General features: G+C 46.1%; 2 protein-coding genes and 1 pseudogene across 3 annotated transcripts in view; all 3 read left to right on the top strand.

Annotated features, from left to right (window-relative positions):
* Positions 1-1,514: 1,514 nt before the first annotated feature.
* LOC146357070 (alpha-1-antiproteinase 2-like) lies at positions 1,515-17,440 on the top strand (annotated as a pseudogene).
* Positions 5,965-42,063, top strand: LOC146357071 (alpha-1-antiproteinase-like). Of its 2 annotated transcripts, XM_084839908.1 has the most exons (5): positions 5,965-6,032; positions 33,544-34,164; positions 37,117-37,387; positions 37,963-38,110; positions 41,605-42,063. In XM_084839908.1, exons 2-5 carry the CDS (start codon positions 33,564-33,566, stop codon positions 41,794-41,796), a joined length of 1,212 nt encoding a protein of 403 aa, XP_084696034.1. In that variant the 5' UTR covers positions 5,965-6,032; positions 33,544-33,563; the 3' UTR covers positions 41,797-42,063. The 2 variants fall into 2 exon arrangements, with proteins under 2 accessions (XP_084696034.1, XP_084696043.1); XM_084839917.1 differs by lacking the exon at positions 5,965-6,032 and having other exon boundaries at positions 26,161-34,164.
* Positions 42,064-60,167: 18,104 nt separating this feature from the next.
* LOC146357072 (kallistatin-like) overlaps positions 60,168-71,918 on the top strand; it is a 16,397-nt gene continuing 4,646 nt past the window's right edge. Inside the window, exons 1-3 of the mRNA XM_084839930.1 lie at positions 60,168-60,815; positions 64,287-64,557; positions 65,910-66,057. Coding sequence (XP_084696056.1) covers positions 60,182-60,815; positions 64,287-64,557; positions 65,910-66,057 — 1,053 coding nt within the window. The 5' untranslated portion in view covers positions 60,168-60,181. The remainder of the gene's footprint in view (positions 60,816-64,286; positions 64,558-65,909; positions 66,058-71,918) is intronic.

Genomic DNA, 71,918 nt, shown 5'->3' on the forward strand with positions numbered 1-71,918 from the left:
TGTCACAGAGAGGAAGGCTGGAATCTTGTCAGGAGCACCCTAGCTGCCTTCTGAAATCCTCAAGTAGCCAGAATCAACATGCACACAAAAGGGCTCTTTCCAAGGCTTTATTTCCTTTCAACCTAATGACTGTTACAGATGCTAACTGCCTGCGACTAAGTGGAAAACTCAAAGGAGCAGCCTACCAGGGATTCTAAGCATTAGGAAGTCAGTTGGTCCCCGTTTGGAGAAAAGCGCGGCAACTCTTTGAACCTAAGGAGTAGGAGGGGAGAGTCCCCCCCTTTCCCATGGGTCATCAGGGCGCAGCTGTTGTCATTGCACCAAGCAGGCGGAGTGCCTCCTCTTGGTGCCTGCAACCTCTTGCTTATCTCTGCGCCTGCGCCTCACGTCTAGAAGCTCAAGCTGTCCCCCACTGTCCATGCCAGGGTCACTATCGCTCCCAGGAATGTGAGCAGGTGGGGGCTCTCCTTCCAGCTGCGGGTCTGAAAAATGAGGGGGTTCCTCTCCCATGGATTGTATCTCTTCCTCAGAATCAGAGCTGCTTTGGGACTCTATGGGCTCAGATCTAACCCTGACAGATCTCTTCTCGATCATCCCAGAATGCAGGACATGGAATAATGAGCTCAAGTTACAGGAATCCAGATTCCAGCTGAACATCAGGAGAAACTTCCTGACTGTTAGAGCAATACGACAATGGAACCAATGACTTCGGGAGGTGGTGGGCTCTCCCACACTGGGGGCATTCAAGACGAGGCTGGACAGTCACCTGTCAGGGATGCTTTGGCTTGGATTCCTGCATGGAGCAGGGGGTTGGACTCAATGGCCTTATAGGCCCTTCCCAACCCTACTATTCTATGATTCTATGATCCTAAACAAGAGCACCCCACAATGCGACATTTTATTCCTTGTATACTATATTGTTATTATGGACTGGATGTTGGGCAGGCCTGGCCCAAGGCATCTTGCTGCCTCAAGGAAGCTGCCGTTGCTGCCCCACTTCTTTTTTTTCTGGCGGTGGTGGTTGAGCTGCCACTGCTGCCCACCCTCCCACCTGACCTGCTTGGGCAGCCAGCAGGCTGGCAGCCAACCCAGCTGCCGTGCCTGCCTATCCACCTGCATGTTGGCTCTCTCTGGCCCTCCTGAGAATCACTGCCACCCAGGAGCAGCTTCCACCTTGTGCCACAGCTGCAAGCTGCCTGGGAGAGTAGTTCAGCCGTACTACGTAGTCAGCTGAACTACGGCGAGAGGGCCGGGACCTCTCGCGATAGTTCCGGACCCCTCTTGATAATTCGGCCATCATCTCCCAGAAGCCCAGGGCTGTGGCACAAGGGGGGAGCGGTGGCTGTCCAGGTGCCCGCTGAAGCGGTGCCCCCACTCGCACCCCCCCAGACCTGCACTCAGGCTGCCCACGAGCTTGGCGAGTTGCCCGGGCTCATTGCAATCCCATCCGGTGAGCACCCACCATTTTCCCACCTTTGTTGTGCGCACAAAAGGGAAGTTAAAAAAAAGCGCACATTTAAATATGTGCAGTTTGGGGCCAGGATTTTACCCCTAATATTGCACATATTAAGTTTTCCTGGCCCCAAACTGCACATATTTAAATATGCACATTTTCTTAACTTCCTTTTTTTATGTAGAAATCAAAGGCAGAAAAATGGCGGGTGCTCACCAGACAGGATCGGAGTGAGCCCGGGAGGGGGCATGAACAAGGGCAAGTGGGGGGTGAGCAAGGGCAGCATCTCAGCAGGCACAGTCCGGGGGCTGCAGGTGGAGAGGGTCTGACAGATTCCTGGACCCAGTCGGGCACCTGCAATATCCTTATTAGCCAGCCAGGAGGTGGGCGTAAGTGAGCGAGGCAGTGGCCGCTTCTTGGTCCTGCCAGCTGCCTGCATGGCCGGCTGGCCAGCTGGCCAGGTGCAAGCAGCGGGAGAGATCAAGCAGGTGGGGGCAAACAAGCAGGTGGGTGTGAGCATATGAGTGGCTGTTTCTTGGTCCTGCCCACATGGCTGGCTGGGCAGGTGGGTGGGTGCAAGCAGCCAGCTGGCCAGCCCGCCAGCCATGCGGGTGGTGGCAGGATCAAAAAGCGGCAGGCCCTTTGGAGGGGGAGAGCAGTGCAATTCTCCACCCTTCCCATTCCACCGCATAATGCTCCTGCATCAGGCTGGCACAGATATTGGGGTTTAGAGGCTAAAATCATCAAAGCCACAGGGATCCAGTTTCCTCACCCCAGGAGATGCCTTCCAATATATCACTGTGAGGACCATCCACTTCTACCTTGTATGGTCCCATTTTTAGGCCCTTTCACCACCTGCGTTCTGCCATTTCTTAATGCCTGACACACTGGCAGACAGCATGAGCACAGTCTGTGTCATCAGATGCAATCTGGCTGGGTTTCTTCAAATGGCTAAATCTGGTGCCTTCATTGTAACAGTTTTGAGAGGAATAGCCATGTCAGTCATTTGCAGCAAAAAGAACAAACAGCCTTGTGGCAACCAGGTTGTGGCGAGAGCCACTGGTGAGAGCCAGTGTGGTGTAGTGGTGAGAGTGTTGGACTGGGAGTCAGGAGATCCAGGGTCTAGTCTCCACTCAGCCATGAAGCTCACTGGGTGACTTTGGGCCAGTCACAGACTCTCAGCCCAACCTACCTCACAGGGTCATTGTTGTGAGGCTAAAATGGAGAGGAAGAGGATTATGTATGCTGCCTTGGGTTCCTTAGGGAGGAAAAATGAATATAAATGTAGTAAATAAATAAATAAACTTCAAATCTAACATCTTTATTAGGATGATATAAGCTTTCATGGACTAGGGTCCACTTGAAGGAGGAGGCCCCACACAGAGCATCATTTGTTGCCCAGAATCATGGGGCTTGTGGTCCTATGAACTATGGCAGAGGAAAGGCCCCTTGGACATCTCCTGTGTTCCCTGGAGCTTTCTATCACCTGCTATCCTCTCTCCAAGGTGAGGATTTTCTGTTTTTTCTTAGCAGATGGGGAGGGGAGACCTCATCAGATCCATTGCCTTTGCCTCATTCAGAGTGCGTGCCAGTAAAGGGGGGCAGGTTTCTTTTTTCTTTACTCTTTTCCCTTTACCTGGTGCCAGTGGCAGTTTTCCACACATGGTGCTCTCCAGTGAGTAACATAAAGGGGATTACAATTGTTTTTCTAACATCTTGGAAGGGGTGTAGCTGAGTGTTAGAGCTCAGGCTTTGTGTCATCTCTCCAAGGTGAGGATTTCTCTTTTTAAATTAAGGAATGGGGAGAAGAGGCTGGCAGGGAGGGAAGAGGGGAGTATGAGCCCTAATTTGAAGCAGGCTTCCTCAAGGTGTTCTGTGATCACCTCCCATCACAGCCTTTGTGATCTCACCACCCCTGCTCTGAATCATTGCTTCACCCCTAGGTGTAACTGTTTAGCGACTATATGAAGCACCTTCAGGAAAACTGGTTCCAATCCATTCCTTACATTTGCCTGGATTAAAATCAATCCACCCAGCAACCTTCTCTTGGTTTGCCATTCCAAACCTCTTGCTTATCCAAAGAAATATCCCTCTTCCTTTCTGTGAAATGATGATCCTTGTCTTTTGCTCAAGACACAAAACTTCTTTAGAGTGAGGTCAAGCAGCTGCTTTCTTTAATTTTAGAGGTGGAGATTTTGAATTGTACCAATAGAAGTAAGGAGATTGGTGTACCGAGTACTCAAACCACGGAAGCACTCAAACGTGCACACTCAAGCAGCCTTCCTGTGTTAAAAATTGCTATTGTGTGAAAAGGAACATAGTGTTCACATACAGTAGCTCCCAAATGCAGCTTAGGGCCTCCATGGAACAGACCCCCAGAAATCAACCCTCATAATCAAGTCTGCCAAGAGAAATGCCACAAGAAATCTCGAAGAAGAAATAATATTTAAAATATATTTATTTATTTCATTTCTATGCCACCCAACAGCTGAAGCTCTCCCATGTTGTTATGAGATTTATTTCAATCATTTTCCATTATGTCACTGTAACAAGAAATTGAGAACAGGATTTTTCTTTAACAGATTACTCCCAGAGGAACACAATGTTTAATTTCTGCCTATGTTTGCTTCTTGTTGGCTTCTGTGATTTGGCCACCGCCAGCATGTCTCTCCCCACCATGTGAGTTGCGGCTACCACCCTCCCGATTACATTATATGAAGATTGCCCCAGCCAATGCTGACTTTGCCTTTAGATTGTACCATGAGGTTGCTTCAGAGGCTGTTAAGAAGAATGTTTTTTTTCCTCTCCTCTGAGCATTTCCGCTGCCTTTGCCATGCTGTCACTGGGGGCTGAATCTACCACGCTGACTCAGCTTTTGTCAGGGCCTTGGCTTGATAGAGATCAGTGAGCAGGAAATACATGAAAGTTTTCATGATTTCCCCCACAAGCTCAACAGCAATGAGACTGAAATGGAGCTGAGCGCTGGGGATGCCCTTTTCATAGATCAGAAATTTAACCCACGACCAAAATTTGTGGTTGATGCCAAACATTTTTATCAGGGTGATATTCTTCGTACTGACTTCAGGCATCTTGAAGAAGCTGAAGATAAGATCAATAGGGCCCCATCTACACCAGGTTTTTACTCTGGGGTAGGTGCGAGTCGAGGTCCCTTGTGATAGATGACACAGTCGTGACTTCGCAGCCATCTGTGGTTTTCAGCCAGAAAATGCAGAGTTCCAAGGAGTCGTTTTGCTGCAATATTTTTGTTTGCTACGGGTTTCCTCACGCTTGTGAGCCGTCTGTCCCTTCCCCATACTGACTTCGCATTTTGCAGTGGGCATGTTGTAGGTGTGCGTAGTGCCTGCGTCACTCTGTGATGCCCCTTTACTCCCCCCATCCCTTCACAGCTGCGCAGTTACAGAGGCACAGAGGGTTGTTTTCATCTATTTAATCACACTTTTGCTCATTTTTGCAGCTTCGTATCCTCGCAATGATTGCTTTTGTACTCAGTACCCAAGGGCTTGGGAAGGGGGGAGGACCAACATCACTCTGGCCATCATTTTGGAGTGATGGCTAGGTACATAGCGCTCACACTTGTGAGTGTGAACCATCGCGAGAGTCTCAGGCTGGGGAACTGACAAACTGATGGTGTGGAAATGAAGGAGCACAAAATACCCAATTTTTCCCTATAACAGGGACAGAAAGACAGAGCAGAGCCCCTCAAATACAAAACAGCCACCAACGTGTCACACCCCCACACTCATGGGACTGCACAACTGCACATTTCAGTGTAATAGCAAAAAAAAAATGGGCACAGCGAGTCTGTTAGAGAAGCACGTAGTACATCGTGAGTGTATTGCAGGTCTTGCTGATTCGAAGCTGCATTGCTGCACAGCTGTGATGGCGGCGGCAGGGGAGGTCAAAGCAGTGCCATATACTGTAGATGGGGCCCTGGTATTTTCCCTCACCAGTGACATTGGATGCAATGGGAGGGAAATTTGAAAAATCCAAGGTCTGCTGGGTCTGTAACACATGCACACGCCACACACCTGCACCACCTGCCCTGGGTGGAGTGAGCTGGCCAGCTCTCCATTAGGACTCCTCTGTCAGCTGTTATCTGCTGCATAGATAATCGCACTTCACCATGGAACTGGAAAACAATACAGAGTCAACATCCTGAATGAAATAGATCACATCACACGATACTGACCAGGGCTTCCTGCTGCCTTCATTACTGAGTGTTTGGTACATCCCCTTCAATTGCCCACAATTCACAATATTTCCTTTACAATAGCAAATGGAAAGCTGCTACATGCAAGGTTTGGTCTCAACTCTTTTTGATCTAGTGACAGTGTAAATCTCCATACAGTATGTCGTATATGTATTTTCTCACAATGATAGCTCACCAGCCTCTGGTTCTTCTTTTAACAGTTATATGAATCTCCACTTCCCAAAGTTTTCATTCTCTAGTACCTATGTCCTCAAAGGAATATTAAGAAGACTGGGTATTACGGAGATATTCTCAGAGCATGCAGATCTATCTGGAATTAGTAGGGAGCTTCACCTGAAGGTTTCCAAGGTACGTTTCTCAAAATGCATTGTGATACAAAAACTGAATCAAAGAGACCACAACGTATTCCATGTGAATATTTAGGCCACATGTGCATTACTGTCTCCTGGTACAAATAACTTTAATGTGGAAATGACAGTACTTGCATCTGTCTCTGAATACTACTTCATACATCAAGTTTTCTCCATGTAAGAAAAAGCCATGGGCACAGTACCTTCCAAATGGACATCAATTACAGCATAATGCACACTTGTGTGATTTTTCACACATCTCAGGATGCACACTTTTCCTTCTTTTCAGAAATTATCTGAATGTATGAATAATGGTATGTGTAAAGCAGCCACAATAAGGGAAGATCCCTACTGAAGATCTTCTGTGGTCCAGACGTCTTCCTCCTAATCCTGTCCAGAAATGTCAAAGAAATGCCTTCTTGTTCCAGGTTCCTCAAACAGAGATAGGGATATGACACCCATGGCTATGCTTACTGGCCTGGATTGAGTCTGTGGTGGAAAAGACTTAGGGCACAATCTTACGGGCAGTGCCCTGGGTACTCCTAAGCCCCTGAATTTGGAGGCTTACGCATATCCTATGCAGAGTGGGAGGCACCTTGTGCTTCCTGCACTGCATTTAAGCTAGATGGGCAATTTCACCCATCTAGCAAAGGCTTCAGGGAGGGGGAGGGAAGGAGGCTGGGGCAGCGATAGGGCAAATGGAAGCCTGCCACCCTGGTCTCCTCCCATCCCCATCCCCAGGAACGCCTCCTTTTCCGCATCTCTGCACTCTGTGAACATGGAGAGGGAACTGGTGCAGTTCTCTCTGTGCAAGCTACAAGGGGGAGGGGGAGGAGAGGGGGAACGTGGTTTCCTGGCTACAGTGTCAGAGCCTTGTCTTTGACCTTGTATCCAGGAAAGCAAGCAATTCTATGTCCTCCAGATACTGTCTAGAGGACATAGGATTGCTCCCTTAATGCTTCGTTGGTGTTAAGGGACTTGAATGATTTTCAAGCCATGTTTGGGAGGGGTAACACTTCATTAAGGATCAGTTAGGAACAGTTAGTGAGGAAGCTTAGCAGTTATAGAATAAGGGGAGACATCATCTTATGGTCATAACTGGTTAAAGAACAGAAAGAAGAATGTAAGAAGAAACGGACACTTTTTACACTGGAGTAGGGATGGGGGAGAATTTCTCCCCGAAACTTCGGGGGGCCGAGTGCCAACGTATTCGGCCCCCCAAAGTAGTTTCGGGGAGAAATTCTCCGCCCCCGCCCCCCTCGGGATGGGACTTACCTTTCCTGAATGTCCCTCCTGGCGGCGGGTCCCGGCGGCGGTTCAGCAGGTCTTCGTCAGGGGCGGGGGCGGCAGCTGGTCTTTCGACCGGCTGACGCCGCCGTCAGTCCAAGAAAAGTAAAAAAAAAACACACGCCCCCGTGATAGGCTACGTGACGATTAACGTAGCCTATCACGGCTAGATTTGCAAAGTCAGCCGTGATTAGGGGTGGACGAAAGTCACTTACCTGTCCTTGAAGGACGTTCGCGGTGGGGGGGAGGCGCTTCGCTGGTCCCCCTGTGAAGTTCAGGCCGGGGGGGGAGGCTTCCCGCCTCGCCCCGGCCGAAATTCAGGCCGGGGAGGAGGCTTCCCGCCTCGCCCGGCCGCGAACGCGGAAGTTTTTTTTTTAAAAAAAAACGCCCCCTGATAGGCTACGTGACGATTCACATAGCCTATCACGGCTAGATCTGCAAAGTCAGCCATGATAGGCTACGTGAATCGCCTATCACGGGTGACTTTAAAAAAAAAAAAAGCGCGTACGCTAATGGCGGCCCCCATAGGGAGCCGCCATTCGCGTTCCTTATTTAGTTGCTGTAGTCTATGTAAATGTTTACGTAGACTACGGCGAACATAAGGGCAACGCAAATAGCATTGCCCTTATTTTCGCCGTAGTCTACGTAAACGTTTACGTAGACTACAGCGACCAAATAAGGAACGGGAATGGCAGCTCCCTATGGGGGCCGCCATTATCCGTACACACTTTTTTTTTTTTTAAAGTCACCCGTGACGATTCACGTAGCCTATCACAGCTGACTTTGCAAATCTAGCCGTGATAGGCTACATTAATCATCACGTAGCCTATCAGGGGGCGTTTTTTTTTTCTTTCATTGCAATGGCGGCGGCGGCAGCCCCCCGAAGTTGGTGCTCGGCCCCCCAAAGTTTCGGGGAGAAATTCTCCGCCAACCCTAGCCGTGATAGGCTACGTAAATCGTCATGTAGCCTATAACGGGGGTGTTTTTTAAAAACTTTTTATTTCGCGGCCGGGCGAGGCGAGGCGCCTCCTCCCCGTCCTCAATTTCGGCCGGGCGAGGCGGGAAGCCTCCCCCCCCGGCCTGAACTTCGGGGGGAGCAGCGAAGCGCCTCCCCCCCACCGCCAAGCAAGCTGCGAGACCAGGTAAGTGACTTTCGTGCACCCCTACACTGGAGACAAGTAAACAGTGGTTTCCACCAAGGATCTGATTTGGACTAGTGCTTGTTAATTTGTTCAGAAATGATCTGGAGTTAAGGGTGAGCAGTGACGTGGACAAGTTTGCAGATGACTGGATGATGATGATGATGATTTAGGGTGGTTAGAACAAAAAGAGACAGCAAAGAGCTGCAAAAGGATCTCTCCAAACTGGGTGAATGGGCATCAAAATAGCAAATGCAGTTCTTTTTAAGCAAGTGTAAAGTGATACATATTAGGTGGAACCTCCCCCCCCCCAACTTCACATATATGCTGATGGGATCTCAGCTGGCAGTTTAGGCAGGGGGGAATTGCCAGTATCATAGCGCTCTTAATCAAATCTATGATGCATTCACACTTGGAATATTGTGCATAGCTCTGGTCAACGCACCTCAAAAAGAGTAGTGTAGAGGTGTCCCAGTTCTTAAATCCAGGAGAGGCCATGTAAGCCTTAATACCCACCCACCCCCCGTGCTAAATCCTGTGGACAGAGAAACATAACACACTGAATGGTGGAAGAAATGGAAGAATATGAGGTCTGAATATGTTCTTTCTCAATTTGCTAGATACAAAAGTGATCAGCCCATGTTGAGTCCTCCCCTTTTTTTGTAGCCTTGAGGGTGACACTAATATAGGCCTTGCAGCAAGGCAATTCAAAATAATCTGCATCAGTTGTTCATGTGTCTTGCAGAAACAGAGTATGATGCAGAGTTAAGAAACCCTGCCACTTTATTCTGTCATCCAACTATATTCCAAGATAGTTGTAGACCTTTTCTCTGTCGAAACATGCATAGGATTGTACCCTAAGTGGCACTTCAAGACCAATCAGCTCTACAATGATAGGATGCATTTCTTCAAGAGATCTTGTGTTTCCTAACCATTATAACATTATAGGAAAACAAAAAAAATCATCTTCAGATATGTGTCTTTGCCCTTGAGGGCACAATCCTACGCATAGCTGCCTGGGGAATGCTGGGAGTTGTGGGACTTCTCTCTAAACCTGCATAGGATTGCACCTTAGCTTTTGTTAGGATTGGAGGGAGTGTAGAGGATAATCTTCTACCTTGGAATGAGTAGGAGATACCACATTACCGTGTGTCATTTGCAAAGACTTCTGTATCCATTGAGTCATTTTCAAAGGCTTCCTGAATTCTGTATTTGGTTCTTCATTCTCCGGTTTTACCATAGCCAAATCTTTCTGTCAGAATACTACCTTACTACACTAGCTAAGGATGGTATCATTTTTCAAACCGCTGTCCAATTTGTGTGATTTCCATGAACAATTCCATAAATGTATAGCAATAGATGGAGACTCCAGTTCTGCATGGTTTGATTTCAGTAATATTTGCGGCCTCTGTGTATAAACCATTGTTTAAATAGAACACTAAAAAGTTAAAATTAACACAATACACCCTTCAAACTTAAAAAAAGAAGAACATACCCACATCTATAGTAAACACACACAAATTTCTTCCATTTTCCAATTTAGATCCTCAAGACACCTGCACACACTTCTGTGGATGCAGAGGCATGCTCCAGAACAGGCGCGGAAAACCTGGTGACCTCGAAATGTTTTGGGCCACAACTGCCTTAATCCCTAACTATTGCCTGTGCTCCCTTGGGCTTGTGGGAGTTGTAGTTCAACAGATCTGGAGGGCTCCAGGTTGCCTATCCCTGCTACAGAGGCACAACTGCGTGCTGCTGTTGCTGAAGATATAGGCAGGCGGCAGAAAGCATGACAGTGGAAGAGTCAGAGAGTGCAGGCATTATGCCAAGATAGTCTCTCCTGAAGGCCTCGCCTCTGCCAGGTAAAGATTAGCTCCTTGGGAGTGGAGAGAGAGCCTGCTTGGGAGGAGGGCTTGCTGAGGAAAAGACAAAAAAAAAACACTGCCCCACCTGGAGGATAAAACTATCAATGGGTACTAGTCATGATGTCTATATATAAGAACATAAGAACATAAGAGCCATGTTAGATCAGACCAAGGGTTCATCTACTTCAGCTTCTCCACTGGGGAATCCACCCTTGGGGGGAGGTGATCTGTCCCTCCCCCCAGAATCCTCGCCGGCTGGCTGTGCTCTGCAGCAATTCCGCAGAGCCGCTGGCCAGCTCCAGAGTGCCAGCGATACGGCTACCATTGGCATGCCGTATAGCTGGCTGAGAGTGACTCTGGATGCAAATGGCATCCAGTACACCATTTGCAGCCGTAAAGCTCTTAGATTAAGCTAAATGCAGCCCTAAATGGCTGCATTTTGCTTAAATTAAGGGCTTTATGGCCGCAAATGGCATCTGCTACACCATTTGCGTCTGTGGTAGGGTTGTACGAAAGTGACTTACTTTTCGCGGATTATGTTGATGGTGGTGGGGGAGGCGTTCCGACCCTCCCCCCGGAATCCTCGACGGGGGGGAGGCTATCTGTTCCTCCCCCCCCGGAATCCTCGATGGCTGGCTGTGCTCCGCGGCAGCTCCGCGGAGCAGCCAGCCAGGCCCAGCCCAGCCCAGAGCCATCCGAAGCTGGATTTCCGGCCGCGGAGGGCTCTGGGGGCGAAAAAAAAAACCACGTTCGCAAATGGCGGCAGCTACGGCCACTGCCATTTGCATTCCTTATTTTTGGCCATCTGAATCTACATAAATATTTACGTAGACTATGATGGCGAAAATAAAGGGGAATGCAAATAGCGTAGCGGGCGCTATTTGCGTCCCTTTTTGATTCACCATTTTAGCCTATGTAAATCTTTACGTAGGCTAAAACGGCGAATCAAAAAGGGATGCAAATAGCGCCCGCTACACTATTTGCATTCCCCTTTATTTTTGCCATCATACTCTACGTAAATATTTACGTAGACTAAGACAGCCAAAAATAAGGAACGCAAATGGCGGTGGCCGTAGCCACCACCATTTGCATACGCGTTTTTTTTTTTAAACCCACACAGCCATGATAGGCTACGTAAAGATTTACATAGCCTATCACGTTATGTTTTTTTAAAAAAAACCCAGCCATGATAGACTATGTAAATCTTTACGTAGCTTATCACGTCTTTTTTTTTTTTTTAATAAGACTGGAAATGGCGGCAGTGGCAGCCGGTCGGAAGACCAGCCACCGCCACTGCCGAAGCTGCTGCCGGAGCCGCCACCACCTGGAAGATCTGTCCCAGGTAAGTCTTGTCCCGGGGGGGATCTGCAGGGGGGAGGGGGGGCAGGCCATTCCGCCATAGAGTTCGGGGGGCCGAATGCACTGGCATTCGGCCTTACCGAGATCCGTGGTGGAATTCTCTGCCATCCCTATTCTGTGGATTTTCATGCGATAGGCTAGCTTATCAATTCCTGTACTGTATATGGTTTTGCATTATATATTGCATTTTATTCTTATAAATATTTGTATTGTGTTTTATATTTTAAACTGTGCTTTAAAATGTAGGGATGTCAGAGAATTCCACCATGGACTCCAGTTCTAAAGAATCCATCCCCCCGGAATCCATGGCGGAACAGCCTCCCCCCCCCCCGCAGAATCCCCCCGGGACAGACCTACCTGGTGGTGGATGCGGTGGCAGCTCCAGCCGCTGCCAGGCTGCTGCGGCCGCAAATGGCGGCCATCATAGTGGCCGCCATTTGCGTCCCTACACTTGCCTGTGATAGGCTATGTAAATATTTACGTAGCCTATCACGGGCTAGAGTAGGGACACAAATGGCATCCCCTAAGCAGGATGCGATTTGCGTCTGCAGCAGCCCGGCAGTGGGTGGAGGCCCTGCTGCGGATTGGCCAGGCTGGCAGCTCTGCGGACTGGCCACGGAGCAGAGCCAGCCAGGCAGGATTCCGGGGGGAGGAACGGATCGCCTCCCCCCACCTGTGGAACCCGGCAGAGCCAGGTAAGCGGGGTTTTGTACACCCCTATTAAAATGGCATTTTAGTTTTTTAACAGGTCTTAATCTGCCCAGAGAACATTAGTTATTGCGCAGATTAGAAATGTACTAAATAAAATAAATAAATATTCTGGATGGAGAGATTAGATAAAAATGGATGCAGGGGAAAGCAACTTTGACAGTTTTGTCCATCTCACAAACAGTCAGGGGGCCCATCTACAAGGGGCATTCGCTCCGGTTCTACTCCACCCCCAAATTGATCGTGTCAGATGACGCACGCCTCTCCCTGTAGCTAGTTCGGTATTTCTTGCCCTAAACCTGGGTGTGTGTGTGTTTTCAAACTCATTTGGGGTCAGATTTTCCTGTCATAGCAGCTTCAGTGCAGTGTGGGAGTCTGTTTGACCTCAGCTGGCTTCGGCGTGGGCTGGAGGAAGCGGCACTGATTGGTGGAAGGGAGAGTTGCATGGGGCATGGGGAGAGCAGAGGGGTAAACATGTCTACCCAGGAGTAACTCATTGCCTGCAATTCCACTTTGCTGAGTAGAAGCAGCCCTGCTGCTTGGAAACTGTGCTGTTGCGAACATGCCTCTCACTTCAAATATTAATTGAGCATGGGAGTGGGGAGGGGAGCCAGCCTTGCTGTTTTGCAACTGCGCAGCTACAAAGGAGTAGGGGTGGACGAAAGTCACTTACCTGTCCTCGAAGATTTCCCGCGGTGGGGGGGAGGTGCTTCGTTGCTCCCCCCGCGAAGTTCAGGCCGGGGGGGGAGGCTTCCCACCTTGCCCGGCCGAAATTCAGGCCGGGGGGGAGGCTTCCCGCCTCGCCCGGCCGAAATTCAGGCCGGGGAGAAGGCGCCTCGCCTTGCCCGGCCGCGAACTGAACAGTTAAAAAAAAAACAACGCCCCCGTGATAGGCTACGTGACGATTAACGTAGCCTATCATGGCTAGATCTGCAAAGTCAGCCGTGATAGGCTACGTAAATCGCCACGTAGCCTATCACGGGTGACTTAAAAAAAAAAAAAAAGTGCATATGCAAATGGCGGCCCCCATAGGGAGCCGCCATTCGCGTTCCTTATTTGGTCGCTGTAGTCTACGTAAATCTTTACGTAGACTACAGCGAAAATAAGGGCAACGCAAATAGCGTTGCCCTTATTTTCGCTGTAGTCTACGTAAACATTTACGTAGACTACAGCGACCAAATAAGGAACGCGAATGGCGGCTCCCTATGGGGGCTGCCATTATCCGTACATGCTTTTTTTTTTAAAGTCACCCGTGATAGGCTACGTGACGATTTACATAGCCTATCACGGCTGACTTTGTAAATCTAGCCGTGATAGGCTACGTTAATCGTCACATAGCCTATCACGGGGGCGTTTTTGTTTTTTTTTCTTTTATTGCAATGGCGGCAGCGGCAGCTGGTCGAAAGATCGGCTGCCGCCCCCGCCCCTGACGAAGACCCGACGAACCGCCGGCCGGACCCGCCGCCAGGAGGGACATTTGGCAAAGGTAGGTCCCGACCCAGGGGGGGTGCGGAGAATTTCTCCCCGAAACTTATTTGGGGGGCCGAACACGTTGGCGCTCGGCCCCCCGAAGTTTCGGGGAGAAATTCTCCGCCATCCCTACAAAGGAGCACAGCTAAGAAAGGGTGGATGCCAGATTCGAAGCTGCATAGCTAAGGAAGGGTGGATGCCAGGGCAGATGATTTTCATGAACATGTATTCAGAAGCACTTCATTGAGCTCATGGCGGGGGGGGGAGCCTGTTGACTGGGTAGTTAATACACATCAAAGACAATGTGATAGTTTCTCTCCCTCCTCACTGGCTCTGCACTCTCTGCTCTCAGCTAGGGATGTACGGACTGTGTAAAATCTGCTCCGTCTGTGTTTCGCAGATTGTCAGGCGCCTTTCATTCCCTCATCCTCCCACAGATGGATGCAATTTTTTTTTTCATCTTGCAGAAAAATATGGAAATAATTCTGTAAATAATTACATAAGTATTTATATAATTATTTACATAATTTACCTCAGTATGTAACATTTGGTGTATTGTCCCCCATTCCATTCAACGTTTCCTCAGCAGAAACCTACGTATTTTTCTACGGATGTATATGCGTTAATTTCAGGAAAGTAAAACACTCATCCAAAAGTCCACGGATGCCGCACAGTCTGAGGGGGTTGTTCCGCAGTAGATTCTGCAAGTTGGATTCTTAGAAATCCGAGCTCATTTTAATCTGTCTCGAATTCCCTACTCTCAGCACCTCTTGCACTCCCGCTCATTCTGCTCAGCCTGCGGTTGGCGGGGGGCAGCTGCCTGCCTGCCCTCCTCCTAAATGTGTGCATATGTGGGATTTGTCATGACTGTGTATTCATAAGCAAGTCCTCCATTGAACTTGGTTGATGAGAGGGAGGAAGGGACGGGGAGCAAACCTGCACTCATTGGTTGCCCCATACCTATGCAATTGATGATGATCTTTTCTACTTGCCCACCCCACCCCAACTACTGTGGCATTATTTCCCATTTGCTCCGCAAAAGTGGAGGAATACAGTACTGAGTGTGCCACAGAGAGAGTTAACTCGTTTCTGTGAAAATGCGGATTTTTCCCAAATCAGTTCACAAAGCATTTCTGTGTAGATTGGCCCAGGGTTGATTGGAAGTGTAATAACAATAGGTCATGGGAATAAGAAATGATAACAACGTAGGGATGTCAGAGAATTCCACGATGGATCTCGGTGAGGCCAAATGCCAGTGCATTCAGCCCCCTGAAATCCATCGCAGAACAAAGCCCCTGCCCCCCAACCCACGAAAGGCACACGGGACAAAGTCCCCTCTGCCCCCACCCCACGAAAGGCATGCTAAACAGAGCACTTACCTGCTCCCGTCCGCGCTGCTTTGCGAATGGTGGCCGTCCTGCGGCTGCCATTCGCTTCCTCCTCTTCATAGCCATGATAGGCTTCATAGCCATTTGCGTCACTGTGGAGGCTGTGCTAGGCTATTTAAGTATTTACATAGCCTATCATGGCAGGGGGAAAAAAACCCAGCATACGCAAATGGCGGCAGCTACCACCATTTTGCGTACGCTGGGGTTTTTCCCCTTGCCGTGATAGGCTATGTAAATATTTACATAGCCTATCATGGCTCAATACAGGGACGCAAATGGCGGCGCCTACGACAGCTGCCATTTGCATCCCTGCAGGGCTGCCCAGTGGCTGGATGTCCGGCTGTGGGCGGCCAGAGCTGGCTGGTGGCTCAGTGGCTTGGCCACGGAGTGGAGCCGACCAGGCAGAATTCCGGGGGGGAGGACCGGATCGCCTCCCCCCCCATCGAGGATTCCGGGGGGAGGGACGGAGCACCTCCCTCCCACCGCGGATTGCCCGACACGGAGCCAGGTAGGTGTTTCGTACATCCTTATAACAACGTCTCCCAAGATATTAATTGGATTCTTCTGCTTTGAATGACCAGAACTAGACATTATAATACAATATGATCACTATTCTGTACTAATACTTGCTTATTTTCTTTGCCGGCTATTCACAAAGCTTATTTGAATGTTTATGAGAATGGCACTGAAGCTGCAGCTGCTATTACTGCCATTGACATTACTACCCTTTCCACTTCCATTTCTGTTCCAGAAGTTGTTTTTAACAGGCCCTTCCTTATATTCATTTTGGAAGAGTCTATTAAACCTATCCTTATTCATGGGGAAAGTTAGAAATCCTAAAGAGTAGTAATTGCACACTTCGTGTCCTTTCTGTAGTACTTCATGTATCACTGCCTAAAATAAACAGCAGGTTTGGAAATATTCTTAGGTGTCAGTTACTTTACTATGACAGTCACTGTCACACATTGCCAAATAAATGAAATACTGATGTGAAAACAGCTTCGTGTTTCTTTCTCCAGCACAAAATTTCTAATCCAAAGAATGCATCATTGTCAACACCAAAATATGATCTGGTTCCAATCACTACACAAGTTATCTTTTAATATCCTATCTCCAACTATGATTTTGTGTTGAGACATTTCCAGTTGATGGACGATGTAAAACCATAAAACCTGCAGCGTACCGTACATTCTTGTTGTGATTCAAATGAGGTTTGCCAACACTGGAGTTGACGTGGCAAAAAAGTAGATGACATTTCACGCACGTAGATTCCATATCTTGCCAGCACTTTGAACGCTTAAATCAAATACCATTTGACCCACTCATCTGAAAATCATGGAGGAATATGGGTGGTGTACATGCATGCATCTGTGAAGTATTCCTAAGACCACAATACTCCAAAATAAATATGTCATTAATGGCATGAGTCCAGCATGGTTTGTAGAGCAGCCCTTCCACCTTCACTAAATGAAAAGTGGCTTTTGAGACTTTGGTTGTTGAAGATGCTGTTTGAAACATCAAGTCAAAAAATTTATTGAAAGATGTAAAATGAGAGGTGTGCACTGACGGCAAGATTTGACTCAGACCCAGATCTGGCACTTCAGAAAATTCCCTCCTTCGGCTCAGACCAATTCAGAGTCCAACAGCTTCACCTAGGGGACTGAAACCAAGTTGTGATTCACTAGGGATGGCGGAGAATTCCACCACGGATTTCAGTGAGGCCGAATGCACTGGCATTCGGACCCCCGAAATCCGTGGCAGAATGGCCTCCCACCCCCCACCACCCTGCGGAATCCCCCTGGAACGAAACTTACCTGGGGCTCCAGTGGCGGCAGTGGCTGGTCTTTCGGCTGGCTGCTGCGGCTGCCATTTATGTCCTGCCAAGCTGCCATGATAGGCTACGTAAGTATTTACGTAGCCTAAATCAGCAAAGAGCAGGAACACAAACGGTGGCTACTACACCATTTGCGCCCCTGCTCTTTCCGTGATAGGCTATGTAAGTATTTACGTAGCCTATCACAGTAAAGGCAGCCACGCAAATGGCCATACTTATGTAGCCTAATCACTAAATACTTACGTAGCCTATCATGGTACCACCTGGAGGGGTTGGGCATTGGAGACACCGTATTGCGGTGGTTCCGGTCCTTCCTCTCCGGCAGGTACCAGAGGGTAACACTGGGAGAGGAGGTTTCGGACCCGTGGCCACTTACTTGTGGGGTGCCACAGGGTTCCATCCTCTCCCCGATGCTATTTAACATCTATGTGAAGCCGCTGGGGGCTATCATCAGGAGGTTTGGGGTGCAGTCTCATCAATATGCGGATGACACGCAGCTCTACCTCTCATTCAAATCTTCACCAAGGTTGGCCGTAGAATCCCTGTCCAAATGTCTGGAGACAGTGAGTGGCTGGATGGGGAGGAATAAGCTGAAGCTGAACCCTGACAAGACCGAGGTACTTTTGGTGGGAGACAAGAGGAGGCTGGGGGATGTTGACCTGGTGTTGAATGGGGTACGGCTACCCTTGAAAGACCAGGTCCGCAGCCTGGGGGTCATTTTGGACTCCCAGCTGTCCATGGAGGCTCAGGTGTCAGCTGTGAGCCGGACAGTGCTGTATCAACTCCATCTGATACGGCGGCTGCGCCCCTTCCTTCCCGACCATCTGCTCCCATTGGTAGCACATGCCCTGGTCTCCTCTCGTTTAGACTACTGTAATGCGCTCTACGTGGGGTTACCCTTGAAGACAGTTCAGAAGCTGCAGCTGGTACAGAACGCGGCGGCTCGCCTGATTAAAGGCAGCCGCCGGCGAGATCACATCACTCCAGTGCTGAAGGAGTTGCACTGGTTACCAGTTGTTTTCCAGGCCAAATTCAAGGTGTTGGTTTTGACCTTTAAAATCCTATATGGTTCCGGCCCAGCCTATCTTAAGGAGCGCCTCCAGCAGCACCAGACAGGCCGCTTAACAAGATCAGCCTCGGATGGCCTTCTCTCTGTCCCATCAGCCAGGACAGCTAGACTGGTGGGGACGAGGGAGAGGGCCTTTTCTGTGGTGGCCCCCACTCTGTGGAACTCCCTCCCTAGGGAACTCTGTCATGCCCCCTCTTTAATGAGCTTCCGTCGTGCATTAAAAACGTGGTTGTTCAGGCAGGCATTTGGGGTGTGTGTTATTTTAGAAAATGTTTTTATTGTAGAATTTTATTGTTTTAAACTGTTTTTATTGTATGTTGTACATCGCCCAGAGTGGCTGGGTGACCAGCCAGATGGGCGATTAATAAATTTAATAATAAATAAAATAAATAAATAATAAATGGTAAAGGCAGCCACGCAAACGGCGGCCACTATGCCATTTGCGTGGCTGCCTTTACTGTGATAGTCTACATAAATACTTAAGTAGCCTATCACAGAAAGAGCAGCAGCGCAAACAGTGTAGCAGCTGCCGTTTGCATCCCTGCTCTTTTCCGTGATAGGTTATGTAAATACGTGATAGGCTACGTAAATGGCTGCTACAGTGGCTGCCATTTGCGTCTGCAGCAGCCCGGCCACAGCTGGAACTCCGGCTGCGGATGGCCCTGGCCGGCAGCTCTGCGGAGCCGCCGCAGAGCAGAGCTGGCCAGGGAGGATTCCAGGGGGAGGGACGGAGCGCCTCCCCCCCCATCATGAATCACACCTGCAAAAAGGTAAGTGACTTTCATACATCCCTAATTCAGACATCCGAGGCTTCTTGTCTCCCTCTGACTACCATGGGAAATTACAAAATGTGATAACTTTTTTTTCTTTTGGTCAGAGTTGGATGTTATTTCCAGGCATAGTAGCCCCTTAGGAGGAGATTAGGCTGGCCAATTTTTTTTTTATAAAAATAGGTGCAGGGGTCTTTGTGCCATGTGCCTTTATGTTTCTTTAGCTGATTGAATTGATACCTGTATCGTATCAATATTTAGAAGGGCAGTCATGCTAGTCAGTTTCCAGCAAAAAAAAAAAAAAAAATCAGATTTGTGGCAACTTTGTTATAATGACAGAAGGTTCTGGGAACTGGAGTCCACTTGAAGGAGGAGGCCCCACACAGAGCATCATTTCCTAGCTAAATACAAAGACCTAGGTATGTATGTATTTATTTATTAGTAATATTTATATACCACTTCATATAATAGAGTCTCTAGACTTGTAGTCAAGCCCTATGAATTCTGGCAGGAAAAGCCACTATGGGCATCATTTATAGGGATGGCGGAGAATTTCTCCACGAATCTTCGGGAGGCCGAGTGCCGATGCATTCGGCCCCCGAAAGTGTTGGGGAAATTCTCCGCTGCCCCCCCCGCCCCCCCTGGGATGGGATTTACCGTGGCCGAATGTCCCTCTCGGCAGCGGGTCCCGGCGGCGGTTCAGCGGCGGTTCGGCTAGGGTTGGCGGAGAATTTCTCCCCGAAACTTTGGGGGGCCCAGCGCCAACGTGTTCGGCCCCCCAAACAAGTTTCGGGGAGAAATTCTCCGCACCCCCCCGCCCCCTGCACCCCCCCCGGGACGGGACTTACCTTTGGCGAATGTCCCTCCCGGCGGCGGGTCCGGCCGGCGGTTTGGCGGGTCTTCGTCCGGGGCAGGAGCGGCAGCCGGTCTTTTGACCGGCCGCCGCCGCCGCCAATCCAATAAAAGAAAAAAAAAACGCCCCCGTGATAGGCTACGTGATGATTAACGTAGCCTATCACGGCTAGATTTGCAAAGTCATCCGTGATAGGCTATGTAAATCGTCACGTAGCCTATCACGGGTGACTTAAAAAAAAAAAAAGCGCGTACGGATAATGGCGGCCCCCATAGGGAGCCGCCATTCCTGTTCCTTATTTAGTCGCTGGAGTCTACGTAAATCTTTACGTAGACTACAGCGAAAATAAGGGCAACGCTGCATTGCCCTTATTTTCGCCATAGTCTACGTAAAGATTTATGTAGACTACAGCGACCAAATAAGGAACGGGAATGGCGGCTCCCTATAGGGGCCGCCATTTGCGTACGCGCTTTTTTCTTTTTTTAAAAAAGTCACCCGTGATAGGCTACGTGACGATTAACGTAGCCTATCACGGCTGACTTTGCAGATCTAGCCGTGATAGGCTACGTGAATCGTCACGTAGCCTATCACGGGGGCGGTTTTTTTTTTTAACTTTTTAGTATGCGGCCGGGCGAGGCGAGGCGCCTCCTCCCCGGCCTGAATTTCAGCCGGGCGAGGCAGGAAGCCTCCCCCCCGGCCTGAATTTCGGCCGGGCGAGGCGGGAAGCCTCCCCCCCTGGCCTGAACTTCACGGGGGGAGCAGCGAAGCACCTCCCCCCACCGCGAAAAGCTTCGAGGACAGGTAAGGGACTTTCGTGCACCCCTAGGTTCGGCGGGGGTGGGGGCAGTGGCCGGTCTCCCGACCAGCTGCTGCCGCCGCCATTACAAAATAAAAAAGTAAACACACACACACACACACACACACACACCCGTGATAGGCTACGTGACGATTTACGTAGCCTATCATGGCTAGATTTCCAAAGTCAGCCGTGATAGGCTACGTAAATCATCACGTAGCCTATCACGGGTGACTTTGGGGGGGAAAAAAAAGCGTGTACGCAAATGGCGGTGGCCCATGGGCGCCACCATTTGCGCTCCTTATTTTGGCACGTCTAGTCTACGTAAAGATTTACGTAGACTACGGCGAAAATAAGGGCAACGCAAATAGCGTTCCCTTATTTTCGCCGTAGTCTACGTAAATCTTTACATAGACTAGACGTGCCAATCTAAGGAACGCAAATGGCAGTGCCCATGGGCCACCGCCATTTGCGTACGCGCTTTTTTTTTTCTTCCAAAGTCACCCGTGATAGGCTAAGTGCCTCCCCCCCACCGCAAAGCAAGCTGCGGGACCAGGTAAGTCCCTTTCGTCCATCTCTAATCATTTATCACAAGAGGGAAGTCCCTTTGGGCCCTCTGTCACCCTCTCCAAGCTAAGAATTTTTTTATAGTGGGGGAAAGGGGAGGAGAGACTGGTAGGGAGGGCAGGGAGGGAGTTTGAGCCCTAATATGAAGCAGATCAGTCAAAGGCCCCATCTACATGGCACCGCTTTCTCTCTTCACTCTGTCACAACTGTGCAGCATTGCAGCTTCGAATTAGCTTCTGGTGGCATACACTTGTGATTTACCGTGGGCTTCCCTGACAGACTCCGCCCTGCCCTTTTTTTTGCCATTATACTTTAATGCGCAGCTGTGCAGTCCCGTGAGCATGGGAGTGCGACACTGTAGTGTCTGTTTTGTATTATAGGGGTTCTGTTGTGTCTTTCCATCCCTCATTTGGTAAATAGAGGGTGTTTATTGCTCCTTCATTTCCATGCCATCTGTTTGTCAGTTCCCCAATCTGAGACTCTTGTGATGGTTCGCATTCACAAGTGTGAGCAGCACATGCCTACCCATCACTCTGAAATGGTGGCCAGAGCAAAGTTGGTCCTCCCCCAGGACTCCCCCAGCCCTTGGCACCGAGTCCAGAAGCAACTATTGCAAAGATACGCAGTTGCAAAAATGTGCAAAAGTGTGATTAAATAAATGAAAATGCTCCTCTGTGCTTCCGTAACTGTGCAGCTGTGAAGGGACAGAGGGAGTAAAGGGGCATCACAGAGTGATGCAAACACCACACATGCCTGCAAAATGCAAAGTCAATTTGGGGAAGGGACAGATGGCTCACAACTGTGGGAAACCTGCAGCAAACAAAAACATTGCAGCAAAACACCTCCTTAGAAATCCGCATTTTCCAGGATAAAACCACGGATGGCTGCGAAGTGGCGACTATGTCATCTGTCCCGAGGGACCTTGACTCGCAGCTGTCACAGACTAAAAGGCTTGAGTAGATGGGGCCAAGCTGGGCTGTGCCTCCAGCGTTAGTCCCTGTAATCTGACTACCTGTGTGCTTTGAATTACTTCTTTGTCCCTATGCACAAACACTGAGCAACTATATGCAGTGCCTTTGGAGAAATTGATTCAAAGACATTATCAAGCATTAGTCCTTTGACCTTTTTTCTTGTTGAATAAATGTGCCTAGGCTAAAACCAGTCCACCCTGCCACCCTTGCTTCTAGGCCCCACCTCCGATTTGTCTAAACAAATATCCCTCTTTCATTCTGTGAAATGAAGGGCATGCAATCCTCACCCTTTGATTGAGACACAACACTTTTGTAGAGGGAGGTGAGGGGGATTACTGGTATGTCTGAAATTCCTAGCAGCTGCGTTCCCATTAGAACAAAAGGTACTGAGTGGTGGGACTGGTCTAGTGACAACTCATATCACAGAGGGACCCAAACATGCACAGTTGAACAGCCTTGGTGTGTTTTACCCTGTTTCAATCTGACTCATCGATAAAGGTGTTCAGACTGCAACAAGACCACTTCCAGTTCCTCCTCTTTTTCTGGCTTAAGGAAAAGATGTTGTGTGTGTTTGTTACTTGTGTGGTGCTTAAATAAAATTTGAAGCCCTTAACAGCTTGGGGCCAGGTTATCTGAAGGAACGCCTCCTCCTATATGTGTCTGCCTGGACCCTAAGATCATCCTCAGCAGTCCTTCTCCGGGAGCCCCTGCCAAAGGAAATGAGGCGGGTGGCTACCAGGAAGAGGGCCTTTGCTGCTGTGGCACCCCAGCTGTGGAATGAGCTCCCTAGAGAGGTTTGCCTGGCACCTACATGGTACTCCTTTTGGTGTCAGGTGAAGACCTTTTTATTCTCCCAGTATTTTAGCATTTTAGCTTCCTAGTCTCTTAGCTTTGGTGTTTTAAATCTGTATTTTAAATCTCTGCATTCCTGCTAGGTTTTATTCTGGTTGTACTGTTATATTGTAGTTTTAAGCTTTTATATTTTATATTGTTTTATGCTGTGCTTTGTGGTTTTAATTTTTGTGAAGCACCCAGAGAGCTTCAGCTATTGGGCAGTATAGAAATGAAATGACATACATTTTTAAAAAGAAATAAATAAAGTACTGCAAAATGCAACCAAAGTTTGGATGTATGAAAGTCACTTACCTTTTCGAAGGGTGACATTCGTGGGGGGGGAGGTGCTCCGTCCCTCCCCCCGAAATTCTGGCCAGGGGGGGAGGCGCTCCATCCCTCCCCCCCAAAATTCTGGCCAGGGGGGAGGCCCCCCAAATCCTGGCCGGCCAGCTCCGCAAATGGCTGCAGTCATAGCCGCCGCCATTTGCGTCCCTGCAGTCAGCCGTGATAGGCTACGTAAATGTTTACGTAGCCTATCACAGCTGATTGAAAAGAAAAAAAAACGCGCATATGTTTACGTACGTACATAAGTTTACGTAAATGTTTACGTAGACTAAGACGGCGAAAATAAGGGGAACGCAAATAGCATAGAGTCTACGCGCGTATGTTTATGTAGACTAAGACGTGCCAAAATAAGGAACGCAAATGGCGGCACCCACGTTTTTTTTTCTTTTAAATCAGCCACGATAGGCTACGTAAACATTTACGTAGCCTATCATGGTGTTTTTTAAAAATCTAGCCATGATAGGCTACGTAAATCTTTATGTAGCCTATCACGTTTGTTTTGTTTTGTTTTGTTTTGTTTTTAACTGGAAATGGTGGCAGCGGCAGCCAGTTGGAAGACCGGCTGCCACAGCCGCTGCCGCCAAACTGCCGCCGGAGCCGCCGCCACCAGGAAGATCCGCCCAAGGTAAGTCCCGTCCCGGGGGGGGGGGAGACTGTTCTGCCACCGATTTCGGGGGGCCTAATGAGCTGGCATTCGGCCTCCCCTAGATTCATGGCGGAATTCTCTGACATCCCTAAACCAAAGGCCCTCCACTGAACAGACACCACTCCCCCCAGAAATCAACTCACACCATCAGTGCCAACTTCAGGTTTTTCAGGGCCCTTGGGCAGGACAACCTCAATGGGCCCCCTCCCTCAGTGAATCACCCTCCTCACCACCATCATCACAATTGTAAATCATCACAATTTACAAGTGGTGGTTGGAAGTGCCCCCCCCTGGGGGGGGCAGGGGGGGCCCTTCCAACCACCACTTGTAAATTGCTTTGATGAGTTATTCTTAGGATTCAGGTCCCAAATAAGTAAAGTTTTAGCTAGTTAATCCTGTGTTACTTTAAAAAATAAATCAGCAACTGACCATTTCTGAAGTTGTCCCTGTTTGATTCTTCAAAAATATATTCAACTGGGCACCGAGGTTTACTTTAGTTCTTTTGCCTAGCCTAAGGTTGGTCTTATTCACATGCTGGTAGGGATGGCAGAGAATTCCACCATGGACTCCAGTGAGGCCAGATTCTTTAGAATCTGGATCCCGGAGTCTGTGGCAGAATGAAGCAATCCCCCCCGCCACCCCCAAAGTCCCCACGGACTGGATCCTACCTGCCTTTGGGGGTCCGGATCCGGCCACTGCTGGCCGCTGCTCCGGTGTGCAGCCGCAATGGCATCCTGCATAGGGGATGCCATTTGCATCACTGCTTTAGCCGTGATAGGCTACGTAAATATTTACGCAGCCTATCATGGCTAAAGCAGGGATGCAAATGGGAGGACCAGATCACCTCCCCCCCCCCCATGGACACCAGCAGAGCAAGGTAAGTGGGGTCTCATACACCCCTACATGCTGGATTGTTTAGCAAACACAGGAACCCGGTTTTAAGGAGATTAAATGAAAAAGGTCCACACTCGAGCCCTTCCCATGCTCGGCAAGCAGCCCACACTCACCTCAGTGGCGTTATCGAGCTCCACGGTCACCATTTTAAAAAATAAAATAAAATGGTGATTGCAAAATGTGCATATTTGTGCATACAGAAATGTGCATTTTTGCAATTGCCATTTTATTTCTTGGAAAATGGTGACTGCAAAGCTTAATGAGGCCACCGGGGTGAGTGCAGGCTGTTGGCTGAGCACGGGCAAGCAAGGAGCGAGCAGGGGCAGGTGCTTGGCGAGCAGGGCTTGGGGGTGCTGGTAGGGGTGCTTTCACTGGATTCCCAGACCAAATTGGGCACCCACACCATCCCTACTTCTACCTAAGTAAAACTCATAAGCAGTAGGGATTTGTGAATCAGCAAAACTCAGACCAAAGATCACTGAATTCCATCTCAAACACTTGTTCTGACTCGCGTCCATATCAGATGGCGAACTTTGGTTTTTGCTTTTTGCATGAAAATCCATCCACATTTTTGTGCATAGTTTTCCAAGCGTACGCATCAGTTGTGCATGCCTTTGAAGTGCATGCATTCTTCTCCCATTGATTAAAGTGTATTTGTGTTAGGGATGTACGAAAGTCACTTACCTTTTCACGGATTGTGTTTGTGGTGGGGGGGAGGCGCTCCATCCCTCCCCCTGGAATCCTCGATGGGGGGGGAGGCGATCCAGTCTCCCCCCCCCCCCGAATCTTCGACGGCCGGCTCTGCTCCGTGGCGGCTCCGCGGAGCAGCTGGCCAGGGCCGTCCGCAGCCAGACTTCCGGCCGCGGACTGGCTGGTGTGGATGCAAATGGCAGCCACCGTAGCGGCCACCATTTGCGTCCAGCCAGGGAGCCATGATAGACTAACGCCGGTGTTTGTTTGTTTTTTTACCTCGCCATGATAGGCTACGTAAAGACTTATGTAGCCTATCACGGCGAGGTAAAAAAAAACAAAAAACACCGGCGTACACAAATGGTGGCGGCTACAGCAGCCGCCATTTGCATAACTTATTTTTCACCGTGTTTACGTAAATATTTACGTAGACTATTATGGCGAGGAAAAAGGGAAATGCAAACAGCATAGTGGGCGCTATTTGTGTTCCTTTCCCCCCCCCCACCGTTTTAGCCTATGTAAATATTTAAGTAGGCTAAAACAGCAAATAAAAAAGGAACGCAAATAGCGCCCACTATGCTATTTGCATTCCCCTTTTTTTCCACTGTAATAGTCTACGTAAATATTTATGGAGACTAAAACAGTGAAAAATAAGGAACGCAAATGGCAGCCGCCGTAGCTGCCGCCATTTGCATATGCCAGTTGTTGTTGTTTTTTTTATTGGCTTGCTGTGATAGGCTACGTAAAGACTTATGCAGCCTATCACGGCAAAGACCAGAATGCAAATGGCGGCCGCGGCAGCTGGTCTAAAGACCAGCTGCCGCCTCCGCCGCTGGAGCCGCCGCTGTTCGGAATATCCGCCCCAGGTAAGTCTCATCCCAGGGGGAATCCACGGGGGGCGGGGGGGCAGGCCATTCCACCACAGATTTCAGGGGGTCAAATGCCAGTGCATTCGGCCTCACTGAAATCCGTGGCGGAATTCTCCACCATCCCTAATTAGTGTGCATTTCTCAAATGTACACATTTTTATGTGCATTTTTCAAATGTACGCATGCTGTCAAATACATTTTGGAGGGTCCACAAATGACGCTACAAACTCGGAAATGTACAGAGTTCAACTGCAGATTGTGTCCAAGTCCATGCTTGATCCAGAAAATGTGAACTGGATGAATCCTCAACAAAAATAAACTGAAACAGATTTCTCATACATCTCTAGCCATAAGCCTCAATTGCCATGTGTTCAAGCTAAAAGTTATTAATGAAAAGTTATTAATTAAAATGTTATTAATTAAGTTATTAATCAAACTTTTTAATAATAGCAGCAGCAAATACACCTATATAGACAACAAAGGGTGTTTTCGCCACCTATCTGTCATGCTTGTCAATAAAGCAAGATCACTTTGCTCCTGTTATTCTGGCTAAATTGATATTGCGTTGAGTTGCAATGTTTGATTTTGCCTATTTTCTAATTAATCTGACAAGTTAGTATGTCAGTATCAGTGAAATTAGTTGTTTATGATTGCAATGAGGTCCTATTATAATGTTGTTGTGTTGCTGTTTTGTTAGCCACTTTGGGCACTTTTTGTGGAAAAGCGGCATACAAATTAAGTGATGATGATGATGATGATAAAAGAAAGAGGGTTTGTTTTAATTGTCTGGAAAGGCAAATGGAGTTTGAATAATGCTGAAATGCAAGCTGGGGCCCTCTACTGAACATATCCTCAGAAATCAAGTCATGCCATCAAGCCTCCAGAGAGAAATAAGTGCAGTTGACAAGAGAGCTCACAGAAGAAATAAAATTGGTGTGACATGTCAATATGAGGTACCATACAAACAGAGCACACAGAGTTAGTTTATTGGCCCTCATCCTGTCCATTACTAATCCTAGAAAACCATTTAACTCTTACACATCCTTCCATGGGGACAAAATAGAGCACTGCAGCACCCCGGAGCATAACTGGCATGGGCCGGACCAATAGTCCTCCAGTGCCACCTCCTACAGATTTCCACCTGGGAAGGAACAGAAATCTGGGGCACATTGATTGCCTCCAAAGCCCATCCCTTTTGTTGGAATCATGATGGCAGGAGATGGCACTAATAAAAAGTTTCACCAAAGGGTTAATCTGCTCTTACGTATATAAAAGTGGGGGTCACCCACTATGCAGACCTTATCAGCTCCCTGGATTCATGCAGAAAACACTGCCTACCAGCAAGGCAGAGCCAAAGACATTTTTGCTACTTTAACCAAGGGCATCTCTACACCAGGCTAAAATCCTGCAGTTGAGATGGCTTTCTGCCTCCATTTTAAATGCAGGCTCAAAACGGCTCCCTTTTTCACGTGCTTCCCTTTCCCCCACCCCCTTCCCCCTCCTTCTCCCCCTATCTGAGTCTTCCATTATCTTTCACTGATCTGACTCCTCTTCTTGCTGCTTTTCCTCTTCTCATGGAGGAAACTGAAGCGGAACACAATGGGGTAATTTGATAGCTCGTTATCTACGATCTATTTAAAAACAGAACAACGGGCATTTAGTGCAGGAGATGCCCTGGAGGTTCAAGGTGTCATGTCCTCACTTCGTGGAGTCAGTTATTCAGCCAGTCTTGCTAACACGGATCAGTGGCCCAGAAGGATACAATGTGCAATGGTATTGCAAGTTGCTAAGTGGTCCAACAACAGCATTAACAGAAGGGCAGCCCTTGTCCTTCTCCTGGAATAGGTTGTCCATCAGGGCAACGAAAGCAGTTGCACACTGGGTGGTGGGAAATGGTGGCCATGTCAACAAATGGTGAGGAATATTCAGAGAAAATTTGGCAAAGTAGACTTCATTTTCTAGGGGCAGGAGAAAATGTCAAGCCTCGGAAAAATTCTTGTCTTATAAGAAATTTCAGCTCCTGGTTAGAACAAGTTGAAAACTTTAAGGACTTAGGCATTCACTTTTCATCAGGAGGAAACAGGAAAAGACTGTTACAACAGCTCAAGATTTTCTTGTTTTTATATACATTTTCCAAGCAGTCCTTAGCTTTTACAGGAATAGAACAAGTCTCACCAGCCCTTAAAGTTTTTGAGGTTGGAACTCTTGTATAGATATTCTATGTTTCATGTGTGTGGGGTCCATATTTCATGTCTTTATTGGAGGTATTACCACATGGGTTCCTGAGGGCTTTGTTAGCTGTTTCCCCACCCATGTCTGCAATTAACTTCAATATTTGTGGAATGGGTTGCTCTGTGTTAAATCCAGAATATTTTTTTTAATTATTGTTGGACTTAATTAACTCATACAACTGAGAGCCAGTTAACTAACAGTGCGATGCTGAGAAGTCAGAAGTGAGATTTTGTGCACCCAGAAGTAAATCCCACTGTGGTCAGTGTGAGTTACTCCCCAGTAAATGTGTTTAGATTGCAAGGTGACACTGTAATCCTATACTTGTCTGTTCAGAAAGAAGCCTACTTGAGTTCAGTGGGACTTACCCCATGGTAAGTAGTATTGAGACAGGAGACTCATTCCCACTCCATCCGACTAGGTCATTTCTCTTACTTGAACAAGTGTGTCTGTGACTCACCTGAGTGAGAAAACAACAGCTATACTGACAGACCCCGCTCAGCAACAGATGTGTAAATCCCAGCTGAGGCTTCTGGGCTTCAAGAACTAATTTATATGGGTTGTGGTCCCTCAAGCCAAATAACACAAAGTGGTACCACAAAAAAAATATATTTATTGCTCAAACAGTATTAAAGAATAACAAAACTTGGAAATGATGAAACAAGCAAAACAAGTTACTATATGTGATGCAATTAGGATGATCAGAAGCATAATAGAAATCATAGCTAGCATATTTCTTAGTAAAAATAAAGTTCGATTCCTCTCAACCAACAAAGCAGTTATCATTAAGATCTTATAGGTTACCTATCTGGCAAGCATGGTTGGCAGAGCTTAGGTAATCATGTTTGGTAGGCTTCTCATTTTCCCAGGATCTCTCTGGGCAATCAGATCAAAACCTTGCTTTTTATAACCTTTATGTTGATGATCTCATCGTACATTTCACACTTGGTCATACCACTACTCCTATTTCTCTCCCAATGTAGCCAGTTTTGCCACTGACACCAGTAACAACTAGATGAAGCTAAGCAGCTTTCTGCTTCCAATACTTAACCAACCCACTTGTGTCAACCTCCTTTCTCATTTCCAAGAATGCTTTCCATTACTCACAGTTATCTCTCACCACATACACCGAACTAAGCACATCTGTTACTGATCAGTTACAGTCAGCATACACAGATAATTAGGAATAGCACTCCTATGGAATACAGTTATTTCTTATCAACAATACACATTACATTCATATGCTGTGACAGTATAAGATTGCAGCCTAAGTGATGTCTTAATGAAATGATGAAAAGATGAAATGATAAAAGCTACCATACAATATTTTATCTATACATATTTTGAATAATAGTAATAATGCAAAAGGTTCCTAACATTACAGAAGTGAAATTAAAATATGTGGTTGAACATTATACGTGTGCTGTATTATGTGCATTGCATTGCCTACATATTGTTTATATGGTATTGTTCTTAGAAGCAGGCCTATTTTCTCATGAGTTAGTGACAGTGAAAAATGAAAGTGTGCAGGCCATTTAACTGTAGCAATTAAATGATGCAATTTAAGCCTTCAACAGAACTCTGTTTAACAGGCAATCTTGGTGAAAACTGGAGATGAGAGCAGAAGTGCCAGATGTCCGTAACTATCCCCAAAGCCAATTCTCAACCTGTAAAATTTTAAATTGCTATTATGTTTCATTGTATTAGAGATAGGGCATTAAATAAAAACAATATGGCCCACCTAAGGCCATAGACATTGTTATGACCTCAGAAGGGGAAATCTGAATAGGGATATATAGGGATATCCCCACCCATTCCTCCCCCACCTCCCCTTCACAGCCTCTGCAGAAAGCAACATGACAGCTTCCTTACCTGAGGTCAGAGCTCTGACCTTGGGTGAGGAGGCAGAGGGGAGGAGCAGAGGTTGGAGGTACTGGCCTGGTACACATGTAATGGCAACTCAGAGTATGGGTTGAGTATGGCTTGCTATTTAATTGTGGGTTGTTGTTGAATCATGGGTAGTCGTTATGTGTGAATCCTGCATTATGGTTTAACTATGGTTTATTAATCATGAACACCTCTGGAAGACACCCCATGGTTTGTTGTTAGGTTAGGTAGTCTTGAGTTGTTTGTAGCTAAGAAGAACATGTAGTTTAACCATACTGCATGGTTCACATGCAACAACAAGCTATGACTCAACAACAACCCACAATTCAATGGCAACCCATACTCATGGTTGTCATTACATGCAAACCAGGTGAGCAAGAATCTAATGGATCCCAACACATCCCAGTTACTGTCCCACTTTCAGGACCCTAGATATACAAAAATGGAAAATAAGCTGAAAGGAGGACAGAGAGGCAAATATCACATCCATCACTCCTACTACTGTGCTAGGTGTGTTTGCCAGTGGAGAATAGGACGTTTTGAGAACTGAAATGAAATTAAAGTAAATTAGCCAGCTTCAAGTAATGTATAACTATGCAGAATTTTGAGTTATATGGAAGATAATGATTCTCCAGTTCAGAAAGAACAAAGCGAGTTTGCTAATGCTAACAGACATTAGGACTTAAAGTTTAGGTAGACAGTGGCCTAATCATTTCCCCATCAGGCACAATGCAATGCAATACAGTCATCTGTGTCACAGACCAGAGATGTGCTAAGCAAAGCCTTTGGGAAGAATGTTTGCTGTGCTTTCGCAGGCAAATACTAATGCTTACATTTATACTCATGGCACTAGGATTATAGGGCTATAATCCTAGTAACTTCACTGGGATTCCTCCATAAGTGGCTCACTGGAAACATATAACATCAGAAAGCAACTCTTAGGCCCCAAGCCCCAAGGAAATGCAATTTGACTATTGCCCTGAATGGTACCTTGGTTGGGCCCAAGATGCAACAGTAGATGCAGCATCATACAAAATTATACCACTAAGCCATCTAGCTCAGTATTGCCTACTACACTGACTGGCTCTCCAGGTTTCAGACTGGGGTTTTCCCAGCCTTACCAGGATATGCCAGTGATTGAACCTGGGACCTTAAGTATGCAAAACGTCTCATCTGCCACTGAGGTATGGCTCATCCTTAAAGGAAAATGTCTAAACTGATGCAACCTTGTCAAAGCTAGAGAGATGGAGACCAGTTAGACTGGTTGATCATGCCATCTATACCTTCTCAGAGGCATCTCTCATGTCCTTTCTGTAGATATGATCTTCAGGGAGCATGCAGCAATTGCGTACCTCTGCTTAACATGCACAAACACACACACACAGTCACGTCCTTGTTAAGACAGCGACATAAATTTCTTCAAAAGGTCACTTGCATAATGTTGCAGAAATATAGCATGCTGCTGGACAATATGATTGGATATTTGGGAAACCTGCTGAGGGAGGGGTTTGATGACTACTGGGGTTGCACTGGAATGCATTGAGGACTTCTCCTTATAAGATTCCACTAGCCAAGAAGTGGAAAGTCTCAGTGAGAAAGACCACCACTCCAAGTGTAGCCACTACTCTGTGTGCCTTGCTCAAATCCGCCTTGTGCTCTCCATCGCTGAGGAACCACAGCAGGCACAACCTTGGCTTCCTTGGGCACCTGATCCACCCTCATTCTCTTCTGCTGGGGTGAAGCTTGGCCATCTGACTAAACCTGGAGCATCATTTGACCTAGGTGAGCGAGGTATAATACTGGGTTTTGAAAATTGTGCTTTAATGTATGTGTGTTGCTTGTTCCCAGTATATTCTGCTACCATCTTTGAAAGCAAAGCAAACGCATTTGCTAAATATTTTAAATTAGTGGCTGCGTTTCTGTCTCCATTACTTGGATCCAACAGTTTCTATGAAGACTTTAATTAGCCCAGTGTTGCAGAGGTGAGTAGTAGGGAGGGTAGATATAAGGTGCGAACCCAAACTTGAAGCATGACTGCTCATGGTGAACTGCCCACCTCAAAGAGGGGGCTATTGTAATCCTATCACCCCTACTTTGATTTATCACTCCATCATTCACATCCATGATTTAAATTAATCTTTGGGGCTTTTTTCCTTGGAGATAAATTCACTAGATTTAAATCAATCCACATTGCCACATGCTCTTGGAATGCCAAGCCATGAATCCCATTTCTCCTCAGGAATCTTTTTTTTTTCTCCCTTCATCGGTAAAATCTTGAACCTTTGGCCATTTCTGAGCCACAACACTTCCTACGAGTGAGGTGGGGGTGAAACTTTTGAATGATCAGTAGAAAATGCCAGACGCTTGTGTATCAATCAGAGTTAGGTCATTTGAATAGTGCAAATATAAGTGAATAGAAGATAGGCGGAGCGATTGTTCATATTATAGAGGCACTCGTGCCTCCACACTAAGACAGCTCCACTGTGTTGTTGTTGTTTAGCCCCATTACAATCTGCCTCATCCATGAGGAGATTCATCCTGCAGCAAGGCTGCTTTGCTCCTCTGCTTCTGCCTAAAAGAAACGCAAGCACTTCTTAAAAAACTTTGAAAAGAGGACAAAGTTTGAACAAGTCCAAAATGTAAGCTTTGACCCTCCAGCGAACTGGCCCCCATCAATCAACCCACATAACCAAGCTGCCATAGCTCAGGGAGGGGCCATAGCTCAGTGTGATAGAGCACTGACTTCGCACACAGAAGGTCCCAGGTTCGAAGGTCCCAGGCTTCTCCAGGTAGGGCAAGGAAAGAATCCTCCCTGAAATCTGCAAGAGCTGCTGCCAGTCAGTGTCGACAATACTGGGCTAGATGGACCAAGGGTCTTACTCCATATAAAGCAGTGTCTGATATTCCCATGTTTCTACAGAGCAAATACCTCTAAAAAGCTCAAGCAAGAAAGAAAGATTGTACCTCATATTAACATGAAAAACCATATTTCATTAAGACATTGAATTCTGTAATGGCTGTGTTGTTCTTTCTGTTCAGGTTACTTCCAGAGGAACACAATGTCTAATTTCACTCTGTGTTTGCTTTTTGCTGGGCTCTTTGCTGTTGCCAACTGCCACCCCAAACACCCTGGCAAATATTGCAGCAATTCGCTCATATTTAAGGTAGCCCCAGGCAATGCCGACTTTGCCTTTAGGTTCTATCACAAGGTTACTTCAGAGACTGCTGAAAACATTTTCTTTTCTCCTCTGAGCATTTCCATTGCCTTTGCCACGCTATCACTGGGGGCTAAATCCACCACGTTGAATCAGCTGTTGTCAGGACTTGGCTTTAACCAGACAGAGATCAGTGAGCAGGACATACATGAAGGTTTTCACCATCTCCTCCATGTGCTAAACTGCCCTGAAGCTGAAATCGAGTTGAGCATTGGGAATGCCATTTTCACAGATTACCAACTGAAGGTCCTAAAGAAATTCTTGAAAGATACCAGACATATTTATCAAGCAGAAGTTTTTCCTACTAACTTCAAGAATCCCCTAGAAGCTGAGAAGCAGATCAATAGCTACATAAAGAAGAAAACCCAAGGGAAATTAGTTGATGTTGTCAAGGATCTCGATCCATATGTTGTAATGGTTCTTGTAAACTATATTTTCTTGAAAGGTAAGTCAAATGGACTTGTAAAATCCCTTGATATGTCCAAACTTTAAGCAGTGTGTTACTGAATGTGTTGCCCATCTAGAAACATGTACAAAATTGCACACGTTCTCATGAGACACATTTGCTCAAAGGGCCTTTTTGACATTGGCAATACAACATCTATGGCTAAAAAGGCAACCCCACCCAAAGGATCCACACTCACAGAAGATTTGGGGGTAACACCACTTGCCACATTCATTGAGTGCAACATGAATTTAAAATGCACAAGCTGATTTGGGGGAAAGTAACTTGATAAAGCATTTGCTATAAACATAACATCAGCACTGAGCACTTCAGCCTTCACCAAGAACTATACTAAAATGGTGGTGTGGGGGGAATAGTTGCATTTTCAGTGAAGCTGGGTTTCATGCCTAAACGTGAGGCTGCAGACACATGTGTGCTGTTTGGTTTGCAAGGGGAGGAGTATGTTAGGGGTGGTATGGCAAGAAGGTGGGAATTGGGTAACCAGGACTCCCTAACACTCATGAGAGTAGAAAGAGAAGAGGAACAAAGGAGTTGGGGTGAGCATTTAGAGCTGGATGGAAGTAGCGATTTTGAGGGGAATTTGTTCTGCTGGACAGAGGTGCAACTGGGTGGGTTCCTGAGGGACAGTTACTGTGGCAGGAAAGGAGGAGGAGAAGGGAACTGTGTAGGGTACACAGCTTATTTACTTTTACTTCAGGAGGCTTCCTCTTGTTTCCTCTTCTAGAACTTGAGAGCCAGTGTGGTGTAGTGGCAAGAGTGTTGGGCTGGGAGCTGGGAGATCCGGGTTCTAGTCCCCACTCGGCCATGGAAGCTCACTGGGTGACTTTGGGCCAGTCACACACTCTCAGCTCAACCTACCTCACAGGGTTGTTGTTGTGAGGATAAAATGGAGAGGAGGAGGATAATGTAAGCCGCCTTGGGTTCCTTGCAAGAGGAAAAAAGGCGGGATATAAATGCAATAATAAATAAAATAAAACTTTATTGTGGAGGCTAGATGAAAGGCCCACTGAGCCACCAAGACAACCTCTCCAGGGGATTTTTTCCCACTGGTTTTGGCAGTGATGGCTTGATGAAGAAGAAAGGGGGACCAGCCTGTTGAAAACAGAAGCTCTGGCCAAGTTCTAAATGGTTGGAGCTCCAACTAAATAAAGGTTTTTAAAAAAGGGCCAACTAACAGAAGCAGACGCACTCACTCTGAAGGACTGGGTAGATGGGCAGAGGATACATGTGTTGTACAACCTCCTAGAAATGCATAGCTTTCCCTGGGATGAAGCCCTTTTCTGAAGATGGGATATGGGAAGCGTTGCACCTCCTTAGCTTGGCTGGCTACAGACAAACTTTTTCCCTTTAAAAAGCGAGGGTGGTGTTTGCGGGTTGCAAAACACAGATATTTTTTTCTCTTTTTTTAAACCTCACCCTCCTGCAGCAGGGTGGAATTTGGGGCCCAAACTGGGAGGGAGAGCTTAAATTCACCCTCCTGAATTCCCATTGTCCTGATCCAAACTGGGGCCACATGCATTTAGACTGATGTTAAGAAGCCAATTAGCGGAAGCTTTAGTTTCTCCCTCAACCTACCCTTCGTCTCCCTCAGGGCCTCAGGAATGGGCAGTGCCAAAGATTAGGGCTGGTGAAGCAGGGCTCATTCAGAACCCCTCAGCTTTCTACCTATCTGGCCATCTGGAGGAAGTGAAGTCCCATGCATGGCCTTCAATTGTTCCATGAAGAGATGGAGCCATTAACAGGGTGGCCAGGTGACCTACTTTACAGAAGACAGTGTAGAGCTGGCAGAGGAGAGTCCACTATTTGATAGGCTGTTCAGTCCAGGTCCGGTTTGAAGTCAACCATTAGGAGGGAGAGCAGGAGCCTTGAAGTTGCCATCCACAGTTAGCACCTGGACAGCATACTGAGAAGGCACACAGGTTACATGGTCAATCTTCTCCAGTATGGTATAATATACTGGATTTCTATTTAAGGGTGCAATCCTATGCATATTTAGACAGAAAAAAAGTCCTCAGCTCCTAGGATACCCCAACCAGAGAAAATAAAAGTTGTAAAATGCATGCAAGTTCCTTTACCCTAGCTGTACTTAGACTTCTACGGGCTGCTTCTTCTTGCTCTCTCTTTTGGCTCTGGTCTCCCTAATTCTGCTCTTACTGGCTCTCTCGCTCTCTTTATATACCCTCCTCCCTCAAAACTGAAAGTACTGTTTCAAACCTGAAGAAACTAAACTTAACTGGGGAAATGACACTGAAACTTAACCAGGGAAATGAAACTACTCCTCTCAGGAATACTTCCTCCCAACAAATAACTCCAGGCCTCTAAGCCTGACCTTTTTTCTTTTCCTTCCCTCTGTAGGCCTCAACCCTTCACAGTCCCTCACCCTTTATTCATTTATTTTCTATACTTCCCAATAGCTGAAGCTCTGCAGGCAGTTCACAAAAATCAAAACCATGAAGTACAACATTAAACAATATGAAAGCTTAAAACTACAACATTAAAAAAATATAGCCAGAAAAAAACCTAGCAGCAACGCAGAGATTTAAAATACAGATTAAAACAGCAGAGCTAAAAGACTAGAGTGCTAAAATGCTGGGAAATAAAAAGGACTTCACTCAGTGCCAAAAGGAGTACAATGTAAGTGCCAGGTGAAACTCTCTAGAGAGGTCATTCCATAGCCGGTGTGCCACAGCAGAAAAGGTCCTCTTCCTGGTAGCCACCCACCTCACTTTCTTCCATCATCTTGATGTGTTAATGAATTCTGAATTGTGTGTATTTCAAAAGGGAAAATTGAGACTGTCTGCAATTCCAAAGGGCTATATTCAAATCCTGATATCTGATTGGCTTTTGAATTTGCGTGAAATATTTTTTCACCCCTAACGTGAACAGATGTTATGGAAATAACCTACATTGTCATGCCTTTCTCTTCATAAGCATATTGGGAAAATCCTTTCAATCATGAGAACACTAGAAGCGAAGACTTCTTTGTGGATGAGAAAACTACAGTGAAAGTTCCTATGATGAACAAAGACGGCATATTTAAGAAGTACTATGACAGGGATCTGTCCTGCCAGGTGGTGCAGCTGCCATATAAGGGCAATGCTTCAGCGCTGTTCATTCTGCCTGACCAAGGAAAACTGAAGCAAGTGGAAGATGCTCTGGGGAAAGATGTTCTGTTGAAATGGGAAAATTCATTGAGAGAACGGTAAGCCGATATGCTGTAATGTGTTAGAACTGGACTGGGGATGCTTTGAGTCCAATCCCTCCTTGCTGGATGATATTGAACCATGCACCATCTCCCAGCCTAACATACTTCAGAGCTGTTATTATTTTGCATGATTAAAACACAGAGAGGGAGGACTGGAGGAAAGACCATAAGAGAGGAGTTCCACCAAGGGTGGGGGGTATCTGCCCCATAGGCATCAGTGTAACAGCAGAAAGCCCCATGGGCTTTTGAAAACTACTTTCTACCAATAATAGAGGCTAAATTGTGGAGTCAGCATAGCCCTATGTGCCTTTAAATCACCCATATTGGATCCATTTCTTTGACTGCATGATTAATATTCATGCAAAATGAAAGCTCATAAAAATGCTTTAACCCAAAATTATTAAAAGGAAAAAGCATTTTAATTTAAAACTGTATTACTATTAATATGCTTAAAATAAATATTTAAGTCTCAATACTTTCCCCCTTGCCAAATGGTACGTTACTATACATTGAATCTTGCATATATTTTTTCGGAATGATAACTCATCAGGCTCTGCTTCTTCTTTCAATAGGAGAATACATCTCTACCTTCCAAGGTTTTCCCTCTCCGGTAGCTATGATGTTAAAGATATATTAAGAAGATTGGGAGTTACCGATGTATTCACAAACCAAGCAGATTTATCTGGAATCACTGGGAAGCCTGACTTGAAAGTTTCCAAGGTATTCTTTTCAAATGTATCATGCTAGAAGAATTGAACCCAAAACTTCCAAGTGACCTTTTAGTCCACAGGTACACTGCTGAGTGAAGGTACCAAGAAATATAATGTGAGAACTAGAGTACTTGCAGAGTATTGCATTGCAGTCAACAATGTCATGTGGCTGCAAAAAAAAAAAGGAAATGCTATTTTGGGCTGCATTAATTGATGTATAACTTCCAAATCATGTGAAGTACTAGTTCCTCTCTACTCAGCACTGGTTAGGCCTCATCTGGAGTACTGTGTTCTAGTTCTGGGCACCACACTTTAAGAAGGATGCAGACAAACTGGAGAGGGTTCAGAGGAGGGCAATGAAGAGGATCAGGGGAATGGAAACAAAGCCCTGTGAGGAGAGACTGGAAGAACTGGGCATGCTTAGCCTTAAGAAGAGAAGGCTGAGGGGAGATATGATAGCACTCTTCAAGTACTTGAAAGGTTGTCACAGAGAGGAAGGCCAGGATCTCTTCTCGATCATTCCAGAGTGCAGGACACGGAATAATGGGCTCAAGTTACAGGAAGCCAGATTCAGGCTGAATATCAGGAAAAACTTCCTGACTGTTAGAGGAATATGACAATGGAACCAAATAACCCAGGGAGGTAGTGGGCTCCCTCACACTGGAGGCATTCAAGATGAAACTGGACAGCCATCTGTCATTTGACTTAGATTCCTGCATTGAACAGGGGGTTGGGATCGATGGTCTTACAGACCCCTTCCAAACCTACTATTCTCTGATTCCATGATGCTATGATCTCTCTCTCTGGATGCTGCTTCGCACATGAGCATGTTCTCCATACAAAAGGAGAACATGTGCACACCACGTCCCAAATGGGTGTAATTGCAGTATAATACACAATTGTGCAATTTTTTCACACATGCCAATATATATGGAGGCACACCCCTTCTTGTTAGGGATGCCAGAAAAATTGTTTGGGGGGTGGAGTTAGACGGGTTTCCCTAGGTTCGCCCCCGCCCCCTGACTTCATTTTGGTTCCCACAGTAGTGCCTGACTCGATCGGCAGCGAGTCAGGCCAGTTCACAGATTTTCAGGACATTTTGCACATTTAATTTTTGGGGAAGGTTCTGCAGTTTGCCCAAATTTCTGAGCAATTTGTGCAAATTATTGCCAAATTTATGCAAATTATGGCCCAGTTTGCGTAGCTTTTGCCAATTCAGCCATGATTTGCACAAATCATTCAGCTGTAATTTGTGCAAATTGCAGAAGCTTTCCCATCCCCTCCTACAGAAATGTGCAAAATAGTTCCTAGAGTTTGGGGAACAGTCCACAGCTCAGCTATTTGACCCAAAGTGAGTTGTACACACTGCAGAACTCCATTGAGCCAACTGGATTTCCTGGCGATGGATATCCCTACTTTTCATATGCAGAGGTTGTCTCACCTCAGTGTGTGAAAAATGTCATGTGTGAGGCAGCTATGAGAGAAGATCTCTACTGAGGAAATGTTGTCCAGGCACCCTCCTCCACAAGGTGTACACATTTAGATGTCCCAGCCTCAGGCATCTATACACATTCATGGATTGCAGGGGCAAGGGCAGGACCAGGAGGTGCTGTGCATTGTCCACATTACAGACAAGGTCCTGCAACCCCTTTCTACACCTTTTAATGCTTCACATGAGTAATTCGTTGTTGTTGTTGTTGTTGTTGTTATTTATTACCTTTATATCCCGCCTTTTTTCCTCCAAAGGAACCCAAGGCAATATACATAATCCTTCTCCTCCTCCATTTTACCTTTCACAACAACACCGCTGTGAAGTGGGTTGGGCTGAGAGTCTGTGACTGGCTCAAAGTCACCCAGTGAGTTTCCATGACCCAGTGGGGACTAGAACCCAGATCTCCCAACTCCCAGTCCAACACTCTGTCCACTAAACCACGCTGGCTCTGTAATGCATGAAGGGAGATAATTCTGTCCAAACATCCCCCTTCCCAAGTGTGCCTTTCCACCCAAGAAACTCCTCCAAGAAACTCCTCCGTGTTCCAACTTCCAAGTTCCTCAGACAGAGCCACTTTTACAACACCCATGGCTCTGTTTTTGCAACCTCACACTGACTCTGTGGTGGGAATGGCTTCGTTCCTCATTGGTGTGATGGGACACAGACTAACGTCCTGTTCCTTCAGCTTTTATGCTCTGGCTATCTCCCCCAGAGGCCAAACTCCACTGACCTGCCCCATCCCATAAAAAAAGCATTTCCGCTTGCTTCCTGTTGCCCCTGGAAGCACTAGATCTCTGTTCCACATGCGATGGGTGCCGCTAGCAGAAGGGCAACAGCAGTAGCAGGGCATCAGTGCCCCATTGGATACAGCCCATGGACCCAATCTGGATCAGACCCACAATACATTGCCAAAAGGCATGCAGTTGTAATGTAAATTGCAGGCATAGGTCCTCTGCCTACTTGTTCTCTGGCTTTCTGCCTATCAAGAAAGTGGTTGTAATGAAGAGAAAGAGGATGAGGAACGAACAATAGCAGCTGGGTACCATGGTGACGAGAAGGCAGACTCACCAAGGGTTCTCAAAACCTGGAGCTCGTACTGCTGAGACTGCCACTGGCTTACGTTCCCAATCTAATTTGAAATGTATGGATGACTCAAAGTCTATGAAACAATCCAGTGGTTCTTTCTCCAGTACAAAGAAGATCTGTCAGTGGTCTGTGTTAATTCCTGCTTCCTTAACCTCACAGGTGATTCAGAAAGCTTATTTGACTGTGGGTGAGAACAGGACTGAATCTGCTGATTTCAATTGGGGAAAATAGCCCATGGGGAAAGTGTCACCCCCCCACCCACTGCCCCTTTAAGAGTGCCTTTGTTGTTGTTGTTCAGTCGTTCAGTCGTGTCCGACTCTCCGTGACCCCATGGACTATAGCACGCCAGGCCTTCCTGTCCTGCGCTCTCTCCCGGAGTGTGCTCAAGTTCATATTCATTGCATCGGTGATGCTATCTAGCCATCTCATCCTCTGTCGTCCCCTTCTCCTTTTGCCTTCAGTCTTTACTTCATTAAAAAAGGAAACCCTGGGAAATCCAGTCACAGGTCCTTCCTTTCACATTATCTGTTTGGGCCTGGACTGTGACCTGTACAGGTTTTTACAATACAAGTAATCACTGGAAAAGTTCCATGTGTTTAACCTATACACATATTTTTAAGAGTAAAAAATGGTGATGTATATTAGATCTACCCTTGGCAGAAGTGATGTGAGAGAGGAAGAGGGCAACTCCCCCAGTGAATATGGTGCAAGAATATGACATATGCAGGAGTCATCAGGACTGATGGGGGAGGGAGATTAATAGATCACAGAAGTAAAGAAACAAGAATGGACCAGTATATCTAAGATGCTTAAAACAGTCTTTTTGCTTAGAAGGACCAGCACAACCTTCTAATGAAATCCACAGCCCCATCTAATGAAATCTTGCTCTCTGTTCTGGATTGATTCTTGCTTGCTTTCCATTACAGGCTATCCACAAAGCTTATCTGAACGTCCACGAGAATGGCACCGAAGCTGCAGCTACCACTGTCATTGAACTTGTTCCCAAATCCCTGGCTATTACAACTAAGTTCAACAAGCCCTTTGTCCTACTAATCATAGATTCCAAAACCCGTTCCATCCTTTTCATGGGAAAACTTGTAAACCCTGTGGAGAACTAAATATAGCATATAGCCAGCATATTGACTGCAACACTTACACCCATGTTGTGGTTTAATGTACAGTGTGCATGAAATGATTTGTAACTGCTAACTAACATAGCAAGAGTATCATTGGCACACATTAATAAACAATTTGAAGACTGATCGTGATTCTTTCACCAGTACGCATTTTGACCATTCATTGTCATCATTGCTTACCATATCTCTTTGTATTTGGGAGACTGAGAGCAGGGGGTTATCCTTTCTCTCAGAATTTAGTAAATAAAAGCAAACAAAACCAAGTTCTCAGTTCCAAACTGCTCGTTGGATTTGGGGGATTGATTTTCAAGTGTCAGAGAGAGAGAGAGAGAGAGAGAGAGAGAGAGAGAGGAAAGAAGAAAGATGCCCTTTCTTCTCCATCCTGATGTGAGGGAACCGGGCACTTTGCATTAGCATCTCTGGCCATCACAGCTCTGAGAAAGAGTGAGCAGGGGGGGGGATCTTGGGCACCATCTACATGGCACCGCTTCCACCCTTCACTCCATCGCAACTGTGCAGCATTGCAGCTTTGAAGTAGCTTCTGCTGCAATACATCCATGATTTACTGCAGGCTTCTCCAACAGACTCTGCCGTGCCCTTTTTTTGCCATTGTATTTTAATGTGCAGCTGTGCAGGCCTATGAGCATGGGGGTGCAATACTTCAGTGGCTGTTGTATATTTTTGGGGTTCTGTTGTGTCTGTTTGTCTGTCCCTTGTTAGGTAAGATCATACAATTGTAGAATCATAGCATAGTAGGGTTGGAAGGGGCCTATAAGACCATCAAGACCAACCCCCTGCTCAGTGCAGGAATCTAAGATGCGGGTGATCTGTGCTCCTTCATTTCCGTGCCAACTGTCCGTCAGTTCCCCAGTCTGAGACTCTTGCGACGGTTCGCACTCACCCAAGGCGTGAGAGGTACGTGCCTACCCATTGCTCCAAAATGGTGGCAGGAGAAAAGTTGGTCCTCCACCAAGGGCCCTCCCCCCGGCCCTTGGGCACTGAGTCCAAAAGCAACCATTGTGAAGATACAAAGCTGCAAAAATGTGCAGAAGTGTGATTAAATATCTGAAAACGTCTCTCTGTCCTTCCGTAACTGCGCAGCTGCAAAGGGACGGGGGGAGTAACATCACAGAGTGATGCAAGCACTATGCACACCTACAACATGCCCACCCCAAAATGAGAAGTCAGTTTGGGGAAGGGACAGACAGCTCGCAACTGTGGGAAACCTGCAGCAAACTAAAACATTGCAGCAAAACGCCTCCTTGGAAATTCGCATTTTTCGGGAGAAAACTACAGATGGCTGCCAAGTGGTGACTGTGTCACTACCACCGAAGGACCTCTACTCGCAGCCACCCTAGAGTAAAAGGCTCATGTAGATGGGGCCTTGGTGACTGTCTTAAACAAAAGGCCTCCCCGAGGTGGCAAAAGGTAGTTATGTAGGCTTGAGCTATCTTGCCATAACAGATCTTTCCCATCTCTCATTTTTGAGGTAGAAGTCCCCCAGCCCCTTAACTCAGGTCTGGCACAACACTGGGGCTTGTCAGTTTTAAACACTTGTGATAAGCTTTTAAAGATAATGTGTCTCGGAATCAGTTTAGCCTCTGAACTCTTTGAGAAAGTGAATATTTTCCAGCGCGGCTTTAAACAAGTGGTAGCGGGCTCATCACAGAGACTGATACTTTTCTCTTATACAGTCCCATCACCTCCTACTCCTACAGTCTTTCCAGAACAAAACTATGGCTTCACACACAGGGCTCCTTGTCATCTCCTCCATCCACCATCCTCTTCCTTCTATCCCTGGTCAGTTTATACTTTTCCCTTTGTGGCTTGGGCTCATTAACTACACATATCAGCCAGCTCCCACCTTCTTCAGGAATGAACATAAGAACATATAATGAGTCATGCTGGATCAGAGCAAGGTCCATCTAGTCCAGCAATCTGTTCACAAAATGGCCACCCAGGCCCAGCTGCCTATGGGAAACCCACAAACAGGACATGAGTATCACTGAGCCCTCCCACCCATGATCCCCAGCAACTGGAATATATAGGCATACTGTCACAAATACTTTTAGGTGGAGTAGTTAGGCTAGCCAAATTTCCACCCATGCACAGCCTCTCACAAAGTTAAACAGAGTAAAACTGGTTAATAGTTTTCTCTTCCATCTGGCTTAAAGAGGAAGACTAAAAATCAACAAGAAATAATAACTGGGCAGGTTAGGTGCTTCTGTGGCTGTGGCAAGATCTGCAATTTGCATGTGTTAACAGGGAAAGTAGAGGAAAATGAAATCATGAGACAACGGGCTCAACAGAAAAGTGTTTGCAAAGGATCACCTATGCTGTTCTGCTTGGAACATCCAGGGCCTGAATGGTCCTAATGGATGTTGCTCCTGTGCCCTTTTCAAGGTTGGCCTCTTTCCAGATGCAGGCTATCTTTTTCTAAAACAGCAAAATTTAGTGGTGCTTTGTAATACTTCTTCAGCAAAGGAGATCGTTACCTTGTCGTGGTGCTGGAGCTTGAGCACCTCAATGACGTCGTGAGCTAAACCATGAAGGGACACCCAAGACGGGAAGGTCATGGCAGAGAGGTCAAACTAAATACGATCCCTGGGGAAGGAAACGGCAACCCACCCCAGTAATACTTGTAATACTTAAGAGACTTGCATAATGATGTGCAATTTCACAAACTGTGCTTGCTTATAGCTTAGCCTCCATGGGCCCTCCCCTTTTCTCTGTATATCAGGCCCAAATCCAGATAGGAAGAATGGAATGAGTGGGAAAAAATAAAGATGTCTTACATTGTCCTGGCCCTGTATTGCCCAACATTGCCCTGCTAATGTTTCTCCCTATGAAGAACCCGAGCCTGTATTGCCACAAGAACTGTATTGCTGGAGGAATCCTCCTCTGAGTTGACCCATGCCTGTAGAACCATGACTGCAGGAACTGAAATCCAGCTGACAACAAAATTCAAGTCTGAGAATCAGTAAAGAACAGGAATATATTTGACAGGACATTTGCATAACTCAAATATCTAAAGCATTACTAGCAGAAATGAGATTTTTTTAAAGGTAGAACTAAACATATTCTTCCCCACTCCTTGCTAAGATTTTTATGTATGGCAATCTTTGCTACTTGCCCAGGCCCATAACTTTTCCTTAGTGTGAGGAACATGCATCATATCATCATCATGGAGTGTCCAGCACCTTCTTGCCATTCAGAGGTAGGAGTCTTGTTCTGCTGGTGGCTCATAACACAAAGGTATCCAAGCCTGCATACTGACTGAGACAAGCTTGTTATATTTGGGTGTGTTTTTTTTTACTGCACTGAAATCAGAGTAATCAAAAAAACTATTCCGTGGTGATATCACTTTTCTCCTATTCTTTTGGCTAAGAGAAAAGTATGGTTTTTAAACAGTCTGAAAGTCTGACAGTGTTTGAATAAAACTAGGATGTCCAACTGAACTTGCCCCATAAATAAACCCACACAATCCATGCTACAGAGAGTGACGCCTGCCTGCCTGCAGGGCAAACACCTTGAGAGAGCTCGAGCAAGAAATGAAGATGGAACCTCATTTTTACAAGACAGAAAAATAAAAACCTCTTTCATTAAGTTACTGAATTTTGCAATGGGAATGTCATTCTTTGTTTACGAGTTACATCCAGAGGAACATGATGTCTGTTCTCAACCTGTGTTTTCTAGTCACTGGGTTCTAAACTGTTGACCAATGTTTCCATTTTCCTCACCACCATGAGGACCACCATGACCACTGTGACCATGGACAACATTTGCCCTTTCTGAAGATAGGCAAAAGCAATATTGACTTTACTTTTACATTGTATCACCTGCTTGCTTCAGGGACTGCCAGCAAAAATGCTTCCTTTTCTCCTGCAAGCATTTCTACCTCCTGGGGGTAAGTCTGGAGCTAAGGATGCATGGGAGGTTATACTACAAGGGCCTGGAGATCCAGCATGAGGCCATAACTCTATTACCATGAGGAAAAATAATGAGGTTAAATTGTATATCATGTTTTAAGATATATTTGTGAATGGAGATGGGGATAAGACATGTATCATTGGCTTGAACTAGGGCCACTTTATTGAAACTGTTTAAAAAGTATCGGCAGGCGTATCCATGAGTGATCTGAAGTCTATAACCATGAAGGAGCAACATATGGTTTTCATGGGTGAGCTCACCCTGGTCTTTGAGTGGGGTGTTGTCTTATCACCTCTTCTCAGAGCCACACCTTTCCAGGTTACTAGGGAGACCTTTTCAAGTCACTACCTCTGAAAACCCATAACTTCAGGAGGGGGGACAGAAGGGGGTGCTGGGCAGTTCAGTGATAGAACACATACTTGGCATGCAGAAGGCTCAACATTCAGTCCCCAGCACCTTCAGGAAGGGCTGGAAAATTCCTGTTTGAATCCTTGGAAAGATGCTGCCAGTCAGTGTTGACAATACAGAGCTAGATGGACCAGTCAGGAAAAGGCAAATTCCTATGTTCCCAACTCTGAGAGAGCGAGGCCCATTAACCCAGAGGCAATCCATTCTGTGCCCATAGTGTTGACAATACAGAGCTAGATGGACCAGTCAGGAAAAGGCAAATTCCTATGTTTCCAACTCTGAGAGAGCGAGGCCCATTAACCCAGAGGCAATCCATTCTGTGCCCATAGGCCCCACAGCCCCGAGTGGGAATTGCTGAATCCAATAAAGGTGCACCAAGGTGCTCATTAAACACATATCCTACTTACTGATTTTCCTGCGCATTTCTGCCAATGAGTGATCTATTTAAGGTTCTGTCACCACCAGAACAAATCACTGTCCAGCAGTCAGTGCAGAGTAGATGAAAAAGCCTTCCAGCACAGCTGATTTTGTGACAGGCCAAAAAATCCTACTTAGCCTTCAAGTGACCAGGTAATCCTACACCAGCACACACCTTGATTAGAACCATTCTTCCTCCAAAAATAGGGTGGGTTCCCCACACATCTTGTTTCAAGCAAAGTTGCCAGTCTTTTTGCTGCTGCTTATGCAAATCTGGCAGTGGAAAGGGGGTGGGGGGGGCACAAAAAGGCAACGAGCCACACTACATGTAGTGATGATCACCAGTTTAGATGGCTTTGAGGGGTCAGAGGTTGGACAAATTCCTAGAAGAGCGGTCTATCAATGGCTAGGCTTGATGGCTGTATGCTACCTCCAGTGCCAGAGGCAGTGTGCCTATGTACACCAGTTGCTGGGGAACATGGGTGGGAGGGTGCTGTTTTACTCATATCCTGCTTGTGGTTTCCTGGTCAACAGCTGGTTGGCCAGTGTGTGAACAGAGTGCTGAACTAGATAGAACCTTGGTCTTATCCAGAACAGCTCTTCTTATTCTTATGTTGGCCACTCCTGCCTTGCACATTTTGAGTATGCAAACATTAGAGAGAATGGCTAAAGTGAGCTATGACAGTTTATATAGTACAGTGATCCTAATGATTTTAGTGGGACTCCCCCTTAATCAGTGTTCTTAGGATCATAAAATCATAGAATAGTAGGGTTGGAAGGGGTCTACAAGACCATCAAGTCCAACCCCCTGCTCAGGGCAGGAATCCAAGTCAAAGCATCCCTGACAGATGGCTGTCCAGCCTCATCTTGAAGGCCTCCAGTGTGGGAGAGCCCACCACCTCCCTAGGGAATTGGTTCCATTATTGTATTGCTCTAACAGTCAGGATGTTTTTCCTGATGTTCAGCCGGAATCTGGCTTCCTGTCACTTGAGCCCATTATTCTCTGTCCTGCACTCTGGGATGATTGAGAAGAGATCCTGGCCTTCATCTCTGTGACAACCTTTCAAGTACTTGAACGGTGCTATCATCTCTCCCCTCAGTCTTCTCTTCTCAAGGCTAAACATGCTCAGTTCTTTCAGCCTCTCCTCACAGGGCTTTGTTTCCAGTACCCTCATCATCTTTGTTGCCCTCCTCTGAACCCTCTCCAGCTTGTCTGCATCCTTCATAAAATGTGGTACTCAGAACTGGACACAGTACTGCAGATGCCGCCTAACCAATGATGAGTAGAGGGGAACTAGTACTTCCTGGGATTTGGAAGCTATACTTCTATTAATGCATCCCAAATATCATTTGCCTTTTTTGCAGCCACATCACGTGATTGGCTCATATTCAGCTTGTGATCTACAACAATTCCAAGATCCTTCTTACTTGTACCATTGTTGAGCCAAGTGTCCTCCATCTTGTAACTGTGCATTCGGTTTCTTTTTCTAGGTGCAGAACTTGGCATTTATCCCTGTTAAATGTCATTCTGTTGTTTTCTGCCCAGAGCTCCAGCCTATCGAGATCACTTTGATCAAGATTACAGTCCATACGTCTTTATTGAATGTTATGGCATCAGATAGCAACTCTTTCACATCAGCTCACAAGAAAACATGATAGGACTGTTGCCCTGGATGATATTTCAAGTGTGGGATGGCAGATTCAGCACCATTTGCCTTTCCCAGAAGCCCCATGATACTGCATTGAATTGTTACACTAGGGAAGAGTATGACCCCTGGTATCCATAAATAACTCTTGATCAATATTTACTCTTCTTGGATCAATGAACTCTATTTAATTTTCAGTAAAGAACACATATTTCTCAACAATGCCCCACCATAAATACAAGGCCAATGCAAAGACCTTTCACTGCAGAAAGACCTTTCTACAGAAAGACATCTCTCTCTGAGGGTAAGTATCAAATGATTTTTTGCAGACTTCAGTAGGAGCTTCTCTACACCAGCAATTTGTTACACGCTCGTGATTGGCCATTCATGGAAGTTTACGGGTCCATTACATGACATCATCGACATCCAGGGCCCTCCTACGCTTTTCATGTTTATCCTGTTGTAAAAAACACCAAATTAAATCAGGGTTTGCTTTTTTTTAATGTGCAGAATCGGTTGCATGTAATGCCACCGTAGCACTTCATTTCAGACAGTAGATGATGCTGTCTAAAGGAAAACATAGGAAAAGTGCCAAAACGGAATGTGGTTGCCCATGTCCACACAGAGAAATGGAGCCAATCATAATCCCACAAAGAATCTGGAAGCAGAAATCCCGGGTAAGGCAGTGGGATTTTCCATTAATGCGAAGAAGCCCTAGGAAAGAGCTCTTGCTTGTTAGAATGATTTGTCATTGGTTTTGTTGGCCAAACTTATCAACACTTCTGATTTGCTAGAGTAACCCATATTTTATTGTGTTTGACCAATCTGCACCAATCGTTCATATAAAAAAGCATATTATAAACTTTATTACAGGTCCCAGAGTCAGCTTCTCTTTGCTCTTCCACAGAGCATTTCCTGCTTCATTCATGACATCTTCCCTTTGCCCCATTGCCCTAGTCTTCTTTCCCTGTGTCCTTCTGTTCTCCAGTGGTGTGGAGAATGTGGATGGGGAGACATTTTCCTCCCTCTCTCAAAATACTAGAACCTGGGGGTCATCCCATGAAGCTGATTAGTGGGAGATTCAGGACAGATCAGAGGAAGCACTTCTTCACGTAGCACATTGTTAAACTATGGAATTCGCTACCACAGGATGTAGCGATGGCCACCAATTTGGATGGCTTTAAAAGGGGGTTGGACAAATTCCTGGAGGAGAAGGCTATCAATGGCTTCTAGTCTTGATGGCTATGTGCTACCTCTGCTACCAGGGGCAGTGAGACTATGTACACAAGATGTTGGGGAACATGGGTAGGAGGGTGTTGTTGCACTCATGTCCTGCTTGTGAGTTCCTGGTTGACAGCTGATTGGCCAGTGTGTGAACAGAATGCTGCTGGACTAGACGGACCCTTGGTCTGATCCAGCATGGTTCTTCATATGTTCTTATGTCAGTCTCATCCAGTTGAACGCATTCCTTACATCTCTGAGTCTCTTCATTGTGTTTCCAAATCTCTGGAGCATTTGTTCCGGGTTGTCACTGTCCTGCAATCTCATGCAGTTTTATTTGCAGACAGTAATAACATTTGTATGACATTTTGTTCAGTTCTACTTTCCAGTCATGGCAGGTTTGTGTTCAGAAGGCTGGTTTTTGTTTTGTTTTTAAATGATTTTTAATTTCACATGTTTTATGGAGGACCACTGACTCAGTTTTCAGTAATTGTAAGTGAAAGTTTAAAGCTGAATATGCTTGTAAAGTAAATTGAGTTATAACAAGGCTCTTTTGAAGAAAAGAAACATTATGCACCCCCTCCCAAAAAACAAGCAACCCAAATTTGAAACAAAATATTTTAAAATTTAAATTGAATTTTCATTTAATTAATTATATTGTTTCTCTTCTTCTTTCAAATAGCCTTGTTGCAGAACCCAGAGTCAGAGAGACCACGGAGTGAAGGAAAAAGAGATTCTTTATTTAACGCGCGGGCTTAAGGCTGGAATCGTTTCTAAAGAGCCAGAAGCCCCGATTTACATCAGCACATTGGTTTTATAGACATTGTGACACATATGAAACGGCTCCTCCTCCCCCTCCTGCATGGGGTTGCAATCCTCAACATTTCTTCTCTTAGCACTATTGTTTATAATACAAGAACTGGGTTATAGGGTAGCCATGATAAGGAGAGAACAGGAGAGAACAGCAGAGAACAAGATATACAATTGTATGACCTTTGACAAGATAAGGAATTCCTGTGTCTCGTCAGCTTACAACAATATATTCAAGGGAGAAAGAGCTCAGCAAGAACATGAAGCATGAGACTGCATGAGGCTACTTAGTCTGACCCCTGATATGGCTGCTACATTCCCCCCTTAAATGCATAATTTCATTACAATTATAGCATTTCTGATAACTATACAAAGCTTTTTGTGACATACATATTACTTAGCCTTTTGTTGGGCTATTAGAGCATAGAGGGCAGCAGTTTTACTAGCTGAGACATAAAACAGATTGGTTAAACAGCTCATAAGACAAGGAACGCAGAGACATAACAGAACTTTATGAACAACACTGGTAGAATTAGGATGAACAATGCTTTCAAGCTAGCTAAGATCTGGAAGCCAAGGGGTTAACTAATTGAGCTAATTGTTTTGTCTTATTGTTTTGTTAGCTACTATATTGTGCAGCTTGTTGATTTGTTTATTTACAGCATTGCCATTATCAGTTAAGTTAAAACAACAGAGCTTTTGGTGTGTCTCACAACTTAAATGATGAAGAAGGAAGAGGTAATCTATACCAGCTTTATTTTCTAGAACTGCACCTCTTAGATCACGCAACTCTTTATTTAACAATGACAATGCTTGTGAGGTTGCATTTATGCTTTTGGCTAAGCTGCAAGCTAACCAGTTGTTCTTTAGACCATTAGCCAAGGCTAAACCTGGAACCTCAACTAGTGACATTGCTAAGGCCAATTTTTCTGAGTCAGAATATCACTGCACATGACTATTACAATTTTTAGTTAGTTGGAGTGCTCGAGGCTGCCGTTGATGGATTTTCTCGGGCTACAGGGGAAGAATTGGCACCAGTTTAATTGGCGGCTGAGGCAACATGGGTGGTTATCAGACAAGTTGGCAGGAATGAATGACTAAGTGCGGGAATTACATGTCTAAAACCATCCATGAGGCAAAAGTATGTGGGCATCATTAAAAGATATGTTTTGAATTTTATTACAGTGGAAGGGGGCCAGGGATAGCTTTGTATTTTCTGGAAAAAATTTTGACAATTAAGCATTTGTGCACACGTAGCATTTGTTTTAGCAATGATGGGGGTGCGTAGAGTGAACTCTGTAGGGGGTAGGATCTTTGCAACTACGCCCCAATTAGCATTTTGGGAATAAGTTAAACTTACACCATAAACTCTTAACATGGTATCTTTTTGAATTTTCCCAGGATGTCTACAGACAGGTATTAGGCAAGAGCTAATAAGCCTGTTTGCAGGTATACCTCTTGGCAAACAAAAATGTTTTACTCTCGTGATGTTAGCCAGGTGAAGCCAGTAATTATCAGCAAATCACTGGGACAAACTTCTTTTTCTAGGGGCAGACCCCCCTTTTGCACCTTATTAAGGAAACACAATGCAACACTACTAACACTACAACACACATGTTTGATCTTCTTTGGGATCTGACCGTACGCTGGGCAGCTATTTATCTGGCAAGCTGCAGTAGGGTCTAGTCCCCTTCTTTAATTCTCTAGTTGCAGGTCTGACCGTACGCAGGGGGACAGTTTCCCGGTGTGTCCACAGTAAGGTCTAGCCTGAGTCTTCTTACTGCTTTTTCAGAATGATTTTTAAAGGATTTTCAGGATTTCTGTTTACAGTCTACTCTCCCCCTCTCGCTCTTTTGACTTGTGTCTAATGTATCCAGGGTTTAATTTTAGCTGCTTTCATAGCTGCGGGGGTGGAAAGTATGACAGTTTTCAGTCTTCTCTATCTGGGAGTCAAAGGGTTATTTTTCCCTCTTTAACTCATACTTTAACTCTTGGTTGGAAAGGATGAACTTCTGTGATGGGAATGGCTTATTTTTTTAAGACAAAGCGACGCTGGGCTTGAAGAACTTTGCTCAGTGTTTGAACTTTTTGTTTAAGGCTAACGTTTGCTTGCTTTTGATGCTGCTTCAGTGTCAATTATGAAGTCAATGTCACGGCCCCTCACAGTCAATGTCACGGCCCTTCTCAAGCTGTCTCCCTCTTCGCCCATTCTGGCCTCTTTGGTTTTTTCCTTTGTGTATTTGATTTATTTTATTTGGGCATTCATGCCACTAATGTCCATCTTGTCCACACTGGGCACACTGGTTTTTTTTTAAGAATCTTCTGCCTCTGCTGGGTCTTCTTCTTTTCTTCTTTCATCCATGTCTTCTTGGGCCTCTGGGTTGAGGGAGGTATACTGGCGATAGGCATTTGAAAGACGCTCCAAGTACGCTCTGGGGCCTCGGTGGCACCTTGCAGCACTTTAGACACTTTGGTCATATTAATTGACTTCTTTATACCTGCTTTTCATGGCTTCTAACAGCAGGGTTTGATACTGGGTGAGGCGCTCTAGCCCCACTTGTGTTTTGGGATTCCAGCGGGGGGGGGGGGGTACTTACAAGGAGGCTTTATTGGGTAACTTACAGCACACAGGCGTACTTAATGGTTGGATCAGACAGCTTCTCTGAACCACGAGCTATTGGGCTAAATGGGTTTTATACCATACATGTTACCCATGAGGCAGCACAACACTAGCAAGCATTTTCAGCATAGGCTAGAAGTGTTTGGTTCTCAGGCACAGCTTCCTGTAAACAATTTCGCTTCTCAGAGTGCTTGATAACACTTTTTATTTATTAGTATGGGAAGACAAATTTTTTCTCTTTCTTTTGCTTTCTTTTTCTTTGCTGATCTGCCTGTATTGCAGATCATGTTTCAAACTTTTTATATAAAACTTTCTGCTCCATGCACCAGCCTTGTCTCTTTATTTGTCTTTTTCAAGTTAAACTTACTTAAACCTTTCTGCCTTACACTAGTCCCAATGACACACATTTGGGATAGGCTCTTCTTCTCCTTCTAGTTACATTTTCTTTATCTTAAAGAACTATTACATTATTGTGGCTACTTTATTCCAGGTAATAAGCTCCAGGCACAATCAGCTGCTTTTAATTTACCCTGGGGGCAACTATGGCCACGCTTCTTTTTTACAAATGTTTTTTCTTTGCCTTTTGCCTTTTCTTTTTCTCTCTTCTCTATCTGTCTTCTACTTTCTCTATTCTTTCTTTTCTACTTGCTTTTGTCTTTTCTCTTCGTCATCCATTGGGAACTACACTTAGTATCATTTGGAGTTGCAACTAACACTAATTTGCAAATATCACATATATTTCATGATATTTAAGAAATCATAAAATATACACAACAAACTTTTTTTGCAATTTAACACAATGAATGGAAAACACTTCTTGCATGGTAAGGCATGATGGAGCAGATCCAGCAATTATACTGCTCTTCTGGCTGAAAGCTCAGGGCTCATCAAAATCAAGGGAAAGGCATACCCACACACACAAAGAGTTCTAGGTCACCATTTTTGCATCAGCAACTCTATGCTGCATGAGTTTTAGCAGAAGGAAATTTAAAAGTTATAAATCAAACTTAGCCTGCTGTACACTGAGCTGACTACAAACATAGACACATGGTCCACAGCGATGAGAGTTCAAGTTTATCAAAAGCTTCATAGCACTGTCCATGGCAAGTCTTTGACAATTTAAAATTTTAGTTCATGTGCAGAGTGTCTCTAAAAAGCCCAGACATTGATGGAAGCAAACAGAGACGGCTCTGGGCAATGAAGATGCGATGTTTCCAGCAAAGGCTCTCCACTTTTGCATGAGTTTAAAAAGGGAAAGTGTGGCCCTACACCCCTTTTGACAGACAAGGGCCTTTAACTTTTTAGCAAGGCCTCTGTCTAAACAGAGCGGCACAGCTCAGCTCTCTAGCCGTGACACTTTAACCTGGGCAACTCCTTTGTAAATTTTATTTTACTTCTGTCAGGTTCTCTCACAGACATTTTAAAAACTTACTCTTTTTTTTTTTTTTCTCTTCTAACCTGGTACACGAAAGCACTGAAACACTGAGTGCCGAAACTCAGGACGCTGGGGGGTGATGGGCATCGCTTTATACTTGCATTTTTCAGGCAGCCATTAATCTTCGGGGAGGCGGTGGGGTGATTTGCAGGACTTCAAAGGCAAGCTTCTCAGTTTGTTTGTATTTGTAAATCCCAAGCTCAAAACAGGACACGATGAGGTACAGGGCAGCCAAATTCTTGCTTTGGCACGGGCAACAAATAACTCAGGTCAGCTTTCTTCGCTGGGGTCTCAAACAGGAAAACAGTCTTAATTTAAAGTTGTAACATCACTGACAGCGTCAGCCAGCCAGCTACACAGATCTCATTGTTTTTCAAGACAGTTGCTCCAATATCTTGTTTTCTTCTCAATCAGGTTGGGTCTCCCAGCTTACACAGTTTATTGCAGCTTCCAGGAGCATGGCAGTAGCGTGATTTTGGCTTGGCCAGGAACATGCTGTCTGGTTTCTCGGTCTCTTTAGCACACACACTTAGGCAGTGTAACACTGGACACTCAAATCAGTGAGATTTCTTCATTGCAGGGAATCCCACGGCAAAAGCTTAATGGTTACGCTCTTCAGAAATCATATACCTGATGGTCAGTAGCTACAGGCTCTATGCAATTTTAACACAGTTCAAAGCTAAACACGGTTATCTTGACAGAGATCTTCAACGTGGTCTTTCCGCTTCATTCTGCTTTGGGCCAGTCTTATGGCACACTTTTCACTCGAAGAGGGGTCTAGCCTGTGCTCTGGGGGCTGATTCTTCACCTTTATTTTCTATTTTGCCTTCATCTTCTGGGTCTTCATTTTCAGTTTCCATTTCTTAGGGATTTCATCTCAATTAGGCGAGGTGATGATGTTGCACAACTCAGAACGTTGTGGGCAATTTTCCTGCCCCCCCCCTCTCGGCGCGCTAGGCTAACAGCTACTTTTTCGGCCTTACACTCTCACACTCCCACGCTTTGTTAAAAGCGAGACTGTCCTGCAACATTTTTCTAATTAACAGCCTCAGATCTTGTTTTTTTCCTCTCAGCTCGACCTTGAGCTTTTTGCTGTTTTCTCTTTCTATTCTGAATCTTTAAAAAAACACCTTTTTATTTCTTTGTTTGACATACATCTCAAGGGGGTGCAAGGTTTGCTTCCCCCACCACCCATAGCCTCCCTCCTAAATTGAAGACAGACACAATTAGGGAATGGGAATTGGTCAGTGAGTAAGGGGTCTCACTGGCCGACACAAGAGGATTTTTCACACCACGCACTTTGCTACTGGCCTGGGCACCCGGACGGTCAACGGTATGCTTCAGAAACCGCAGTAGCCACTCACACAATCATCATTCTCTCTACTGCATCCATATGTCCCTGCCACCCACTTTTCCCACTTTTTACCAGAGCGGAAAACGGCTTCCCCAGCTTCCTCAGCTTCCTACTGAGTACTGGCGTGCTAGGTACTGGCGCCCACTCGGGGGTGTGATCAGGCCCCCCTTCTACCCGCAAGGAGTAGGTTCTTTTGTATACGTATACCACCAACACTGACCTTCTTCATAAGGCGGGGCCCTCTTTTTTTCTGCCCAGTGGCCTTTCTCCCTAAAGGCGGGGCCCTCTTTTTCCCATATACTTGCCTTTCTCCTGAAGGCTTCCAATGTGGGTTTCAACTCAATTGCAGCTGCGATACAGGCAGGGCTCAAGTTCCTTCCTCCGCTTCCCAAGGTTCTCTTGCTGCTCGCTGCCGTTTGGGCGATCCCAGTGCAGGCTTTCTCCCATTCACTCGACAAAAAGGTCGGTGGCGCCAAGAAAGGGAGGCATGCGCCGAGCTCGTCTTCCCGGTGCGGCGATCAAGAGCAGGCAACTGCCACCTGTCTGGCTCAGAGCCTGCCACATCCGAGTCACGGCACCATTTATGTTGCAGAACCCAGAGTCAGAGAGACCACGGAGTGAAGGAAAAAGAGATTCTTTATTTAACGCGCGGGCTTAAGGCTGGAATCGTTTCCAAAGAGCCAGAAGCCCCGATTTACATCAGCACATTGGTTTTATAGACATTGTGACACATATGAAACGGCTCCTCCTCCCCCTCCTGCATGGGGTTGCAATCCTCAACATTTCTTCTCTTAGCACTATTGTTTATAATACAAGAACTGGGTTATAGGGTAGCCATGATAAGGAGAGAACAGGAGAGAACAGCAGAGAACAAGATATACAATTGTATGACCTTTGACAAGATAAGGAATTCCTGTGTCTCGTCAGCTTACAACAATATATTCAAGGGAGAAAGAGCTCAGCAAGAACATGAAGCATGAGACTGCATGAGGCTACTTAGTCTGACCCCTGATATGGCTGCTACAGCCTAGTGATGATGTGCAATCCCAACTGGAGTTGTTGGGGGGGTTGATGAGTCAGATTCACTGCCTCATCCATGGCACATGCCAGCCAGGGTAAAAAGTGAAGGGGGGGGCAGGCTTCTTTTTCTCTTTATTTTTTCCCCTTCACTTGCTGTTAGTGGTAGCTTTCCACACATGGATTCTCTACGAGCAGAGGCAAGTAGAGCTACCAGATCCTAACCCACTGCAACAAGCAACCCAAACAGAGATACTTTTGCGCTTATAATATCTTGGAGCGTTGTAGATCAGTGGTAGAGCACTTGAGCATTCAGATAGCCCCAGGTTCAGGTAGGGCTTGAATACTCCTGCTGAAACCCTGGAGACTGGCTGCCAGTCAGTATCAATAACACTGGGCAACATGGCACATGGGTTTGACTCAGTATGAGGCTGCTTCCTGTGCTGTCCACCACGCAAGGAGAAAAGGACGAGCTCTGAGCATTGATACCAGGCCTGTATATCTCAGAGACCTCGTAGTGACTTCCAATCATGAGAGCCAATATTGCACACTCACATTCTGTTCAAGCACAGAATGTGAGCGTGCAATATTGGCTCTCATGATTGGAAGTCACTACGAGGTCTCTGAGATATACAGGCCTGGTATCAGTGCTCAGAGCTCGTCCTTTTCTCCTTGCATGGTGGACAGCACAGGACCTTTTCGCTGCTGGCTCTACATCTTCCACTCCCAGAAAGTGGGAGCTTCTCAACTGTAAGTCCTGGTTCTTAACTGTAAAGTAACCTGTATTATGCCTATTCATTCCACGGCTGGTTCCAGAGCAGATGAGGAAGGGGCTGTAGCTCAGTGATACAGCACTTGCTTTGCATGCAGACGTCCCAAGTTCAGTCGCTAGCATCTCCAGGTAAAGCTAGGAAAGACTCATCCTGAAACCCTGGGGAGCCATTGCTACCAGTCAGTGTTGACAATACTGGGCTAGATGGACCAATGGTCTGACACAGTATAAGGCAGCTTCCTATGTTTCTATCTGAAAACTGAGCCACCATCCCTCGATCAAACATATTAAATTCTTTGTTTAATATGTTTGTTTGGTTTGGCATTGGAGACACTGTATTGCGGTGGTTCCGGTCCTTCCTCTCCGGCAGGTACAGAGGGTAGCACTGGGAGAGGAGGTTTCGGACCCGTGGCCACTCACTTGTGGGGTGCCACAGGGTTCCATCCTCTCCCCGATGCTATTTAACATCTATGTGAAGCCGCTGGGGGCTATCATCAGGAGGCTTGGGGTGCAGTCTCATCAATATGCGGATGACACGCAGCTCTACCTCTCATTCAAATCTTCACCAAGGTTGGCCGTAGAATCCCTGTCCAAATGTCTGGAGACGGTGAGTGGCTGGATGGGGAGGAATAAGCTGAAGCTCAACCCTGACAAGACCGAGGTACTTTTGGTGGGAGACAAGAGGAAGCTGGGGGATGTTGACCTGGTGTTGAATGGGGTACGGCTACCCTTGAAAGACCAGGTCCGCAGCCTGGGGGTCATTTTGGACTCCCAGCTGTCCATGGAGGCTCAGGTGTCAGCTGTGAGCCGGACAGCGCTGTATCAACTCCATCTGATACGGCGGCTGCGCCCCTTCCTTCCCGACCATCTGCTCCCATCGGTAGTACATGCCCTGGTCTCCTCTCGTTTAGACTACTGTAATGCGCTCTACGTGGGGTTACCCTTGAAGGCGGTTCGGAAGCTGCAGCTGGTACAGAACGCGGCGGCTCGCCTGATTAAAGGCAGCCGCCGGCGGGATCACATCACTCCAGTGCTGAAGGAGTTGCACTGGTTACCAGTTGTTTTCCGGGCCAAATTCAAGGTGTTGGTTTTGACCTTTAAAACCCTGTATGGTTGCGGCCCAGCCTATCTTAAGGAGCGCCTCCAGCAACACCAGACAGGCCGCTTAACAAGATCAGCCTCGGATGGCCTTCTCTCTGTCCCATCAGCCAGGACAGCTAGACTGGTGGGGACGAGGGAGAGGGCCTTTTCTGTGGTGGCCCCCACTCTGTGGAACTCCCTCCCTAGGGAACTCCGTCATGCCCCCTCTTTAATGAGCTTCCGTCGTGCATTAAAAACGTGGTTGTTCAGGCAGGCATTTGGGGTGGGTTAGGGTATTTTAAAAAAAAAATATATGGTAGAATTTTATTGTTTTAAATTGTTTTATGGTGTGTTGTACATCGCCCAGAGTGGCTGGGTGACCAGCCAGATGGGCGATTAATAAATTTAATAATAAATAAATAAATAAAAGTACTTGAAGACTGCTACCTTATCTCCCCTCAGTCTTCTCTTCTCAAGGCTAAACATGCCCAATTCTTTCAGTCTCTCTTCATAGGGCTTTGTTTCCAGTTCCCTGATCATCTTCGTTGCCCTCCTCTGAACCCTCTCCAGTTTGTCTGCATCCTTCTTAAAGTGTGGTGCCCAGAACTGGACACAGTACTCCAAATGAGGCCTAACCAGTGCTGAGTAGAGGGGAACTAGTACTTCCCGAGATTTGGAAGCTATGCTTCTATTAATGCAGCCCAAAATAGCATTGGCCTTTTTTGCAGCCACATCACATGGTTGGCTCATATTCAGCTTGTGATCGACAACAAATATGTATCTATTTAATTAATTAATTGATTGATGAAAGACACAGTACAAAAGGAAATGGGGACTCAAAGCAGAAAAGAAAAAGTCATCTCAGGAACTTGGTTCTTACTTACAACGTTTAGCTGGTGATGGATCTCAGCACAATGGAAAGGCTGCTGTTTTCTCTCCCTCTGATGGCCTCAGCAGTGGCAGTTAGTTGCTGGAGGGATGTGGGGGTTTCACCTGGAGCTTACTGAGGTGTGATATGGCAAAAAAAGGACAGTATACATACTAATACTGACCTCAGTTCTCCATGTGCTCATCCTCATGTAGCCACAAGAGCACTACCCACACAGAAGAGGGAGTCGTCAGCAGGCTTGGAGAAGCCCCAAGATTGGCAGAAGAACAGAAATCTTTTGGGGAGAAACTCCCAGTCCCCTGAGGAAAATGTGATGGGAGGGGAAATAGAATGGAGTATCCTGAACAAGAGCACCCCATAATGCAACATTTTATTCCTTGCATACTATATTGCTATCATGGACTGGATATTGGGGGCCAGAGACTAATATCATCATAGGCACAGGAATCCACTTCCTGGGCCCAGGAGAGATATCGCTGTGAGTGTGATATCTTGTATACTCCTATTTTTGTGCTTTTCCACCACCTGAGCTCTGCAGATTCGTAATGCCTGACATATTTGGCATACATTATGAATCGTTCCTTTGAATCATTGTTTTATCCCTATGTCTACTTGTTTAGCAATTATATGAGGTACCTTGTGGAGAACTGATTCAAATCCATTCCTTAAATTGCTATGGGGTGTAATTCAAACATCTTTCATTATGCCATTGTGATGAGACATTGAGAATGCGACTCTCTCTTTACAGCTTACTCCCAGAGGAACACAATGTCGAATTTCTACCTGTGTTTGCTTCTTGCTGGCCTCCATGGTTTTGCCCACTGTCGCCATGTCCCTCGCCACCATGAGGGCCACAGCCACCATCTTCATGCTGAAGGTCACCAACATTCGCCCTCTCTGAAGATTGCCCCAGCCAATGCCGACTTTGCCTTTAGATTCTACCATGAGTTTGCCTCAGGGGCTGCTAAGAAGAATATTTTTTTCTCTCCGCTGAGCATTTCCATGGCCTTTGCCATGCTGTCACTGGGGGCTGAATCTACCACGCTGACTCAGCTTTTGTCAGGCCTTGGCTTCAACCTGACAGAGATCCGTGAGCAAGAAATACATGAAGGTTTTCGTGATCTCCTCCACAAGCTCAACAAGAACAAGACTGAAATGGAGCTGAGCATTGGGAACGCGCTTTTCATATCTCAGAAATTTAACCCCCAAAAGAAGTTCTTGGATGATACCAAAGATTTTTATCAGGGTGAAGTTTTTCATATTAACTTCATGAATGCTGAAGAAGCTGAGAAGAAGATCAATAATTACATAGAAAAGAAAACACATGGAAAATTAGTGAATATTGCCAAGGGTCTTCATTCATCGATTATAATGATCATTGTAAACTATATTTTCTTGAAAGGTAAGTGGTGAGCTAGTCTCTAAGGTGGGACCATAGGGCCAAAGTCCAGGGCTCCTACAGTCCAGGGGGTTCCCAAAGAACCATCAAGAGCACTGGAGGTGCTGGAGGCAGTGGCAAACAGGCCTTGCATCAGCAATGGGGCCAGCATAGGCATGCCGGGTAGGGATGACAAAGTGCCCCATGATATCCTGATGAGCAAACTAGCTCGAAGTAGGCTAGATGAAACCACGATCAAGTAGATCCACAGTTGGCTACAGAATCGGACTCAAACAGTGCTTATCAATGGGAGCTTCTCTAACTGGGGAGAGGTAACGAGTGGTGGACCCCAGGGCTCAGTCCTGGGCCCAGGGCTCTTCAACATTTTTATGAATGACTTGGAGGAGGAGGTGCAGGGAATGCTGATCAAATTTGCAGATGACACAAAACTAGGGATGTCAGAGAATTTCTCCATGAATCTCCGGGAGGCCGAATGCCAACGCATTCGGCCCCCCAAAATTGGTGGAGAAACGGTCCGCCCCCTGCCCCCCCCGGGATGGGACTTACCTTGTGCGAATGTCCATGGCGGCGGCGGCTTCCAGCGGCGGGGCGGCGGCGGCAGCCGGTCTTCCGACCGGCTGCCACCGCTGTCATTTCCAAGTAAAACAATAACAACAACAACAACAAACGTGATAGGCGACGTAAAGGTTTACATAGCCTATCAAGGCTAGATTTTCAAAAAACACCGTGATAGGCTACGTAAATGTTTACATAGCCTATCGTGGCTGACTTTGAAAAAAAAGAAAAGAAAAGTGCGTACGCAAATGGCGGCGCCCATGGGCACCGCCATTTGCATTCCTTATTTGGGCACGTGTAGTCTACGTAAACATTTACGTAGACTACAGCGAAAATAAAGGCAACGTTATTTGCATACTCGCTTTTCTTTTCTTTTTTTTCAAAGTCAGCCATGATATCACGGCTGATATCACGGCTGACTGCAGGGACGCAAACGGCAGCGGCTACGGCCGCCGCCATTTGCATCCCAGCAGGACGGCAGGATTCGCGGCCAGAGGGATGGGGTGCCTCCCCCCCACCACAAAGCAAGCTGTGGGATCAGGTAAGGGACTTTCGTCCATTCCTACACAAAACTGGGCGGGATAGCTAATACTTTGGAAGACAGAAACAAAATTCAAAGTGACCTTGATAGACTGGAGCGCTGGGCAGAAAACAACAGAATGACATTTAATAGGGATAAATGCCAAGTTCTCACCTAGGAAAAAGAAACCAAATGCACAGTTACAAGATGGGGGATACGTGGCCCAACACTCCAAGCGAGAAGGATCTTGGAATTGTTGTAGATCACAAGCTGAATATGAGCCAACAAAGTGATGTGGCTGCAAAAAAGGCCAATGCTATTTTGGGCTGCATTAATAGAAGCATAGCTTCCAAATCCCAGGAAGTACTAGTTCCCCTCTACTCAGCACTGGTTAGGCCTCATCTGGAGTACTGTGTCCAGTTCTGGGCACCGCACTTTAAGAAGGATGCAGACAAGCTGGAGAGGGTTCCGAGGAGGGCAACAAAGATGATCAGGGGACTGGAAACAAAGCCCTATGAAGAGAGACTGAAAGAACTGGGCATGTTTAGCCTTGAGAAGAGAAGACCGAGGGAGATATGATAGCGCTCTTCAAGTCTTTGAAAGGTTGTCATTGAGAAGAAGGCCAGGATCTCTTCTCAGTCATCCCAGAATGCAGGACACGGAATAATGGGCTCAAGTTAGAGGAAGCCAGATTCCAGCTGAAAATCAGGAAAAAATTCCTGACTGTTAGAGCAATACAGCAATGGAACCAATTCCCTAGGGAGGTAGTGGGCTCTCCCACACTGGAGGCGTTCAAGATGAGGCTGGACAGCCATCTGTCGGGGATGCTCTGACTTGGATTCCTGCATTGAGCAGGGGATTGAACTCGATAGTCTTGTAGGCCCCTCGGTGTCTTCTCAGTCGATCAGAAGCTGAATATGGGCATGCAGAGTGAAGAGACAGCTAAGAAAGCTAATGCAATCTCAGGCTGCATTAACAGAAGCAGCATCCAGATCATGGGAAGTAATAGTTTCACTCCATTCTGTGTTAGTCAGGCTGCATTTGGAGTATTGTGTTCAATTTTGGGCACCACATTTTAAGAAGGACATTGACAAGTAGGACATATCCAGAGATGAGCCAAGCAGAGTGGTAAGGGGTCTGGAAACCAAGAACTATGAGGAATTGTTGCAAGTGCTGAATATGTTTAGCCTGGAGAAGAGAAGATGAAGGGGAGACATGATAGCAATCTTCAAGTATCTGAAAGGTTGTGGTAAGGAAGACTTGTTCTCTGTTGCTCCAGAGGGCAGGACTAGAAGCAATGGGTGGAAATTGCAGGGAAGAAGATAAATAGGCTAAATATTAGGAGAAAGTGCCTCACAGTGAGAGCTCTTCAGCTGTAGAACAAACTTTCTTGGGAGGTGGTGGGTTCTCCTTCACTGACTGGAGGTATTTAAGGAGAGGCTGGATGGCCACTTCTTAGGGAAGACGATGATGGTGATTACATTTCTATACCACCACATAGCCAATGCTCTCTGGGTGGTTTACAAAAGTTAAAACATTAAAATACAATACACAAAGTTTAAAAGCCATTTACATAAAAGTATATGGACAGTATATACAAACAACATATAACTAAACGCAACTTTGAACTAAAAACAATTTAACAACAAAAAAGTCCAACGCAGCTTAAAACAACACAGCTTAAAAACTGTACACAAGAGTCAGCATAAGATTTCTAAAAAGGGAAAGCCTGCCGGAATAACGGAGTCTTTAATTCCTGCTTAAAAACCTTCAACGAGGTCAGCAGGCACACTTCAACTGGCAGGTCATTCCACAACGGAGGGGCAACAAAGGAAAAGGTCCTCTTGTATGCGGCTGCCAATCTCACATTAGGCAGCCACAGCAGAGAGCCCTCAGAGGACCGTAGGTGGCGGACTGGGACGTAGGGGAGAAGTGCTAAGGATGCTGTAGCAGAGCCTGCATTGAGTAGGGGGTTGGACTAGATGATATCCAAAGTTCTTTCCAACTCTGTGATCCTATGATTAAGCTCTTAGAGGCCTCATTCTACTGGTGGGTGGGACAAAGGCAAAAGGCGTGGAGCTACCCAATACCCAACATACCCAACATTAGAGCAATACAACAATGGAACCAATTCCCTAGGGAGGTGGTGGGCTCTCCCACACTGGAGGCATTCAAGACGAGGCTGGGCAGCCACCTGTCGGGGATGCTCTGACTTGGATTCCTGCACCGAGCAGGGGGTTGGACTCGATGGCCTTGGAGGCCCCTTCCAACCCTTCTGTTCTATAAGTCTGTGATTCTATACTGGCATATTTTAGCTTAATGCTCTTACTGCCAGAAATATGAACAAAACATTTGGCACGCTACAATTACCTGTATGGTCTTGTCATTTTTTTCAAAAGCCTGTTGGGAAGACCCTTTTGTTCCTGAGAATACTCGAGAATTTGACTTCCACGTGGATAACCAAACTACAGTAAAAGTTCCTATGATGAGCAAAGTCAGCTACTTAAAGACTTACTATGACGCAGATCTGTCCTGCCAGGTGGTGCAGCTGCCGTACAAGGGTTGTGCGTCAGCCCTGTTCATTCTGACTGACCCAGGGAAATTGAAGCAGGTGGAAGATGCTCTAGGGACAGAAGTGTTGCTAAGATGGGTGAATTCACTGAGAAGAAGGTAAGCCAGCGTTCTGCAGGGGATAGAGTGTTACACCTATAATGGGGAGACTTGGATTCCAATGTCTGCTTACCATTTTTCAGTATAACATACTTCAGAGCTGTTACTATTTTGTACGGTTAAGTATTGGGGAGGGGAAATGGCTATGCAGCCATGAACTCCATGGAAAAGTCATCAGACATTAAAAAACAACAACAACACCCCAGACCAATCTTAATCCCCTGTAATACTTGCTGAGGGAGGTTAGGATGGGGAAGAAGAATCCCTCCACCATAGGAGATGTGCTCCACTGGCAGGACAGCCCATCTGCCCTAGACGCCCAAAGTATGTCCGTGTAAAGCCCTATGGGCTTAGACTGCCAGCAGTTCTGCTTTCTACCAGCAGTAGAGGCTAAATCACAGTGTTACAGGAGCATTGGTTCTGCCAGATATATCACCCCACATTGGCTCCTTAGATATGCCAGCCTTGAGCTAGTGTAGGTATTTTCCCTTACCACCAGGGTAACTGGATGCAATGGGATGGAAATCTGAAAAAAGCCAAGATCTGCTGAGGCAGCAAAAGAGAAAGATGCACACACACCACAGCTACACCACCTGCCCTGGCTGGAGTGAGCTGGCCAGGCTTTGGAAGTGTCAGACCATCCCCTGCATAAATCCCCCGATCAACTTAGGTCTGCTCTGTCAGCCTTTATCTGCTGCAAAGATAACTGCATTTCACAGTGGAAATGGGAAACAATACAGATTCAAAGGCTGCCTTTACACTAAAGAAACCCCGTGCAGTCCTTCCATTCTGGAGCCTTTCTGCGTTCATTGCAGGCTCCCAGACAGTGACCACATGATTGCTGAGAGGGGAAGCTTTTAATTCTCAAGCTTCCATAGAAGAAAATGAAACACTGCCATCTAGTGGCTGTTTCAATCGCGTTACATCCCAACTTTAAAAAATGGTTCATTAGTTCCAGGTCTTTTTGGAGCGAAGTAACCAGGAAATAGCTGTGGATGTGCCCTGGAGGTTAACAACGTCATAAAAAGGACCCGCAAACTTCCATGAGTGAGCAATCTCAATAGCCGGATAAAAGCTCCATGTGAAGGAGCTCAAATTCCTGAACCAAACAGACCACAGAACACTACACTGGCCACAGTTTCTTGCTCTCAACATAATTTTTGGGACATGCCACTAAATTGCCCACAACACACAGTATTTCTCTTACAATAGCAAATGGAAAGCTGATACATGCAAGGATTGGTCTCAACTCTTCTTGATTTAGCCAAATAGTAATTTTGTTCAATATATTATGTCTTATATGTATGTTCTCAGAGTTATAACTCACCAGCCTCTGGTTCTTCTTTCAACAGTTTGAGAAAACTCTTCCTTCCAAAATTTTCAGTGTCTACTGACTCTGTCCTCAAAGGACTATTAAGAAGAGTGGGTATTACGGAGGTATTCACGGACCGTGCAGACTTACCTGGAATTAGTAGGAACCCTGGTCTGAAGGTTTCCAAGGTTTGTTTCTCAAAATTCATCATGATATAAAAACTGAATCAAAGGGACTGTGTTGTATTCCATGTGAATGTTTAGAGTGCATGTACACCCTTGCCTTATCTCAATGCACAAATAGCTCTAATGTGGGAACTAGAGTATCTGCATCTGTCTCTGAGTTTGGCTTCACACATGCAGTTTTTCTTCATGTAGGAAAAAGCCATGGGCACAGTACTTTCCAAATGGACATAATTACAGCGTAATGCACACTTGTATGAATGTATGAGTAATGTTATGTGTGAAGCAGCCATAGTAAGGGAAGATCCCTACTGAGGATCTTCTGCTATCCAGGTATCTTCTGTCTTGGAATGAGTAGGAGATACTACATTACCTTGAGTCATTGCAGTGGCTTTCTGTATTCTTTATTGGGTCGGTCCTTCATCCTTACTATGGCCAAATCTTCCTCTGTCAGTCAGAATACTTCCTTACTACAGCGTCACTACAAAGCGGGTAAGTTTCTATTAAAGCAGAGATAGTACGTAAGAGAGGGTATCATTTTTAAACAGCTGTTCAATTTGTGTGATTTCCATGAACAATTTAGTGATAGCAATAGATGGAGACCCCAATTCTGCCAGCTTTGATTTCAGTAATACTTGCTGTTTTGGTGTATAAACCATTATTTTACTAGAAACCTAAAAGCTTACAATTAACACAATACACCCCTAAAACTTTTTTAAAATGCCCACATCAATACTACACACACACACACACACACACACACACATTTCTTTCATTTTCCAATTTAGATCCTCAAGACACTTGTATGGATGCAGAGGTATGCTCCAGAGCCGAGATGATCAACCTGGAGACCTCCAAATGTTCTGGACTACAATGCTCATAATCCCTGACTATTGTCCATGCTGTCTAGGGTTTATGGGAGTTGTAGTTCAGCACATGTGGAGGGCAGGAGATTACCTTATTGGCCACTGTAAAAACAAAATGCTGGATTAGATAGGCTTTTTATCTGATCCAGCATGGTTGTTCTTATGTTTTTACATTCATAGAGGTGTAGTCATGGGGAAAAAAACACGTTTACTCAGGCTCATTCATTGGTACAAGATTATGATGTGCAAACTAAGGACGTATGAGGCATCTGCTCCATCACACTTTGTGTGTCTGTGTGAGTGTTTCCCAAATCTGCACCACTGAGAAGAAGATGCAAACAAGAAATGCACGCATCCCTAGCACTTTGCTTTCAGAAATCCATTCATTTTGGATTTCTGGTACATTCTTTGGAACAGGAAAAAAAAACCCATCCAATAAAATGCGCACATTTTAAAAATGTGCTAACAAAAATGCATACATTTTGAATGTGTGCCCTAACATGCTTTAGTGAATGGGTAGATGCATACAAAACATGTGGACATTTTGCACACAAAAATGCACACATTTTTTTTAAAATTCTCCAAAATATCCATGCAGATTTTTCTCCCCCCCCCCCAACCCCGATCTACACAGAATCAGCACAGAGCAGACATGGGGTTGAGAAAAGAAGGAAGTATGTGGAAACAGATGGGACAGATCCACCCATCCCTAGCACAAAGTAGGGATAAGAATTTCATCTCCATTCATTTTTTATGGGAATTCATAAAAATTCACACATTTCTTCATATTTGGGATGGAAAGAACTTGACATTTTTAAAAACATGAAACATGGGAGAAACCAAAACTGACAGATCTCTCCATCAAGGCCCAGGACTTGGCATGCTTTGCTCTTAGAAGTCTGGGTTTGAATCCCTGTTTATTCAGCCATGTTTGTGGCACTGAATTAAGGGGTTGGCACCTCTTCTTTAGGACAGGCTCCTCAGCTTTAACAGCTATATGGCAGGCAGGTACCACATGCTCGTCTTCATGCTGGGAATTCTTGTATGCGATGAATGGATGTGATGGGTGACAGGTGAGAATTTCATTTCAGTTCATTTTTGATAAACATTTACCAAAATTCACAAGTTTCTCTATATTCAAAGTGTTGGTATTGACTTTTAAAGCCCTAAATAGCTGGGGACCAGAGTATCTAAAGGCACACCTCCTCCAGATATACCTGCTCAGACCCTTAGCTCTGTGTGCATGCGTGCATGCGTGTGTGTGTGTGTGTGTATACACACATATCTTTTAAGCTATACAATTTTGAATTTTAGAATTTTAATTTTTTTTAAAAATATACAAAATTATAAACTGGATGTTCTACTGGTAGTTATTTGTTTTAGTTTTAGAATCGCATTTTAGTTTTTTAACTGGTTGCAATCTGCCCAAAGAACATTAAGTACTGGGCAGATTAGAAATATACTAAATAACTAAATATTCTGGATGGAGAGAATAACAATACAAAACATAAGAACATAGAACCATAGAATTATAGAATCGTAGTAGGGCTGGAAGGGGCCTACAAGGCCATCGAGTCCAACCCCCTGCTCAGTGCAGGAATCCAAGTCAGAGCATCCCTGACAGATGGCTGTCGAGCCTAGGTATGGCGGAGAATTCTGCCACAGATTTCAGTGAGGCCGAATGCACTGGCATTCAGCCCCCCAAAATCCGTGGTGGAACGGCCTGCCCCCCCGCCCCCCCGCGGATTCCCCCTGGGACAAAGCTTACCTGGGGCGGATGTTCTGGACAGCGGCAGCTCCGGTGGTGGCGGCGGCTGGTCTTTCGACCAGCTGCCACAGCCACCATTTGCATCCTGGTCTTTGCTGTGATAGGCTACATAAGTATTTACGTAGCCTATCATGGCAAGCCAAGCAAAAAAAAAATGGTGTACGCAAATGGCGGTGGCTATGGCGGCTGCCATTTGCGTTCCCTATTTTTCACCATTTTAGCCTAATTAATATTTACGTAGGCTATTACAGCCAAAAAAAAGAGGGGGAATGCAAATAGCGTAGTGGGTGCTATTTGCGTTCCTTTTTTTTCGCTATTTTAGCCTATATAAATATTTACGTAAGCTATTATGGCAGGAAAAAAAAGGAACGCAAATAGCGCCCACTACGCTATTTGCATTCCCCTTTTTTTTTTGCTGTAATAGCCTACGTAAATATTTACATAGGCTAAAACGGCGAAAAATAGGGAACACAAATGGCAGCCGCCGTAGCCGCCGCCATTTGCGTACGCTGGGTTTTTTTTGGGGGGGGGGGGTTAGCCGTGATAAACTATGTAAATACTTATGTAGCCAATCACGGCAGCCTGGCTGAACGCAAATGGTGGCCCCTACAGCGGCCACCATTTGCGTCCGCACCAGCCCGTCCGCAGCCGGAACTCCAGCTATGGATGGCCCTGCCAGGCTGCTCCGCGGAGCCGCTGCAGAGCCAGCTGGGCATTATTCCGGAGGGGAGGACCGGATCGTCTCCCCCCCATCGAGGATTCCGGGGGGGGGGATGGAGCACCTCCCCTCCACCGCGAATCAATCCGTGAAAAGGTAAATGACTTTCATACATCCCTAGTCCAGCCTCGTCTTGAACGCCTCCAGTGTGGGAGAGCCCACCACCTAGGGGTGTCAGAGAATTTCTCGCCGAGACTTCGGGGGGCCGAGTGCCAACATATTTGGCCCCCCGAAGTAGTTTTGGGGAGAAATTCTCCACCCCCCCACCCCCCCACCCAGGATGGGACTTACCTTTCCCGAATGTCGCTCCCGGTGGCGGGGCTTCGACGGGGGCGGGGGCAGCAGCCGGTCTTTTGACCGGCTGCCGCCACCGCCATTCCAAGAAAAGTAAAAAAAAAACAAAAAACGTCCCCGTGATAGGCTACGTGACGATTAACGTAGCCTATCACAGCTAGATTTGCAAAGTCAGCCGTGATAGGCTACGTAAATCGTCACGTAGCCTATCACGGGTGACTTTAAAAAAAAAAGCGCGTACGGCTAATGGCGGCCCCCATAGGGAGCCGCCATTCGCGTTCCTTATTTGGTCGCTGTAGTCTACGTAAAGATTACGTAGACTACAGCGAAAATAAGGGCAACGCTATTTGCGTTGCCCTTATTTTCGCCGTAGTCTACGTAAATCTTTATGTAGACTACAGCGACCAAATAAGGAACGCAAATGGCGGCTCCCTATGGGGGCCGCCATTTGCATACGCGCTTTTTTTTTTTTTAAAGTCATCTGTGATAGGCTACGTGACGATTAACGTAGCCTGTCATGGCTGACTTTGCAGATCTAGCCGTGATAGGCTACGTAAATCGTTACGTAGCCTATCACGGGGCGTGTTGTGTTTTTTTTTTACTTTTCTGTTGAAGTTCGCGGCCGGGGAGACAGGGCGCTTCTCCCCGGCCTGAATTTCGGCCAGGGGTGAGGCGGGAAGTCTCCCCCCGGCCTGAATTTCAGCCGGGCGAGGCGGGAAGACACCCCCTGCTCGCATGAACTTTGGGGGGAGAAGCGAAGCGCCTCCCCCCCACCGCGAAAAAAGCTGCAGGACAAGGTAAGTCCCTTTCGTACATCCCTACCACCACCTCGTATTGCTCTAACAGTCAGCAAGTTTTTCCTGATGTTCAGCTGGAAACTGGCTTCCTCTAACTTGAGCCCATTATTCCGTGTCCTGCATTCTGGGATGATTGAGAAGAGATCCTGGCTTTCCTCTCTGTGACAACCCTTCAAGGACTTGAAGACTGAAGAGCGCTATCATATCTCCCCTCGGTCTTCTCTTCTCATGGCTAAACATGCCCAGTTCTTTCAGTCTCTCTTCATAGGGCTTTGTTTCCAGTCCCCTTATCATCTTTGTTGCCCTCCTCGGAACCCTCTCCAGTTTGTCTGCATCCTTCTTAAAGTGTGGTGCCCAGAACTGGACGCAGTACTCCAGATAAGGCCTAACCAGTGCTGAGTAGAGGGGAACTAGTACTTCCCGGGATTTGGAAGATATGCTTCTATTAATGCAGCCCAAAAGAGCATTGGCCTTTTTTGCAGCCACATCACATTGTTGGCTCATATTCAGCTTGTGATCGACAACAATTCCAAGATCCTTCTCGCTCGTAGTGTTGTTGAGCCACGTATCCCCCATCTTGTAACTGTGCATTTGGTTTCTTTTTCCTAGGTGAGAACTTGGCATTTATCCCTATTAAATGTCATTCTGTTGTTTTCTGCCCAGCGCTCCAGTCTATCCAGATCACTTTGAATTTTCTGTCTTCCGAAGTATTAGCTATCCTGCCCAATTTGGTGTCATCTGCAAATCTGATCAGCATTCCCTGCACCTCCTCCTCCAAGACATTAATAAAAATGTTGAAGAGCACTGGGCCCAGGACTGAGTCCTGTGGTACCCCACTCGTTACCTCTCCCCAGTTTGACAAGATCTCATTGATAAGCACTCTTTGAGTCCGATTCTGTAGCCAACTGTGGATCCACATGATCGTTGTTTCATCTAGCCCACTTTGAGCTAGTTTGCTCATCAGGATATCATGGGGCACTTTGTCGAAAGCTTTGCTGAAGTCGAGGTATATGATGTCTACAGCATTCCCACGGTCCACAAGGGAGGTTACTTGATCAAAAAATGAGATCAGATTCATCTGGCAGGATTTGTTCTTGACAAATCCATGTTGGCTTCGAGTAATCTCGGCATTGTTTTCAAGGTGCTTACAGATGGATCGCTTTATCATCTGCTCCAGAATTTTCCCAGGGATTGATGTCAGACTGACTGGTCTGTAGTTCCCAGGTTCCTCCTTTTTACCCTTTTTGAAGATAGGGACCACATCAACCCTCCTCCAGTCATCTGGCACTTCACCCATCCTCCATGATTTCTCAAAGAGAATAGACAGCGGTTCTGAGAGTTCTTCTGCCAGTTCCTTTATGACTCTAGGATGCAGTTCATCTGGCCCTGGAGATTTGAACTCATTCAAAGTCATTAGGTGTTCC

This window comes from Heloderma suspectum, chromosome 1, assembly GCF_057233095.1.
Source record: "Heloderma suspectum isolate Gila_16-S chromosome 1, 16-S_ref, whole genome shotgun sequence".
Taxonomy (NCBI): domain Eukaryota; kingdom Metazoa; phylum Chordata; class Lepidosauria; order Squamata; family Helodermatidae; genus Heloderma; species Heloderma suspectum.

Excerpts from the sequence above, each read along its gene's own strand:
- LOC146357071 (XM_084839908.1), top strand. The coding sequence starts at position 33,564 with ATGTCTAATTTCACTCTGTGTTTGCTTTTTGCTGGGCTCTTTGCTGTT. Across the intron at positions 34,165-37,116 it reads AAACTATATTTTCTTGAAAG|CATATTGGGAAAATCCTTTC; the intron begins GTAAGTCAAATG and ends TCTCTTCATAAG. Across the intron at positions 37,388-37,962 it reads GAAAATTCATTGAGAGAACG|GAGAATACATCTCTACCTTC; the intron begins GTAAGCCGATAT and ends TTCTTTCAATAG.